We start from the raw sequence: 71,607 nt of genomic DNA, 5'->3' as shown, positions 1-71,607 counted from the left end.
ACTGGGTTCAATTCCCACTGCAGCTCCTTGTGACTCTGGGCACTTAACCCTCCATTGCCCCACGTACAAAGAAGTACCTGTATGTACTATGTAAACTGCTTTGAATGTAGTTGCAAAAACCACAGAAAAGTATATCAAGTCCCATTTCCTTTTCCCTCTTTGAGATTCTACATGGAATGTTGCTGTTTCTACCATTTGAGATTCTGGAATGTTGCTACTATTTGAGGTTCTGTTGCTACTAATTAAGATTCTACATGGAATGTTGCAACTATTTGAGATTCTACATGGAATGATGCTAGTGGAGGAGTAGCCTAGTGGTTAGTGAAGCAGGACTTTGATCCTGGGGAACTGGGTTTGATTCCCACTGCTGCTCCTTGTGACTCTGGGTACTTAACTCTCTATTGCCCCAGGTACAAAGAAGTACCTGTATATACTATGTAAACAGCTTTGAATGTAGTTGCAAAAACCACAGAAAGGTGGTATATCAAGTCCCATTCCCTTTCTCCTCTTAGCCAGTTACTGCAGCTCTCTACATTGCTTCAATGTGGACAAAGTGAGCAGCACCGACTCAAAAACATCACTTCCAGTATGAAGCATTACCTACCTAAATATTCTTAACAGCAGTAGACGTGTTAAGGAAGGGGAGCTGCTGTCTTTGTGGATGTGGTAATATAGTGAGAGGAAGACGTGTTTTAACTGAAAGTGGGTACTCCGTGCTCGATGGACGTGGGAATCTTCTGGAACGGTTGCCACTGCCGGGAAATAAAGCGGTAGGTGCTGTTGACAGAATGGATTCAGTGCTTGAACTTGTGTGAGGTGGATATGGGGAAGTGAAAACATGGCCTCTTCCTTAGTGTTCCAGAGTGCTAGCAAAATGCAGAACCAGCCTGGGACTCGCTTCCTTAAAGCCACTGAATGAGGAACAGGTGGTAATGTCCCATCGTGGATTAACAACCGGTTAGAGAAAACAGAGTAGGGTTAAATGGTCAGTATTCTCAATGGAGAAGGGTAGATAGTGGGGCTCCCCAGGGATCTGTGCTGGGACCTCTGTTTTTTAACATTTATAAGTGATCTAGAGATGGGAATAACTAGTGAGGGCATTATTTATTTTGTTACATTTGTACCCCACACTTTCCCACTCATAGCAGGCTCAATGTGGCTTACATGGGGCAATGGAGGGTTAATTGACTTGCCCAGAGTCACAAGGAGCTAGCTGCCTGTGCCTGCAGTGGGAATCGAACCCAGTTCCCCAGGACCAAAGTCCACCACACTAACCACTAGGCCACTTCTCCACTAATTAAACTTGCTGATGATATAAATTTGTTCAAAGTTGTTAAAGTGCAAGAGGGACCTTACAAGAATGGGTGACTGGCCATCTAAACGGCAGACAACATTTAATATGAGCAAGTGCAAAGTGTTGCATGTGGGAAAGAGGAACCCAAACTATAGCTACAGGATGCAGGGTTCGTATTAGGAGTCGCTGCCTAGGAAAAGGATCTAGGTCATAGTCAATGATACATTGAAACCCTCTGCTCAGTGTGCAGCGGTGGGTGGCTAAGAAAATGTTAAAATTATTAGGAAAGGAATGGAAAACAAAAAATTAGAATGTTATAATGCCTTTGTATCACTCCATGGTGCGACTGCACCTCGAATACTGTGTGCAATTCTGGTCATCGCATCTCAAAAAAGATATAGTGGAATTAGAAAAGGTACAGAGAAGGGCAACGAAAATGATAAAGGGGGTGGGACGACTTCCCTATCAGGAAAGGCTAAAGCAATTAGAGTTCTTCAGCTTGGAGAAAAGACAGCTAAGGGATGATATGATAGAGGTATATAAAATAAAGAGTTGAGTGAAATAGACGTGAATAACGTGTTTATGCTTTCTAAAAATACTAGAACTAGGATGCACTCAATGACGCTATTAACCAGTAAATTTAAAACAAACTGGAGAAGATATTTCTTCACTCAATGTGTAATTAAACTCTGAAATTTGTTGCCAGAGAATGTGGTAAAAGCAGTTGGCTTATTAGGGTTTTAAAAAAGTTTGGCTGATTTCCTAAAAGAAAAGTGGACTTGGGGAAAATCCACTGTGTTTCTAGGATAAGCAGCAGAAAACCATGGGCAAGTCACTTAACCCTCCATTGCCTGCCGCATAGAGCCTGCCATGAGTGGGAAAGCGCGGGGTACAAATGTAACAAAAATAAAATAAAAAAATTTGTTGACCTGGATTGGCCACTGTTGGAAATAGCTACTGAGCTTTATGGACCTTCAGTCTGTCCCAGTATGGCAACACTTATGTTCTTATGTAAAAGGAAGTTTTGCAGGAGAAGAGGGAGAGAGTAGTGGTTAGTGCAGTGGACTTTGATTCTGGGGAACTGAGTTTGATTCCCACTGCAGCTCCCTGTGACTCTGGCCAAGTCACTTAACCCTCCATTGCCCCTGGTACAAAATAAGCACCTGAATATATGTAAACCGCTTTGAATGTAGTTACAAAAACCACAGAAAGGCGGTATATCAAGTCCCATTTCCCTTTCCCCCTTTCCCTTATGACATCACAATATCAGAAGTGAGCCAAGTATCGGGCAATCAAGCCATTGTGACATCACTGATGAGGTTGGCTCTTATTGGTGGAATGAGTGGAGGAGTAGCCTAGTGGTTAGTGCAGTGGACTTTGATCCTGGGGAACTGAGTTTGATTCCCACTGCAGCTCCTTGTAACTCTGGGCAAGTCACTTAACCCTCCATTGCCCCAGGTACAAAATAAGTACCTGTATATATGTAAACTGCTTTGAATGTAGTTGCAAAATACCACAGAAAGGCAGTATATCAAGTCCCATTTCTCCCTGTTATACTAGTAAAAAAGGCCCGTTTATGACTCAAATGAAACGGGCGCTAGCAAGGTTTTCCTCCGAGTGTGTATGTTTGAGTGTGTGTGAGAGTGAGTGTGTATGTTTGAGAGAGTGTGTGAGAGAGAGACAGAATGAATGTGAGTGTGTGTGTGAGAATGAGCTTGGGCGGCGGCAGGGGCCCCCTCTCCCTCCGCCTTTCAGGGCTGTCGTCCCCCCTCTCCCTCCGCCTTTCAGGGTCCGTCCCCCCTCTCCCTCCGCCTTTCAGGGTCTGTCCCCCCTCTCCCTCCACCTTTCAGGGTCCGTCCCTCCCACGTTCAGGGTCCCTCCCTCCCTCCCACCCCCCAATCCCTTCCTTCCACCCCCTCCCTCTCCTTTTAAAAAGGTTGCTGTGACTGGAGCCTTCATCCAAAAAAAAGAAATAGTTCTGAAAACGAAGGCGAAAGAGATTTTTAACCATGGTCTCCTAAACTGAATATTCCAGTCACATGCATATTATAAAGCTCGATCCTGCTAATGCCGCTCCTCGCACTCCACATTGTCATTCCGCAGCTCCTTCGGCAGCGGCGGGAGCCGCAAATGTTCTCTCCCGCTGCTGCTGTTGTCTTTGCGACTGGAGTGCCTGCCCCGCAGCCATTTAGGCTGCCTGTTTGGAGCTCCAAGTGTCTCGGTCGTCCCCTCCCTCCCCTCTTCCAAATGCTCCCTCCTTGCTGCCTTTCTTTTTGGCCGGCACCCTGTTCCTTTCACCCCTCCTCCGGCGTTGTATGTGACGTCCGCCTAGAAGAGGGGGCGACGTATGCGCAGAACAGCTGAGCTACAGAGCCTAGCAAACGAAGACCAAGGAGCCACATTCTTAGCCAGCAAGACGAATGGAACGTTGGAGGTGCGTTTTATTATATAGGATAAAATAGCCAGTCCTTGCTGCCTGAAACAGTCTAATAGATATAGCATTGTTGGGGGTGGGTGGGTGTTTGAGTAAAAACAATAGTGCCAACTACAAGGTATCTGGGCAAGGAAAACACTTTTGGTTGGTTCTTAAGGTTGTTTTTGAACTTTTTCTGTTCATTAGTCCTCTAAATTTAAGGCATGCTGCCAACTCCACATCCCTAGTCTTTGGTCCTATGTGGCTCTCTGTTAATACCGGGGCATAGCCAGACCTTGGCGGAAAGGGGGTCCAGAGCCCAAGTTGGGGGGGGGCACATTTCAGCCCGCCTTCCTCCTGCTGCTGCCCCTCCCCCACCACTTCTAACCTCCCTGCCACCGCAGGGGTCCCAGGCCCCCACCAGCTGAAGCCTTCTTCAGCGCCGGTCTCCAGCACGCCACGTTCGCAGATCTGTGCTGCTGAATTCTTGAGTCCTGACGTCCTGCATGTTCCTTTAAGTGAAGCTGCCAGCAAAACCATGGGCCAGGACTAAATCTGTGGGGGCCCTTGCCCCCACCTAGCTACACCCCTGTGTTAATATAGAACTTCTTAGCGTAGACTTAAACCACTTCTCATATTCTACAATCCTGTGAATAAAAATATAAGGCAGGTACAGCTGCTGGATGTCTGTGCGACTGTTTTCACGTACACTTCTCTTTTTTTACTCATTTATAACTGAAACCAATTCAAACAAAAACAAGTCTTGGCTCCTCTGACCACAATGAATTCCAGCAGGTTCCTTCTCTATTAAACCTGTACCCTTTGGACAGGATGTAGAAAGTTCATCTGTCTCCAGGAAAGAATTAGAAGCCAAAAATCCAGGTTTATCATGATGCGCCTTGCAATGTGGATTCTGCTTTAAGAACAAGTTGAGCAGGTAGCTTGCTGATCCTGAAAACGGACGTGGTTGTGGTGATCGTCATGTTTTACCTTTCTTTTACCAGGACTTGTTATAGAAGCTTTTCTGCCCTACCAATCCAGAGCTGACGGGTAAACCCAGAAGTGACATTATGAAAATTTAAAAAGTCAAAAAGAGATGGGTGAATAGATTACAGACTATTGAACTGAAGGGACTGAATACGTCTCCAGATCAGTACACATTTTTTTTTGACCTTTTAAAATTTCATGATGTCACTTCCGGGTTTACCTGTCTGTGTCCTATTTAAAGAATCATATAGCAGGTGACATTTTCATTGCAACAAAAGACGGTAATTATCCATCATGACTTCAGTGTGTGTGTTTGATTTTTTCATTTTGCGCTCTGCCTTGTACTATTTTAATTATGAGAATTTAATTATTTTTTTTCTAGATTGCGTAGCTCTTTTGCTTTGGGATTAAGATTTCAAAGCACAGGCTCCCGCCGAACCTTGTATTAACGAAACAGACAGTTCCGTAGAGCACAAAGTTGCTATAACTATGTTGAATCAAGATGAATATGTTTTTGTCTGATTATCTGGACATTTGTTTAATAATACAAGCGAGATTTTTTATGATCACTGCCAGTTTCAGTGTTAAATTTGTCACGTTATATAAAACTAGTGAAAAAGGCCCGTTTTGGTAGGCAATGAAATGGGCACTAGCAAGGTAATCCCCCACCCTCCCTTGCTGTCTCGCTCTGTCCCGTGCGAGACCCACGCCTCCCTCCCTTCCTTCCGAGTTCCAGACCCCCCGCCCTCCCTTCCAGTTCAAGGCCCCCTCATGCCCCCCCCTCCGCGTTACTGACCCCTGGACCTCTCTGCCACGACCCTCTTGACCCCCCCCCCTTCTGCCGAAAACCTGCCGCCGTCACGTACCTGTGCTGACAGGGGACTCCAACCCCTGACAGCCGAAGTCCTCTTCTCGTCTGCACTGGCGTTGCTTGCTGAGTGGTCTGATCAAGTTTCTGTGCGTGCGTCTGACGTCAGACGCACGCACAGAAACTTGATCAGATCATTCAGCAAGCAATGGCCGCGGCAGCCGAGAAGAGGACTTCAGCTGTCGGGTGTTGGGGTCCCCCATCAGCACAGGTACGTGACAGAGTTGGCTCGCGCTGCTATGTTGTGATTGGGCACTGTCGCTGCTGATGCACCCGGAAGTTGGAGACGTCATCATTTCAGGAGATGGATACAGAAGCACGAATGCCTCAAGGCTTACGTCCACGCAGTCAGCTTCAGAATGTTGGAGGTGCGTTTTATTATATAGAATATGGAAGGTTTTTCTGACCAATGATGATGGCGCGTTCTCTGAGGCTCTTCCATATGTTCCTAAAATAAAGACATTATACTACAAATTACTCACTAGTAACTGTTTAACATTTTAAAATATATTTCTTTATTAATAGATCAATACAATTTTCCTAAAATAAAATCCATTCCCTTAACCCATAGTTATTAACCAATCCATTTAAAACCAAACAATTCTCCACAATACTCTTTCAATACACATTCAAATAGCATATATCTGGCAATCTTTTACATCAATGTGTGATCATAGCTCTTTAGTCATGTGTTAATCCACTGCTCCAGAGCAGTGGCGTAGCCAAGGGTGGGCTTGGGTGGGCCCAGGCCCACCCACTTTGGGTTCAGGCCCACCCAGTAGCAGCATACCTATGATGTGGCTGGCAGGGATCCCCAAGCCCCACCAGCCGAAAACTCCCAACAAGTGCCCCTCCTGCATACCTTGTAAGTAGCAGATCTTCGCCTGCAGTGAGCAGTGACATACATGCTGCTCGCACCGGCCCCACAGCCTTCCCTCTGATGTATTTCTGCTTAGGTGGAAACAGGAAGCTGCATCAAAGGGAAGGGTGTGGGGCCAACATGAGCAGTGTGTATTAGTTGCTGCTCGCTGCTGGTGAAAATCTGCTATTTAAAAGGTATACGGGAAAGGGGGGATGTTTGAGAGACCATATGACATGCAGGCGAGAGAAGGAGAGACCAAATCACCTGTGGGACGGGGCGAGGTTCTTCTGCCCACCCATCTTGGGCCCAGGCCCACCCAAAATTGGGTGTCTGGCTACGCCCCTGCTCCAGAGTCTCCCACAAGATTCAGCCTTGCTTCAAATCAGACTCATTGAATCACCAACTTGTAAAATAGTTCTGTCCTTTTTTCCAACAAACCGTTGTAACGTTAGTGATAAATCTTGAACAACCATTGATGATGTCAGTCAGCAACATCCAAAACTGTCCATTTTCACCATTAGCAGTATCATGCGTTTGGGAGAGCAGTTCTAGCTCACCACCGCATCGCTGGTATTTGACAACCCCACCACCTGGATGAGCCATTAACCCACTGTTATTGTGTTTAGAATTCAAGACCCCTGATGACACTTTTATAGCGAAACATGAGCATGTTGGGTTCTGGTCGTATGGTGGAATACTATAAGAACAGGAGAGATTGAAACTCTAATACAAATGTAACCACATTTTCAAAAAATATATATATCTGGAACACATGATACTGCTAATGGTGAAAATGGACAGTTTTGGATGTTGCTGACTGACATCATCAATGGTTGTTCAAGATTTATCACTAACGTTACAATGGTTTGTTGGAAAAAAGGACAGAACTATTTTACAAGTTGGCGATTCAATGAGTCTGATTTGAAGCAAGGCTGAATCTTGTGGGAGACTCTGGAGCAGGGGCGTAGCCAGACACCCAATTTTGGGTGGGCCTGGGCCCAAGATGGGTGGGCAGAAGAACCTCGCCCCCTCCCACAGGTGATTTGGTCTCTCCTTCTCTCGCCTGCATGTCATATGGTCTCTCAAACATCCCCCCTTTCCCGTATACCTTTTAAATAGCAGATTTTCACCAGCAGCGAGCAGCAACTAATACACACTGCTCATGTTGGCCACACACCCTTCCCTCTGATGCAACTTCCTGTTTCCACCTAGGCAGAAATGCATCAGAGGGAAGGCTGTGGGGCCGGTGCGAGCAGTATGTATGTCACTGCTCACTGCAGGCGAAGATCTGCTACTTACAAGGTATGCAGGAGGGGCACTTGTTGGGAGTTTTCGGCTGGTGGGGCTTGGGGATCCCTGCCAGCTTCATCATAGGTATGCTGCTACTGGGTGGGCCTGAACCCAAAGTGGGTGGGCCTGGGCCCACCCAAGCTCACCCTTGGCTACGCCACTGCTCTGGAGCAGTGGATTAACACATGACTAAAGAGCTATGATCACACATTGATGTAAAAGATTGCCAGATATATGCTATTTGAATGTGTATTGAAAGAGTATTGTGGAGAATTGTTTGGTTTTAAATGGATTGGTTAATAACTATGGGTTAAGGGAATGGATTTTATTTTAGGAAAATTGTACTGATCTATTAATAAAGAAATATATTTTAAAATGTTAAACAGTTACTAGTGAGTAATTTGTAATATAATGTATAACTAATTATAGAGTTGAGACCTAGATTGTAATTGTAAAATAAAGACATGACCTATAGAAAAGATAGATAGATATATTCTCTTTTCAGCACAGGTGTTAAGTTGAGCTTAGTATTCTTACTTTAAATTGATTCCTGTTTTGAGTTTTGTACCAAAGTCTAAAGTGCCACAAATGGGCACCTGTAGCGCTAGTTCTATAATGGGCGTTAGGGCCCATGTAACCCATTATTTATTTAGATTTTGCTCACACCTTTTTCAGTAGTATTCAGGTACTCTAGATATTTCTCTGTCCCAGGAGGCCTCACAATCTACATTTGTACCTGAGGCAATGGAGGGTTAAGTGACTTGCCCAAGATCACAAGGAGCAGCAGTGGGATTTGAACTGGCCACCTCTGGATTGCAAGACCGGTGCTCTAACCACTAGGCCACTCCTCCACAAGTGGTGCAGAGTGACCTTCACCTACCCGTATCCAGGCCGAACTGCTTACACCACGCCAAGGGCAGGTGACTGCTGCCATGCCTACATATGCCTTATAGCATGTGCAGCGCCTAGTACTGTAAAAGTTACGTGTCTGCTAGGTGGCACACCCATGCTCTGCCGTATTGGCACTTGCAAGATAAGTTGCTTATAGAATAGAATCTAGCACTCAGGTGTGTAGTTGCCAATTAAGGGATGCCAGTCGTATGTATAAATGCCAGCATGCTGTACACACTGGCACCTTTAATTTATGGTTGAACAATTTTATTGATGATCAATATGCCAAAAACACAGGTAATAATAGATCTTAATATGGTGCTAATGACACTTCACACTCCCATCTAATATTAGTATAGTAAACATTATTACATCATGAAAATTTTTACATTTCTTCCCTCCCCATCTATACTTCCCCAACCCCCTCCCCGCTCCCCTCCCAATCAAACCACTCTTAACTGCCATTTCTTGCTACTGGCACCTTTAACTTAAGCGCACCCTCACGGAATTACCGTTCATCAGGGGAATTCTAGAGATGGCGCTAATTCCACACTGAATTTTTTTATGCGGAAAAGTGTTCTAATGGGTGCAAGGTGTCAAAATGGCAGATGTTTGAAAACACACTTACACACCCATTTATAGAACTCTGTGTCTGTTTCGGTACAGATTTGCAAAGGGGTTGTGGGTACGGGACGGTCAGGGCTGTTCCCTTAAAATGCACACAGTGTTATAGAACAGTGCGGCTCCGTGGGCAGCTTGTGCGCCAGGATTTACACCTAGTTTCCCTTGTAATGCCGCGCAGCCAAAGATGGGCGTAGATTTTCTATCAAGGGTGTCAATCCCGGAACAGCCATTACAGAATACCATTCAGTGCTGACTCCCCCCCCCCCCCCCCCCCAGCACCATTTACTGAATCCAGTGCTATGTGGATTTGTAAAATAAGCACCTTCCTGCCTTATTTTAATGTAGGCAACCTGTTACAAAATTACCTCCTGAGTGTTCAAAACAAAATACATTGGATCCAAAACTAAAGATATATTTTAATAAATCAAGATAAAGAGTACAGAAAAAAAAATCAAACAGCTGGTCTAGGTCACTTTGTGTACAAGTTGGACGTGCAGGAACGGTGCTGTAGCCTTGCTACATATTTGCTACAGAAATTGCAGATGCTATAAGTGAGCGAAAGTTCTTTGCATCTAGTATCTGTGCAGAGAGAGGGCAATAAGCCTTATGCTTAAGAAACAGCTAGAGCAGTAAGGGACACGGATGAGTTAAATCCCCAAAGAAAACAAACATCTGATTGTACAGAAATGGACTCAGTAATGACATCAGTATAATTCTCCAAAAAGAACAGGTGCAAATTGTACTACACATCCTGGATCCACACCCATGGGCACTGGTCCCCGCCAACGCCACAGACAGATCAGCCAACTTAACTAGGCAGCAATACCTGCCTCACTTATTAACAGTCTGTGCTCTAAGCTGCATTCCCATAGTGCACGTTAGAAAAACGAATGGCATCATACTGAGATATACATACATAGATGAGGCGTATTTTCAAAGCACTGAGACTTACGAAGTTCCATAGTAATCTATGGAACTTTGTAAGTCTAAGTGCTTTGAAAATCAGCCCCCAACTGGTCAACATAACTGAACAGGCTCGAAGAGAACAAACAGCAATCCTGCTCGACACCATTTGCAGGTACACAGCAGTATTGGGGCACTGTAATATAATTCATGTCTGGATGGCTGACACAAGAACGACTGGCATTAAACTCCCAGATGTGGAAGTTAGAACAAGCAGCCCAGTTACATAGTAACATAGTAGATGACGGCAGAAAAAGACCTGCACGGTCCATCCAGTCTGCCCAACAAGATAACTCATATTTGCTGCTTTTTGTGTATATCCTACTTTGATTTGTACCTGTGCTCTTCAGGGCACAGACCGTATAAGTCTGCCCCGCACTATCCTCACCTCCCCAGCCCTGCCTCCCAACCCTGGCTCTGACACAGACCGTACAAGTCTGTCCAGCACTATCCCCGCCTCCCAACCACCAGTCCCGCTTCCCACCACCGGCTCTGGCACAGACCGTATAAGTCTGCCCAGCCCTATCCCCGCCTCCCACTCTTGACTAAGCTCCTGAGGATCCTTTCCTTCGGCACAGGATTCCTTTATGCTTATCCCACGCATGTTTGAATTCCGTTACCGTTTTCATTTCCACCACCTCCCGCAGGAGGGCATTCCAAGCATCCACTACTCTCTCCGTGAAAAAATACTTCCTGACATTTTTCTTGAGTCTGCCCCCCTTCAATCTCATTTCATGTCCTCTCGTTCTACAATGCAATAAAAGCATCCAGCATGATTTTACTGAAAAGGTCAAGTCTGTTCTGCTCAGTCACCGTATTTCTCACAGTTTTATATCTCACTCTCTCCTCATGGCATTTCTTCTTGTGCCAGTAGAAATAACTGAGCTTCAATATTTAATGTACTAATGAAATAAAACAGTGCTGCAACTGCTCTATTATTATCCGTTCAAGACTGTTGCTTACGTACACACGCGGACAGGCATTTACCCTCAGCAGACTTGGCTAGAAAAGTGTGGTCTGCTCCACCCCGAGGGGTTGATGCAAAAAGCATCCTGCACGGTTACTGTGGGTTAGCAATGCAGAAAGGGTTTCAGCATGGGTATTACACTCGTGCGGAAAACCCTGACTGCACACCACACTGAAATGAACGCAAATGCAGTGCATGTGCTGTCCCATGGCATGCAAAATACATTTAAAAACAAAACAAACTTTGGCCCCTCAACTACCACGAGAAACTTAACTCCGGGGCAGTGTAGAAGGGTTGGTTGAGAGCACTCCCTCTCTCTACCTAACCCAAGCACCCTGCCCTGGATACCTGCATTGGTCTAGCAACACCCTCCATAAGGACTCCCACCCACCCCTCTGCCATTCAAAAGATTTCCCTGCTGATCTAGTGGTTTACCCCCTCCCCAACCCCCTTTTCTTTAAATAAAAACTGAAATTCCTGGTGTCTAGTAGCACCTTCCTCCCACCGTACCTTACAGCAGGAATGAGTGGGCATCACGCCAGCCTCCCCTGTTAGATAGGGCTAGTGCCACTAGACACCAGCGATTTAATTTTGTTTTTTATTTGAGAAAAGGGGGTGGGACACTAGACTGCCAGGAAATGTTAACTGAAGGTGGGGAGGGAGGCCTTTCCATGGGACTGAAGTTTGCGAAGGAAATGTTTGTTTGGCGGGGGGGGGGGGGGGTTTACGCTAATCACTGCTCACACACTGACAAGAAGGGTGACATTCAGCCATACAGCTGCGGATTACAGCTGTAATTTTTACACATTGAATATTGCATCCTGCAGCCAGTGGTACTTTTCCCAGTGGTACTTTTCCAGTACAGCTGTGGCTCTACAGTGAGGCTTACTGCATCTGCCCCCAAAGAAGGTCCATGTCAAGAGCCACAATCAATAATTAATCCAGCCGATATTCGGCAGGCAGAAGTCAGTTTCTATGGCTGCCTCTGGCTCTCTTCTCGGATATTTAAGGCCGGGCCTTTCCTTGAATATCTGGTTTTAGGTTGGCCGCTAAAGTTTATGTGGTTAAGTGTAATATTCAGCCCTTGATCACGTAAAGCTGAACTACTTAAAGATAAGACCGCTCTTTATGCGGTCCAATTTAGGCAGCTGTTTTAAGGGGGTCAGGGGCTGAATATCACAAGTTAGCATGCTTTCCCTGAATATTCAGAAATGCTGGTTAAGTGCTGATCGATAGCGGTGGTTAGCCACAGACAAGCGACTTAAGCAGGCGAGGAGCCTCTCCTGCCCGCTTCCATCGTCTTGCACGGCAGCCGGATTAAGTGCAAATACAATTCTTTTTGTTTAGTTTTTGAACATTCTCAACAGTGCAATTATTAAGTTCTAGACCAAGGTTCATCTTGTACTGAGTGTGACAGCTCTTTGCGGATGGTGATAAGTATTATGGACTAGATTCTATACATCCTGCCTAAAAATTTGGCGCCGAAATTAAATTTTCCTAAGCACATTCTAGAGAGAACGCTTCAATTTAGGCGTACTTTACAGAATTTATAGAATACGCCGAGTGTCCGTACATGTGACTAAATTTAGTCACAGGCAGTTACGCCAAGTAAAAGCTGGTGTAAATGGCGACACCTATATTAGGTGCAGACCGGGTGTATTCTATAACAGCGCGCATCGATTTTAGAAACATCCACGGCCCCTTTTCAACTATGAGACTTAGACCTTACACACAGAACGCTATAGAACACACCTAGACGGTCCTGCTTGTAAATTCTAATTAACAGCAATTAGTGTCAATAACTGCTTAATTGGCAATTAGTGCCAATTGGCTCGTTAATCAATTAGCGTTATGGCATACACTTTGATTTCCACGCAGAAACCTCAGTCCGATACAGAACGTTATAGAACACACCTAGACGGTCCTGCTTATAAATTCTAATTAACGCCAATTAGTGTCAATAACTGCTTAATTGGCAATTAGTGCCAATTGGCTTGTTAATCAATTAGCGTTATGGCATACACTTTGATTTCCAAGCAGAAACCTCAGTCCGATACAGAACGTTATAGAACACACCTAGACGGTCCTGCTTGTAAATTCTAATTAACAGCAATTAGTCAATAACTGCTTAATTGGCAATTAGTGCCAATTGGCTCGTTAATCAGTTAGCGTTGGCATACACTTTGATTTCCACGCAGAAACCTCAGTCCGATACAGAAAGTTATAGAACACACCTAGACGGTCCTGCTTATAAATTCTAATTAACGCCAATTAGTGTCAATAACTGCTTAATTGGCAATTAGTGCCAATTGGCTCGTTAATCAATTAGAGTTATGGCATACACTTTGATTTCCACGCAGAAACCTCAGCCCGATATAGGCTTTATTGTATATTTTCTGGAATGCTAATCATTCAGTGCTAGAATGTCAGAACTCTGCCTCTTGTGAGCTGAAATGGGTTTAAGGCTTTTGTCTTACTAGATGTTGTCCTTATAATTTCACCACCTAACCCAAGCACACTGCCCTGGATGCCTGCACTGGTCTAGCAACACCCTCCATAAGGACTCCCACCCACCCCTCTGCCATTCAAAAGATTTCCCTGCTGATCTAGTGGTTTACCCCCTCCCCGACCCAACCCCCTTTCTTTAAATACCGAGGAAAAAAACCTTTTGAAATCAAGAGCAGATGGAGAAACATTTGACAAACAACAAATGGATATTAAAACAAATACAGAAAAATTTCACGAGCAACTACTCAGACAAAAACACTAAGAAGTTTTCAAGGGACGAGAGGGATTACCAAGAAAACAGAGTTTATAGATGGATGGATGTGACAGAATATCAACAAGAACCACGGAGTAGAAAGGAAAAAGGAGTTCAATTTGAGCTGAGAAGAAGCAAACACCAGACAAGATTTTTTAAACAACGGCAGAGGATACAGAAGACGACAAAGAGGGAGAACTTTCAGAGGGAACCAACAGGTCAGACCATCGACACAATCACAGGATTGCTGGAACAAGTGATTTTCAATCTCTCAAAAAGAAGATTGACAACGGAAGAGAAAGAAGTGCTCCAAAAAGGACTTACATAGTAACATAGTAGATGACAGCAGAAAAAGACCTGCACGGTCCATCCAGTCTGCCCACCAAGATAACTCATATGTGCTACTTTTTGTGTATACCCTACTTTGATTTGTACCTGTGCTCTTCAGGGCACAGACCATATAAGTCTACCCAGCACTATCCCCGCCTCCCAACCACTGGCTCTGGCACAGACCGTACAAGTCTGCCCAGCACTATCCCCGCCTCCCAACCACCAGTCTCGCTTCCCAACCACTGGCTCTGGCACAGACCGTACAAGTCTGCCCAGCACTATCCCCGCCTCCCAACCACCAGTCTCGCTTCCCACCACCGGCTCTGGCACAGACCGTATAAGTCTTCCCAGCACTATCCCCGCCTCCCAACCACCAGTCTCGCTTCCCACCACCGGCTCTGGCACAGACCATATAAGTCTACCCAGCACTATCCCCGCCTCCCAACCACTGGCTCTGGCACAGACCGTACAAGTCTGCCCAGCTCTATCCCCGCCTCCCTACCACCAGCTCCGCCTCCCGATCTTGACTAAGCTCCTGAGGATCCATTCCTTCGGCACAGGATTCCTTTATGCTTATCCCACGCATGTTTGAATTCCGTTACTGTTTTCATTTCCACCACCTCCTGCTAGAGACTTATCATTTGTCTCTAGCAAACCTTTTGGTCACTTTCAATTTCAAGTAGATATGGAATGTTTCATCAGAGTGCTAAATTTAAAATTATTCTTTCATGACAAAGAAGAAATGATAGATCGATCAATAAAGAAAAATAAATCCCAGTGGACTCCCCCTGGGTCAAATGGACCCGTTATTAACCGCTTTAAAAAAATTAGTAACAGATGAAGTCACAAAACTAGGTAGAATACGCATCCACCAGCATAATCTATCCATAAAGGAAGGAAAAGAATTAACAACATTACAAAAAGATGATAACATCATAATAAGACAAGCAGACAAAGGAGGGGCATTAGTTCTATTGGCCAGTGATTTAGAGATGGGAGTAACTAGCGAGGTAATTAAATTTGCTGATGACACAAAGTTATTCAAAGTCGTTAACTCGCGACAGGATTGTGAAAAATTACAGAAGGACCTTACGAGACTGGGAGGCTAAATGGCAGATGATGTTTAATGTGAGCAAGTGCAAGGTGATGCATGTGGGAAAAAAGAACCCGAATTATAGCTACGTCATGCAAGGTTCCACGTTAGGAGTTACGGACCAAGAAAGGGATCTGGGTGTCGTCGTCGATAATACACTGAAACCCTTCTGCTCAGTGTGCTGCTGCGGCTAGGAAAGCGAATAGAATGTTGGGTATTATTAGGAAAGGTATGGAAAACAGGTGTGAGGATGTTATAATGCCGTTGTATCACTCCATGATGCGACCGCACCTTGAGAATTGTGTTCAATTCTGGTTGCCGCATCTTGAGAAAGATATAGTAGAATTGGAAAAGGTGCAGCGAAGGGCGACTAAAATGATAGCGAGGATGGGACGACTTCCCTATGAAGAAAGACTAAGGAGGCTAGGGCTTTTCAGCTTGGAGAAGAGACGGCTGAGGGGAGACATGATAGAGGTATATAAAATAATGAGTGGAGTGGAACAGGTGGATGTGAAGCATCTGTTCACGCTTTCCAAAAATACTAGGACTAGGGGGCATGCGATGAAACTACAGTGTAGTAAATTTAAAACAAATCAGAGAAAATCTTTCACCCAATGCGTAATTAAACTCTGGAATTCGTTGCTGGAGAACGTGGTGAAGGTGGTTAGCTTAGCAGAGTTTAAAAAGGGGTCAGATGGTTTCCTAAAGAACAAGTCCATACACCACTACTAAATGGACTTGGGAAAAATCCAAAATCCCACGGAGGATCTAAAAAAAAACTGATTATGGAAGTAACATAGAAAGGAATGGATGAAGGCTTTCTTACCAAAAAAGAATTGACCTTCTTAAACAAACAATACCCATTGGCACCCCTGTTCTATACCGTGCCGAAGATTCATAAAAACTCAACCACTCCACCAGGCAGACCAATAGTAGCGTCTAGAAACTCTATCCTAGAACCCCTATCCCAATATATAGATTGGTTCTTACAACCTATGGTAAAACAAAGTGACTCTTTCATACAAGACAGCACTGATTTTTTGAACATCATTGGGAATACGCAAATCACTGATACTCAGACCATCATGGTGATGTTAGATGTAGTATCGTTATATACTTCCCTACCTCAGAATGATTGCTTGCAAATAGTTGAGCACAGTTTGGAAAGCAGACCCCGTCCACATCAGGTCCCCACAGGATTCCTTTTAGAACTCACGAAGATCGCCCTTACTAATAATTTTTTTGTATTTAAAGGGGAGTTTTACCAACAGCTAAAAGAAGTAGCCATGGGCGTAACCAGGGCCGCCGAGAGGTGGGGACAGGGGGGACAAAATTCCCGGGGCCCAGGCCTCCAAGGGGGTCCGGCGCCGCAGTCCCACCCGCCACTGGGCCCCTTCCACCCGAATCCCCGCCAGCAGAAGAGCTGTCTTCTGTTCTGACTCCGGCGTGCGCGGCCCGCACAGACGTGCTCCTCTCAGCTGATCTTCACTGTACTCTGCAGGGCTTCTGTGCGTCTGACGTGCAGGACGTCAGACGCACAGAAGCCCTGCAGAGTACAGCGAAGATCAGCTGAGAGGAACGCGTCTGTGCGGGCTGCGCACGCCGGAGTCAGAAGACAGCACTTCTGCTGGCGGGGGTTTGGGTGGAAGGGGCCCGGCCCGGTGGCGGAGGAGGGTGGGGTTGTGGGGGCCGGGGGCGGCCTTGTCCCGGGCCCAGTCTCTCGGCGGCCCCGGGCGTAACTTGTGCCCCTTCTATAGATAACCTTTACATGGTGAACTTTACATTTGACAGGATGCTGCTGAGTGTACCTGAACAGTGGGGTGTAGGGACTCAGGGAGATAGAGTGTTCCTGAGCAAATCCTGTATAGTGGGGAAAAAATGTATTATGAATCATTGGATATCGGGCACACCCCCCTCTTACTGGTACTGGAGGAATAAGATGCATCAAATAATGTTATGGGAGGCGAGAGGGGCGAGAGAGACGCCAAAACGGCAAGCAAGGTTCTTGACTGTCTGGAGACAATATATAAATATGATTTCCCCGAGAGCAAGAAGTCAAGTGCTCAATGGGTTGCCTTGGGAAGTAAGGAAGGTAGATTGAGTTAAGGTTGAACCATGCTAACAGAAGGGAGGGGGGAGGGGGGAAAAGGGGAAGAAGGAAAAATGAAATATAGGATCTGGTTAATAAAATTGTGGTTACGGCGTGATAAGAGACGAGGGACTGTAATAAAACTGTCAAATTCCTAGATGTATATTGACGGAGGTGGAAGGGAGGAGGGGAGAAAATGGATTAAGGTTAATCTAATCTAGGTTATCATGGTGGTGACTATGTTAACATTGAGGATGGGGGAGAGGGAGGGAAAGGGGAATGTTAAAATTGTTTGATGACAGATGTTATCCTTCAGTTCGATTATAGATGCTCTGATGCTAGCATTTCTGTTTAGTCCAAAATTCGAATGTTCTGTAACAAGATTGTCATCAATAAAAATATTGAAAACTAAAAACAAATGGATAAAGAAAAATCCTTGGGAGGTGCATATTAAATAATGGTACAGATACATTGACGATGTTTTCCTCCTGTGGGAGGCAGGGGCGTAGCCAGACAACAGATTTTGGGTGGGCCCAGGCAAGAATTGGGTGGGCACCAAGTGTTCTCCCCCCCCCCCCCCCCCCAAAAAAAAATCTCAGCTGGTGGGAAAACGCTTCTTTCTGCCTTGACAGCAGGAATGCACTGAAAACTGAGCATGCACAGGTGCTGGTGTCGTGGAGAGTAGCGCTTTTGTTACCATCAGGGGGAAATCTTCAGCTGGCGGAGCTTAGGATTCCCACCAGTTACCACTAACCATGTGCTACTGTTGGGTGGGCCTGAGCCATAAATGGGTGGGCCCTGGCCCACCCAAGCCCACCTGTGGCTACGCCACTGGTGGGAGGGACAACAGGAAGAATTAGATAAATTCGCAGAGTGGGCTAAATAGCAGAGACTTAAACGTTAAATTCACAATGCAATCGTCAACATCTAATATCAACTCCTTGGATATCTCAATACAGCAGCAGCAGCAACAAAAATTAACTACTACAGTATATGTCAAACCCACAGATAGAAATACGTTATTACACTTCACCAGCAATCATCCACGAAAAACAAAAGAAAGCTTGCCTTTCTCACAATTGCTTAGGTATAGAAGGATCTGTAACGACACAAAGACGTTCAAAAAACAAGCAAAAGGGCTGATGGAAAAGTTCATAACAAGAGGTTAACCTGAGAACGTGGTGAAGCCTGCGTACACACGAGCTTAATACAACCATCGGGATCAATTATTAGCAAAGAAAAGGGAGGTCTCTACCGATAATACTGTACAGTTGTCTCGTCCCGCGCCCCTACCTGCTCTTCTGCCGCGGGGGGCGGGAGCCAGCGTCCTCCGCGGCGAGGGGTAGCGGCCTGAAGGCCTCGGCGTGGAGTCGGGCTCTGCCGCAGGGATGGCTGTTCCGGCCAGGACCGGAGGCCGGCGACTGTGGCCGCCGGTCTCTCGGTCGTCGGTTGTGGAGGCGATGTTCGCGCCACCGAAGGAGGCAACGCCAGAACGCGATGGTCGGCGTCTTCCTCCCTCCTGGGCAGGAGGGCCCGGAGCTCCACCTCTGAGGCGCCGGATTGGGAGGCCAAGTTGGTGGTCCCGCCTGGGAAATCGGACAGAGCCAATCAGAGGGGCTCTGCCGATACCCAGGGCCGGATTGGTGGGCTGCTCCTACGGGGGCGGGGCGGCTGATGTGGTACTGTATTTAAAGAAGGGAACTGAGCTAGCACTTGCTTCAGGTTCTGTTCCCGAAGCCTATCTCCGTGGTTCCTGTGTTTGGTTGTCTTCCTGGTTTTGCGGACTTTGGAATTTGGACTGTTTCCTGGTATCTCTGCCTAGCTGCCTGCCTCGACCTCCAGCCTGACTTTGACTTCTCTACTAGCCGCCGGCCTTGACCGCTTGCCTGACCCCGACTATGCTTTTGCTGCCGGTCCTGATCTGCTGACAGTCTTTGGACTCTTCTTTCCACCTGCCCGCTTCTCTCCCGGTTCCAGCCCAGGCCAGTCCGGTAACCCCGCGGTTCCTGAAGTCCCGTTGACCACCTGCAGCTGGGGGCTCAACCCTTGGTGAACGGCAGTCGCCGCGGGTGAAGACTTGGGGTTGCGCGGCTGTCCTTTGAGGTCCTTTTGGGCCTTGCGGGACCTAAGGGCTCACCCTCCTTGTGGACAAGACAACAGTCTTGTGTGTTGAGATATACGCAGGATAGTGGACAAGTAAATAAAAATTATAAGGAAGCGTTGGAAAATAATGCAAACACATCCTGCATATCATAATCACCAGTTAAGGATTGCATATACAAGAAATCAAAATCTAAGAGAGCTGTTACAGGAAAGGATGCCAAAGCAACAGGAAACTCAAGCACCCAGACATAAAGGGTGTGGTAAAAGATCTCTAAAATTAAGAATGAGTAATCAAAAACATAAATTAAAATACAAGCGAGTAGAGGCACCCATAGTAAACCACAGTATAGGAAAAGGACATGATTTCAGCAATTACAAATGTGTAGCAACAGATCACGTACCGGTGTCGATACGTGGAGGAGATAGGGATAAAAAAATGAATACAAAAAGAACAGAAATGGATATACAGACTAGGATTGTTGACTCCAGAGGGATTAAACAGCCGAGTGGAATGGAAGGCTTTCCTGTGAAAGTTAAGAGAAATGCAATAGTCGTTAATTAAAATAAAGTAAAATAACAGGGGGAGGTTCCTTTAACTACCGATAACAAGGTGATTGGCTGGTAGCGTAGGCGTCCTACGGGTTAAAAACAGCTGACAGGCGCCATTTTTTCAAAACCGCCAAAGCAAAAAAAGAGCGGAAACCGCAAGAGGTATGGCAGAAATCACTAAGACGCAGTGAGTACAACTGAGTAATACACACAGCGCGAGATCCACTTTTTTCATTACTTTCTGTTTCTAGGGCAGCAACAGACAGAGGTTCGGCTCCTTAGGAAGCGAACGCGAAACAGGAGCTCGCTGTAGAGCGAACCTATCTGAGAACGCCCACTAAACAAGAGAAGTGTGCCGAATAACATATAAGCAAAACTACTGCATGCGAGTTAAAAACTAGAGGAGCTTTTTGACTGATGAGGATTCCCGCCTGTAACCGCACTGGGAAATTACCCAGCGGCAGAGCAGAGCGGTGCCTGCTGCTAAAAACTGATCAATGTAGCACCGGGGATCTGAAGTCATTTTACCTCTGAAGCAAGAGACTGTGGGAGATAATATTGTTTGCGATACAGATACTGGACGTTTGAATTCTTACTAGATGTTGGCAATTTCAGATTGCTCAATAATTGCTTGGCTCCCAAAAAAAGGGTCAATGGGGCTTTTTACTAAGGCTAGAGCTGTACTGAATAACATTTTATTATTCGTCAGAATACGAATACTGCAAACGAGTACTGGCCACTGAGCTTTAACATAACAAATAATTAAAAAAAAACAAAAACGTGAAATCAGAGATCAAGGGCCCTATTTACTAAACTGTGTTATAGGTGCATTAGCATCTTTAATGCATGTTAACTATGTACATGCGTTAACCGTGTGCGTGCCTACAATGTCCCTAGAGGCGCCTACGCTGTTAGTGAACGCGCTAATTGTAGGTGCTTTAAAAAATGCCAATGCACCTTAGTAAACAGGGCCCCAAGTGTTTAATTCAGCCGGATTCAGCACAGTGGAGCCTTGAATTATTCGCTATTCAAATTTAAATCGCTATTCGGCTGAATATGAGTAATGTGTTCAGGGCCACATTGAATATTAATACTCTGAACAGCCCTACTAAGCATTTAATGCATAAATTAGCACGTTAACTAGTACTGCAGAAACAGCACCTGTTCCCACAGTGGCATGACAGTTATTGCGTGCTAAATTTCCATGTTAACGCCATGGACTGGCAGAGCGCCATCACTTCTGCAGTTACTGCAGCACTTAGCCCTTCCTGACTCGAAGACGCTAAGTGGATTCGCATTAATTACAACCAGATTTTTGTTTTGTTTTGTTACATTTGTACCCCACGCTTTCCCACTCATGGCAGGCTCAATGCGGCTTACACGGGGCAATGGAGGGTTAAGTGACTTGCCCAGAGTCACAAGGAGCTGCCTGTTCCTGAAGTGGGAATTGAACTCAGTTCCTCAGGACCAAAGTCCACCACCCTAACCACTAGGCCACTCCTCCACTGTTGCTACTATTTGAGATTCTACATGGAATGTTGCTATTCCACTAGCAACATCGGCCCTTGCAGATCACCAATGTGGCCGCGCAGGCTTCTGCTTCTGTGAGTCTGACGTCCTGCAGGACGTCAGACTCACAGAAACAGAAGCCTGCGCGGCCTTCTACATGGAATGTTGCTAGTGGAATAGCAACATTCCATGTAGAATCTCCAATAGTAGCAACATTCCATGTAGAATCTCCAATAGTATCTATTTTATTTTTGTTACATTTGTACCCCGCGCTTTCCCACTCATGGCAGGCTCAATGCGGCTTACATGGGGCAATGGAGGGTTAAGTGACTTGCCCAGAGTCACAAGGAGCTGCCTGTGCCTGACGTGGGAATCAAACTCAGTTCCTTAGTTCCCCAGGACCAAAGTCCACCACCCTAACCACTAGGCCACTCCTCCACTGTTGCTACTATTTGAGATTCTACATGGAATGTTGCTATTTCACTAGCAACATTCCATGTAGAAGTCTTGCAGATCACCAATGTGGCCGCGCAGGCTTCTGCTTTTGTGAGTCTGACGTCCTGCACGTAGAATCTCCAATAGTAGCAACATTCCATGTAGAATCTCCAATAGTATCTATTTTATTTTTGTTACATTTGTACCCTGCGCTTTCCCACTCATGGCAGGCTCAATGCGGCTTACATGGGGCAATGGAGGGTTAAGTGACTTGCCCAGAGTCACAAGGAGCTGCCTGTGCCTGACGTGGGAATCAAACTCAGTTCCTCAGTTCCCCAGGACCAAAGTCCACCACCCTAACCACTAGGCCACTAATTTACATGCACTAATGCAGTTTTCAGTGCGGTAATTGCTGAGGACATGCTGGGTTCCCTCCATCGATGAGCACACAGCCTTTGCACTTAGCGGGTTTTAAGTTTTGGCAAAACATAGGGAACTTTAGTAAAAGACTCACCTCCCCCCCCCCCCCCCCCCCACCGTTTTATTTCTAAATATGTAGATATCAGTCCTTGTAGTTGGACCTTTTTCCTCACAAAGGAAATGAATGTATTTTCAAGGATTCAGGGGGATGGTTTTCTCCAGGAACCTTATCTTTTGTCTAAATTAAGCCTTCAGCCACAATTAACTTCATTTATACATTTGTTTCAATATATTACTGTAAGATTTTACATTTTCAGTTTCTTTCTACTCAAGGTGAATAAAATAGACTCTTAAGTGTAGCAAAGGCTCTGCCACTTTTGTGGGAAGGAATTCAAAGTGCTTTCCTGTGGGTGAGCAGCTGTTCTATTGCACTGGGCCAAGCCTTCAAGTTATCTCCCCCAAGGGCAGAGGGCAGCAGCGCTGGACTTTCCATGCCACGCCACAATCTTGCGACTCCCGTCTTCCGACTACATTTTGCTTTGGAGATGATTCTCTTTCACCCGCAGCACCCCCTCTTGTGCACAGCTGACAGCAAGGACCCCATCCCTGCGCCACAGGCGTCCATGTACCAGCCCCCGGCAGTCACCTGTAAAAACCAAAGAGTGAAACTCAAGTTTTTCATTCCAGAAACTGTTCACCTCACCACACTTACATCCAGGGATTCTTCCACTACTGCGAAAAAAATATATACTTCCATGGCTAAGGTTTTAGTTGCAGGTGGGCAAGTTTCAAAGCATTTTACCTATGTTAATCGGCTGTCTGAAAAAGTTCCCTCCCTTGATGGAACTAAGTGTCTGTGCCTCGTTCCCCATTAAACTAAAGTTATAGTTACTTCTTACTTCACTGCCTCTTGAAAAATGTACATCAAAGCAAGTCACAAAAAAAGCAGGAAGAAGAAGAAGAAAGTAAGAAGGCAAGAGGAAGCAAGATAACTCTAGAAGACAGAAGCAGAGAGAGCAGCGACCTAAGTTTCAAAGCATTTTACCTATGTTAATCGGCTGTCTGAAAAAGTTCCCTCCCTTGATGGAACTAAGTGTCTGTGCCTCGTTCCCCATTAAACTAAAGTTATAGTTACTTCTTACTTCACTGCCTCTTGAAAAATGTACATCAAAGCAAGTCACAAAAAAAGCAGGAAGAAGAAGAAGAAAGTAAGAAGGCAAGAAGAAGCAAGATAACTCTGGAAGACAGAAGCAGAGAGAGCAGCGACCTAAGTTTCAAAGCATTTTACCTATGTTAATCGGCTGTCTGAAAAAGTTCCCTCCCTTGATGGAACTAAGTGTCTGTGCCTCGTTCCCCATTAAACTAAAGTTATAGTTACTTCTTACTTCACTGCCTCTTGAAAAATGTACATCAAAGCAAGTCACAAAAAAAGCAGGAAGAAGAAGAAGAAAGTAAGAAGGCAAGAGGAAGCAAGATAACTCTGGAAGACAGAAGCAGAGAGAGCAGCGACTTAAGTTTCAAAGCATTTTACCTATGTTAATCGGCTGTCTGAAAAAGTTCCCTCCCTTGATGGAACTAAGTGTCTGTGCCTCGTTCCCCATTAAACTAAAGTTATAGTTACTTCTTACTTCACTGCCTCTTGAAAAATGTACATCAAAGCAAGTCACAAAAAAAGCAGGAAGAAGAAGAAGAAAGTAAGAAGGCAAGAGGAAGCAAGATAACTCTGGATGACAGAAGCAGAGAGAGCAGCGACCTAAGTTTCAAAGCATTTTACCTATGTTAATCGGCTGTCTGAAAAAGTTCCCTCCCTTGATGGAACTAAGTGTCTGTGCCTCGTTCCCCATTAAACTAAAGTTATAGTTACTTCTTACTTCACTGCCTCTTGAAAAATGTACATCAAAGCAAGTCACAAAAAAAGCAGGAAGAAGAAGAAGAAAGTAAGAAGGCAAGAGGAAGCAAGATAACTCTGGAAGACAGAAGCAGAGAGAGCAGCGACCTAAGTTTCAAAGCATTTTACCTATGTTAATCGGCTGTCTGAAAAAGTTCCCTCCCTTGATGGAACTAAGTGTCTGTGCCTCGTTCCCCATTAAACTAAAGTTATAGTTACTTCTTACTTCACTGCCTCTTGAAAAATGTACATCAAAGCAAGTCACAAAAAAAGCAGGAAGAAGAAGAAGAAAGTAAGAAGGCAAGAGGAAGCAAGATAACTCTGGAAGACAGAAGCAGAGAGAGCAGCGACCTAAGTTTCAAAGCATTTTACCTATGTTAATCGGCTGTCTGAAAAAGTTCCCTCCCTTGATGGAACTAAGTGTCTGTGCCTCGTTCCCCATTAAACTAAAGTTATAGTTACTTCTTACTTCACTGCCTCTTGAAAAATGTACATCAAAGCAAGTCACAAAAAAAGCAGGAAGAAGAAGAAGAAAGTAAGAAGGCAAGAGGAAGCAAGATAACTCTGGAAGACAGAAGCAGAGAGAGCAGCGACCTAAGTTTCAAAGCATTTTACCTATGTTAATCGGCTGTCTGAAAAAGTTCCCTCCCTTGATGGAACTAAGTGTCTGTGCCTCGTTCCCCATTAAACTAAAGTTATAGTTACTTCTTACTTCACTGCCTCTTGAAAAATGTACATCAAAGCAAGTCACAAAAAAAGCAGGAAGAAGAAGAAGAAAGTAAGAAGGCAAGAGGAAGCAAGATAACTCTGGAAGACAGAAGCAGAGAGAGCAGCGACCTAAGTTTCAAAGCATTTTACCTATGTTAATCGGCTGTCTGAAAAAGTTCCCTCCCTTGATGGAACTAAGTGTCTGTGCCTCGTTCCCCATTAAACTAAAGTTATAGTTACTTCTTACTTCACTGCCTCTTGAAAAATGTACATCAAAGCAAGTCACAAAAAAAGCAGGAAGAAGAAGAAGAAAGTAAGAAGGCAAGAGGAAGCAAGATAACTCTGGAAGACAGAAGCAGAGAGAGCAGCGACCTAAGTTTCAAAGCATTTTACCTATGTTAATCGGCTGTCTGAAAAAGTTCCCTCCCTTGATGGAACTAAGTGTCTGTGCCTCGTTCCCCATTAAACTAAAGTTATAGTTACTTCTTACTTCACTGCCTCTTGAAAAATGTACATCAAAGCAAGTCACAAAAAAAGCAGGAAGAAGAAGAAGAAAGTAAGAAGGCAAGAGGAAGCAAGATAACTCTGGAAGACAGAAGCAGAGAGAGCAGCGACCTAAGTTTCAAAGCATTTTACCTATGTTAATCGGCTGTCTGAAAAAGTTCCCTCCCTTGATGGAACTAAGTGTCTGTGCCTCGTTCCCCATTAAACTAAAGTTATAGTTACTTCTTACTTCACTGCCTCTTGAAAAATGTACATCAAAGCAAGTCACAAAAAAAGCAGGAAGAAGAAGAAGAAAGTAAGAAGGCAAGAGGAAGCAAGATAACTCTGGAAGACAGAAGCAGAGAGAGCAGCGACCTAAGTTTCAAAGCATTTTACCTATGTTAATCGGCTGTCTGAAAAAGTTCCCTCCCTTGATGGAACTAAGTGTCTGTGCCTCGTTCCCCATTAAACTAAAGTTATAGTTACTTCTTACTTCACTGCCTCTTGAAAAATGTACATCAAAGCAAGTCACAAAAAAAGCAGGAAGAAGAAGAAGAAAGTAAGAAGGCAAGAGGAAGCAAGATAACTCTGGAAGACAGAAGCAGAGAGAGCAGCGACCTGGGCCAGTGGCGTACCAAGGGGGGGGGGGGGGGCGCCACGCGCCTGTTGGTCGAGTCCGCTCGTTCCCTCCCTGCTGCTCCCTCTGCGCGGAACAGGTTACTTCCTGTTCCGGGGCAGAGGGAGCAGCAGGGAACGAGCAGACTCGGAGCCGACAGGCACGCGGCACTCCCCCAGCAGGTAAAAATGCACCCGGGGGGGGGGGGGGGCGCATCGGCGATCCACCCCCGGGTGTCAGCCAGCCTAGGAACGCCACTGACCTGGGCTTACTGCCAGGATTCGATCTAGTCACGCCTCCATCAAGAAAAAGAATTTGGGACTTGCTTTATACTCGGGAAAGAAGAACCTTCACCTAAATTCCAAAGGGAGGGAGCAAAATCATCTCCAGTCACATCTAAGGGAAGGGACAGTCAAAAGAGGGTCATAAGATCTAGGTCAGTATGCCACGGCTGCCCACTTTAAGTGCTCTATGGTGAAAGAAACAACACAGTGAACTCGATATGGAATGAAAATCAGAAACAATGCTGGTTGACTTCAGTAGCAGGGTTCTAGGATCAAAGTTAGGAGCATGGTACAACTTAACCACAATATTTTGAATGACATTCCTGAAGGGCTTGCTTAGGTCACAGATTGAAGGGGGGCAGACTCAAGAAAAATGTCAGGAAGTATTTTTTTCACGGAGAGAGTAGTGGATGCTTGGAATGCCCTCCCGCGGGAGGTGGTGGAAATGAAAACGGTAACGGAATTCAAACATGCGTGGGATAAGCATAAAGGAATCCTGTGCCGAAGGAATGGATCCTCAGGAGCTTAGTCAGGATCGGGAGGCGGGGCTGGTGGTTGGGAGGCGGGGATAGTGCTGGACAGACTTGTACGGTCTGTGCCAGAGCCGGTGGTGGGAGGCGGGACTGGTGGTTGGGAGGCAGGGATAGTGCTGAGCAGACTTATACGGTCTGTGCCAGAGCTGGTGGTGGGAGGCAGGGATAGTGCTGGGCAGACCTATACAGTCTGTGCCCTGAAGAGCACAGGTGCAAATCAAAGTAGGGTATACACAAAAAGCAGCAAATATGAGTTATCTTGTTGGGCAGACTGGATGGACCGTGCAGGTCTTTTTCTGCCGTCATCTACTATGTTACTATGTTACAGCAGGAAAGTCTGCACACAGCTGGCGTTTTAAAACCTTCACACGGTTTTCCAGCAAACATCTACCCGGGGGGGAAGGGGCGGGAAGAGTGTTAAGTTACTGTGGGGCCCTTTTAATAAAGCTTAGCCAAGAAGCCCATTTTATTTTTTATATGTTTAGGAAAAATAACAAGAATATTCAGTTTGTGCAAACATCGCATTGTACAGAAGAAATCCACAACAAAAACCCACTCTAATCCACCCCCTTTGTAAACCACCCACCCAAACACAGCTAGGTCCAGGTTTTCCATACATCAATCCAAAAGCAATCAGCTACTTATTTCTATAGCGCTACTAGACTACGCAGCGCTGTACACTTGAACATGAAGAGACAGTCCCCGCTCGACACAGCTTACAATCTAATTAGGACAAACAGGACAAACAAGAGATAAGGGAATATTAAAGTGAGGATGATAAAATAAGGGTTCTGAACAAGTGAATAAGGGTTAGGAGTTAAAAGCAGCATCAAAAAGGAGGGCTTTTAGCTGAGATTTGAAGACAGCCAGAGATGGAGCTTGACGTACCGGCTCTGGAAGTCTATTCTAGGCATATGGTGGAGCAAGATAAAAGGAACAGAGTCTGGAGTTAGCTGTGGAGGAGAAGGGTGCAGATAAGAGAGATTTACCCAGTGAACGGAGTTCCCAGGGAGGAATGTAGGGAGAGATGAGAGTGGAGAGGTACTGAGGAGCTGCAGAGTGAATGCAGCTCCTCAGTACTAAGCTCTGTAGTAGCTTTCCCCTGAGAGCCCTATCTGCTAAAGAGAAGACATAATTGATTGGGGGCTCAACTGAGAATAAGAATCCCAGGTTTTATGGAAAGAAAGCATCCGACCATGCAGTATAGCAGTAAGTTTAGTCATTGATAGATGTTAAGAAGCCCATATTATACCTATGGGCTTCCTAGCGTTTAGCACATGCTAAGGTTAAGTAAAAGGGTCCCTGCATGTGCTTTGTCCCGTCTGGAAATTTTCAAAGAGAAGATCTGTGCACGCATTCATCCCCTTTTTGACAACTGTTGCAAAATAGGTGTGGCCTTTCTTCCAATTTGGGTAATAGAAAAACTGCCCTTCCAATTCTGCAGCGTACACTGTGTTAACTCAACATGACTAGCATGTAGTGTAAGTTTCTTAATCCCAAGCAGACCACATGCCCAGTCCGCTGCTAGCTTTTCTAGCCCATTACCACAACGTTGCCGGTGTCGATGCCCTGCATAACCCAGCGCCAGTGAGGCACTCACCTGCCCAGGGGCTTTCACACTCATACAACATCCAGTCGTCTGAGCGGAACGATGAATGGAACCACATGGAATGATCGAGGGAAACCATGAACCGAATGGAATACTTGAGATGTGGCAGCAGGGCTGTCCCCAAGAAGGCGTAATCTGATATATAGGCAGCAACACAGCAGTGTAACTTCATGTCACTCGGACCTGGAAAAACCAACGCAGAACATCTCTGTATCACGGGTAGGAGGATCACATTCTCTCTTGGGATCGCACAGTTCTTTACACATTCCAGCTAGGATGTCAACCCTGAGCTTCCCCTCAGCAATACCTGAGGCAAGGGGGTAGCCAGAAATCCACTTTTAGGGGGGGGGGTCCCAAAGGTGGGCTGAGGGGGCCAGGTATTCCTTCATCCCCCCCCCCCACATTAAAATATACCTTTGCTGGCGGGGATGCCAAGCCCTGCCAGCCAAAGATGTCCCTGCACGAGTCCCACCTGTGCTACAAAGCAGTGCTCAAGTCAGCGACACACTTCAGCCGCTGATGCTGGCACTCCCGCACATGCTCAGTTCAGTCGCTGAGCTGAGATTGCGCGAGAGAACCAGCATCGGCAGCCGAAGCGCGCTTAAGTGCTGCTCGGACAGCACAGGCGGGACTCGCCATTCCCTGCAGCCATTAAAGCAGAAGGGGCCCGGGCCCCCCCAGCCCCCCCCCCCCCCCCCCCCCCCCCCGTGGCTACACCACTGATGTGAGGCTTCAGAAAATAACATTTTCAATTATTTTATTGCAAAATGAAAATTCTTATAGGAAGCATGTGGCAATCTACAGGCTTTATTATTTTTTAAAATTTAAAAAATACTTTTCCAGCCTTTGCCTATAAAAACAAATCTCTTAGAAAAAAAAGTCACATATATTTAAAAGCTTAAATATTTTCACTCTGTTTCAAAAAAAATAGTAAAAATACTATCAAATGTAAAAATGTATGACTTTCCAAAATGCGAAGTTAACCTGCTAAAGAGCACATTTGGTGTCAGCCGGAACTAAAGCACTGAACTGCCACCCAAAAAAGTACTGCTTACCTGCCTTTACCCTGTAACTGTTCACTAGATCCCAAACTGGCAAAGGTCCTGGCTGTAGGAAGAATGGTATCAGCATTTTATAGAAAGAGAGTCATAGCCTATATAAAGGAATTTACCAATGTAACCTCGGGCCCGGACCCAGAAGAGCTGTCTGGATTCCTGGGGCTCCTGATGAAACACATCTGGAGGGTTAACCGGTTTGATCTCAATTGGAACTTCTCGAGCAAGCATTTTGGTAAGACCCTGACGGTACTTTTCCACCAAATTGGGATCCCTTGTAAAAGAAATCAGAATTTTAAAAAATTATTCCTTGACTTTGGATTTTTCAGCAGTCAATGTCCCCGCCATTCTCAATCATAACCTATTAGAGATCTGGTTACAGTGTGGATTACAGCAGCTCAGGGGCGTAGCCAGACACCCAAATTTGGGTGGACCTGAGCCCAAAATGGGTAGGCAGAAGAACTCCTCCTTGTCTCTCGCCTGCATGCCATATGGTCTCTCAAACATCTCCCCCTCTCCCGCATACCTTTTAAATAGCAGATTTTCACCAGCACTGCTCATTCTGGCCCCACAGCCTTCCCTCTGATGCAACTTCCTGTTTCCGCATAGGCAGGAATACACCAGAGGGAAGACTGTGGGGCCGGTGAGAACAGTATGTATCAGTTGCCGCTCGCTGCAGGCAAAGATCTGCTATTTACAAGGTATGCAGGAGGGACAGTTGTTCGGAGTTTTTGGCTGGTGGGACTTTTGGGATCTCTGCCAACCACATTATAGGTGTGCTGCTACTGCATGGGCCCGAGCCCACCCTTGGCTACGCCACTGCGGCAGCTGTTGATTATAGGAGAAGGGGAAGAAATGGGAGATCATAGACACTTATTCCCTCCACCTACAGTCCTGCCAGTGGGGGGCCCTGTTTCACTATTATATTTTCCATAGTGAGGCATGGCAAGCCTTTGCAGGATTCCAGGGAACCTGCCTGTCCTTAGCCATTGAAAATATACAGCGCCACCCACTGGCAGCAATGCAGCTGGAAGACTCCCACTCAGCTTAGCGGGAACAGTGATCACAGGTTCTTCTAGTGCTCTCACCGTAAATACTTTTCAATAAGTTGCTCATGGGTGAGGAGCTGCTCTGGTGGTGGCACCGAGGGCATCGGGAACTGGTGCTTTAGAGGGCTGGCCTGAGACTTCTGGAAGGAAGCCTGGCAGATGAAGATGGGTTGTCCATACTGAATGGCCTTCACAGAGCGAACTGAGAAACTGTTCCCATCTCGGGTTCGATCAACTTGATAAAGAACTGGAACCTTTGGATCACCTGGAAAGGAAGAAACATTGGGGTTTTTGTTTTAGTTACATTTGTACCCCGCGCTTTCCCACTCATGGCAGGCTCAATGCGGCTTACATGGGGCAATGGAGGGTTAAGTGACTTGCCCAGAGTCACAAGGAGCTGCCTGTGCCGGGAATCGAACTCAGTTCCCCAGGACCAAAGTCCACCACCCTAACCACTAGGCCACTCCTCCACTGTTGCTACTATTTGAGATTCTACATGGAATGTTGCTATTCCACTAGCAACATTCCATGTAGAAGTCGGCCCTTGCAGCTCACCAATGAGGCCACGCAGGCTTCTGCTTCTGTGAGTCTGACGTCCTGCAGGACGTCAGACTCACAGAAACAGAAGCCTGCGCAGCCTTCTACATGGAATGTTGCTAGTGGAATAGCAACATTCCATGTACAATCTCCAATAGTAACAAAATTCCATGTAGAATCTCCAATAGTATCTACTTGATTTTTGTTACATTTGTACCCTGCGCTTTCCCACTCATGGCAGGCTCAATGCGGCTTACATGGGGCAATGGAGGGTTAAGTGACTTGCCCAGAGTCACAAGTGGGAATCAAACTCAGTTCCTCAGGACCAAAGTCCACCACCCTAACCACTAGGCCACTCCTCCACTCTAAAGGAAGAAACATTGTTCTGTAAGACAGCCATGAAGACAAACTTCCGATAGGAATATAATGGGTGTCTTAGCATTTAGCGTGCATTAAATCCATTAACATACCTTAGTAAAACTAAGTATCCCCTAGCTACATGAATAATCTGATTGACCTCCCAATTAGAAACAGATCAATGTCTTCAAGTACTTACCTCAATTTACACCTTCCCAGCTGCAAAGGAATTAAATATAAAACCTCTTATGCGTCCAGCTTCTCCTTCTTAGGCAGCCAGCTTTGGAACGCTCTACCAAGATCCATCCGAACACTGAATGACTATCTTCCGTGTAGAAAAATGTTGAAAACTCACCTCTTTAAACAAGCTTACCCAAACGTCCCGGATTAACCTTATAAGCGTGCCCTCATGACCAGGGCCGGTCTTAACAAGTGCGGGGCCCTATGCAGACCAATTTGGTGGGGCCCCATCCTAGCCCCGCCTACCTTAGCCCCACCCCCACCCTAGCTCCACCCCATTGATAAGATTATTCCATTTTTAGAACATTTATTTTATTTATGAAATTTCAAATAAAGACAAATAAAGCTAAACTTGTACAAAAAAAACTGATTGAAATAATAAGCACAATGCTATCATGAAACCTCCCCTCCCCAGAAATTATTCAGTTCAAGTCCACTACAATTAGTAGCGGGCCCAAGCCGGGGGTGGATGCCGCGCTGGTGGTGGCGGGAGCGGAGTGGCCGAGCCGCGGGAATGGGGATCATCTCAGGCGACTAAGGCGAGCAGCGGCGGAGGTCGGAGCGGAGGCACGAGTGAGGCAGAGTTGAGGCGCTGCGCGGGGCCCCCTTAGGCGTGCCGTGTGGGGGCCCCCTTAGGTGCGGGGCCCTATGCGGTCGCCTTGGTCGCCTCTGCCTAAGACCGGCCCTGCTCATGACCCTGTTTTGATGTTGTTTATATCTTAAACCATGTCTCCCAATAGCCTTCATGCTTACCCCCTTGTCTTTTCCTTCACCATCTTCTTCCTTACACCATACCCCCTCCCTTTCCCTCTTCCTTTTACTTATCCTATCCTTGTAACACCCTTCCATGGTCATATTACATATTATTAAGTCCTTTATTCTATGGTTACTATAGTTTGCAATATTCTCCTTGCTAGACTTGTAATTTGTTTATTATGTAAGCCGCATTGAACCTGGTATGTGTGGGAAAACACGGGGTACAAATGTAATAAATAAATTAATTAAATAAATAAATAAAAAGGCCCCTTAGTGCAGATTACAAAACTTTTAATAAAAAGAAAGGGAACAGACATCCCTGATAATAGTAATATTAACATTCAAAAATAATCTAGACCTTCAGGAAATTCCTAAATTAATAGGACTGTAGTAATTTACAAAATCTTTCTAGTCTTACTATCAGAAGCAAAGAATTCCAAATTTTGACTGCCTGAAGATGCAGTAAAAGAAAAAAAAAAAATTCAACTAGAACGTATTTGACTCATAGAAGAGAAGAGTAAAAAGTAACAAAAAATAAAAAGACAACTTTAACAAGTTTTCCATTAATAACTGTAATAAGAACACAAAGAGGATCCAAGTAAGGAAAATAGGAGATTAATAAAGACAGCAAATGCACTCACATAATAAAGAAAAAGCTTGGTGAGCACACAAATGAAAAAAAACATGTAAAAAAAAAATGGTACAACGTGCAGATGGACATGCTTCTCACACAAAAACGTTTAAACCAAGTGAGCAAAAAGTATAGGTCCGATATTCACCCAGAGAAACATGTTTTGAGAGTGGGCATTTTGGAGGCGTCATGGGTGCGAGATGGGCAGTGATATATGATGTACATTTTTTTTTTTTTTGCGATAATAGATTGCAAAACAATTTCCTTGTCCCGGAAAGAAAAACGTTGTGAATTAGACCTGCTTTAAAAGCGACTAGCTCAACACCAAGCTTGTGCTTGGACCCATTTGTGATTTTGCTGAGTTGGCGAGGTGGAATTATTGGGTTGTGAAGCTGAGGGGTCTGTTACCTTTGTTTATTTGCCCCTGGCTGAACCTTCTGACCCTCACATTCCTGCCTTGCATCCTCTGTGTCTCATCTCCTCTAGTCCTTGCCCACACCTATCCCTTGCTCTTGCACCCTTCCTCCACAAAAACCTCACTATCCCCAAACCCCCACAACCTCCCGTTCAAACTCCCTACCTGCTTGACTTCTTGTTCCAGTTTCTCCACTCCCAGTTTCCCACTATGCTGTGTGCTGCTGCTGTTTGTGCGAGGACCTGCAGGCTGGTGCTGGATCTCACTGGGTGCAGTAAGTGGAGGAATGTTACTTAAAGAATGACACGGGGACAAAATCTGTCCCCGTGGGTTCTGTCTCCTTCCCTGCCCCATTCCATCCCTGTGAGCTCTGTTCTCATCTGCAGAAGCCTCAAGCACTTATGATTTTATATTTAAATCTTGTTATTAAAGTATAAAAAGGAACAATGTGCTGTGCAACCGTTGTGTATAAATTACAAATAGAGAACAATAATAACAATGAGAAGCTATAATAGACCCTCCCACCCCCACCCTTCCAACCCCAACAGTAGCTGACTTCTACTACCCCAAGGAATCCTAATCCTCCCTGTTAAAATGTCCAGCGGTACAAAATACAACCCGTTCTGTATGCCCCAGTGGGGGGGAAATATGCCCTATAAAGCACTGTTATGATTTTTTTAATTTGTGGATGAATAAGTCATCAACAATCTCAGGATTCAGTCTAGCTCTCCTGTCTTCCACAGCCCTTCCTGCAATAGAAGATGTGCTGGTAAACAGGATGTACAGGATCCCCCATGCAAATTTTGCCAGTTGTGGCCAGCATGTTTGCTTGTTTTTCCAAAAAATAAAAAAAAAATTTTTCTTGTTACATTTGTACCCCGCACTTTCCCCGGCTTACATGGGGCAATGCAGGGTTAAGTGACTTGCCCAGACTCACAAGGAGCTGCCTGTGCCTGAAGTGGGAATCGAACCCAGTTCCTCAGTTCCCCAGGACCAAAGTCCACCACCCTAACCACTAGGCCACTCCTCCACTGTTCCTACTATTTGAGATTCTACATGGAATGTTGCTATTCCACTAGCAACATTCCATGTAGAAGGCTGCGCAGGCTTCTGCTTCTGTGAGTCTGATGTCCTGCACGTACGTGCAGGACGTCAGACTCACAGAAACAGAAGCCTGCGCAGCCTTCTACATGGAATGTTGCTATTGCTAGTGGAATAGCAACATTCCATGTAGAATCTCCAATAGTAGCAACATTCCATGTAGAAGTCGGCCCTTGCAGATCACCAATGTGGCAGCGCAGGCTTCTGCTTCTGTGAGTCTGACGTCCTGCACGTACGTGCAGGACGTCAGACTCACAGAAACAGAAGCCTGCGCAGCCTTCTACATGGAATGTTGCTAGTGGAATAGCAACATTCCATGTACAATCTCCAATAGTAGCAACATTCCATGTAGAAGTCGGCCCTTGCAGATCACCAATGTGGCAGCGCAGGCTTCTGCTTCTGTGAGTCTGCGCAGCCTTCTACATGGAATGTTGCTAGTGGAATAGCAACATTCCATGTAGAATCTCCAATAGTAGCAACATTCCATGTAGAATCTCCAATAGTATCTATTTTATTTTTGTTACATTTGTACCCTGCGCTTTCCCACTCATGGCAGGCTCAATGCGGCTTACATGGGGCAATGGAGGGTTAAGTGACTTGCCCAAGAGTCACAAGGAGCTGCCTGTGCCTGAAGTGGGAATCGAACTCAGTTCCTCAGTTCCCCAGGACCAAAGTCCACCACCCTAACCACTAGGCCACTCCTCCACTCCATATTGTTGTCTGCATCAAACATAAATAACAGTCCAGTTCATTAACAGGCTTCAAAGTAGAAAGTGACACGGGGCTGAGCAAAACAACTTTCTTATGTTGTAAAAAAAAAAAAAAAAAAACAACTCTGCACTAGTGTATGGATCAAAATCCCCTAGCAGTGGGTATCTTGGCATCGGTTACTTCTTAACCAGCGTTGCATGCATCATGGAATAGGGAAGTTCAGACCATATCTTATGCCAAAGCAAACACAATACTGGACAAACAGAACTTTACAAAGTATAAAATGGTAAATAAAAAAGATCAGTAAGTACATTTGTTCCTTCTGCCAGGCTTACCTGCTCGAACAAAGTAGCAGTGCAAAGAATGAGCCTGGACATCTTCCCTGACGGACTTTGCAGCAGCAACTAGGGCCTGCCCCACGATTTGCCCCCCAAAGAGCCTCTGAGAAGCAGGGACCCAGTGATGCGTGCCTCTGAGGGGAGAAGAAGACATCATTTCAGCAAACAAGATGTCCGGCCTCAGCTATCAACATCTACTTCAACATTTTTTATTGATGACAATTCAAAGTGTACAAAGATTCATATAAGAAAGTGTATTCCGTGAAAATAAAACGTATATAGACTGTCATCAAATTTTTGAATCAGTGTTATCCCCGCCCCCCCCACCCTCAACAAATCGTAGTATGCTCCCATCTACCACCCCCTCCCTCCCATCTGCTAACCCCTTCTTCCCTCTACCCACCTGGACTTGTATTCTGATAGTCCGAGTGAGTCCCCCTCACCCCTAGATCCTACTACAAAACAGGGAGAATCATAAGAAGTCATACTTTAGTCTCCATGAGGAGCATATTATTCTAACCTGTGAAGAAGCAGATTTCGCCCTCAAGGACTTAATCTTTGTATGTAAGGGCTCCAAATCTGCGTAAAATGTTGCTTCCGTTTTGGGGATCCCTTTGCCTCTCTTGCCTCCCACGTTGCCAACACATGTATCTGGTTCCTCCATTGCCAATAAGGTGGTGGTTCTGGAGTTATCCACCTCTGTAAAATGCTTTTTTTCGGGCCACTAGACACAGCTTTCAACACCATAATCGTGCTCCCTTAGTCTGTGTACAGAAAGCTGGCTGTGTATCCAACACAAAATGTTCCCAGGTCCCAGTCACGGGAGTCCCTAAGGTTTTACTCATAAGGGAAAATTAGGTTCTTACCATGATAATTTTCTTTCCTTTAGTCATAGCAGATGAAGCCATTACGTATGGGTTACGTCCATCAACCAGCAGGGGAGATAGAGAGCACTCAAACTTTCTCAGTGCCCTCTTGGCCAGCTAGCTCCACTGCCTCTTCAGTATTTGAAGCTTCCAAAGCAGTATGGCAAACCGCAATGGGAATCACAAGAGTTTTCCTCACAGCGAACGATGGCCCATCACAAGGGCATGAACTCATAAAGGAGGGAATGCACATCCTCCTGGAGGGAATAAACCCATCCTCCTTATTGTAGAAGTGGAGGGGAACACACGCACCTCCTGAAGGGAATCACACATCCTCCCAACACACTGGAGGGAATGAACTCATCCTCCTAAAGTTAAACTGAACATGAATCCTGAACATTGTTTTCCAACTTTCTCCCAAGGAAGGAACTTCAGGAAATTAGAACAGAACCTGAAAACAACCAATTTACAGCATACTGACAATCAAACAGGGAGGGCTCATGGCTTCATCTGCTATGACTAAAGGAAAGAAAATTATCATGGTAAGAACCTAATTTTCCCTTCCTTGTCATCAAGCAGATGAAGCCATTACGTATGGGATGTAACAAAGCAATCCCTAGATAGGGTGGGAACAAGCCACACCACGCGCTAGCACTTGTGCTCCAAAACGCGCATCCCTCCTGGCAGCCACATCCAGCCTGTAATGTCTGGCAAAGGAGAGCTTAGAAGCCCATGTTGCTGCACTGCATATCTCTTGAAGAGAGAGTGCTCCAGTTTCAGCCCGAGGAAGAAATCGCTCTAGTAGAATGCGCCTTAAAGGCTACAGGCGGCACCCGGCCGGCCAGCAGATAAGCTGAAAAGATAGACTCTTTGAGCCAGCGGGCAATAGTGGCCTTAGACGCTGGAGACCCTCTGCGAGAACCTGATAGTAAAACAAACAGATGATCAGAAGTCCTGAAAGAGTTAGTAACTCGCAGATACTGCAGCAGAGTCCTGCGTACATCCAAAAGGTGCAGCTGCCCAAAAGATTCTGGAAACTCTTCCTCTGAAAAAGAGGGCAAGAAAATAGGCTGGTTTAGGTGAAACGCTGAAACCACCTTAGGCATAAAGGAAGCCACGGTCCGAACCGTGACTCCGGACTCTGAAAATTGCAGAAATGGGTCTCTACAGGACAGCGCCTGGAGCTCTGACACCCGTCTCGCCAAAGTAATGGCCACCAGAAAAACGGCCTTCAGTGTCAAATCCTTCTCCGATACTCGCCGAAGCGGCTCAAAAGGAGATGCCTGCAGGGCTTTCAAAACTAGCCCCAGGTTCCAAGCTGGACAGGGTGCTCGCACGGGAGGTCGGAGCCAAAGCACCCCTCTAAGAAACCGTGCCACATCTGGGTGAGCAGCCAAAGACACGCCTCCCACCTTACCACGAAGGGAGGCCAACGCTGCCACTTGCACCCACAGGGAATTATAGGCCAAGCCTTTTTGTACACCTTCCTGCAAAAAGTCCAGAATCGGCGAGACAGGAGCCCGCATTGGTGCAATGGCTCTGGAAGCACACCAAGACTCAAACAGGCACCAAATCCTAGCATAAGCTACGGAAGTGGACCGCTTGCGGGCTTGCAGGAGAGTGGTAATCACTTTATTGGAATAACCTTTATCCCTCAATTGCGCCCTCTCAATAGCCATGCCGTAAGACCAAAGCGGCAGGCGTCCTCCATGGCTACCGGACCCTGAGTCAACAGGTTCGGTACCAGAGGTAACGGCAGAGGAGCCTCCAGAAGCATCTGTCAGAGGTCTGCATACCAAGGTCTCCTTGGCCAATCCGGGGCGATGAGGGCCACTTCTCCTGGGTGCAGCCGAATCCGCAAGAGCAGGCGCCCTATCAAGGGCCATGGGGGAAACACATAAAGAAGACCCGGAGGCCAGGGTTGAGCCAAGGCATCCAACCCCGCCGAGCGAGGATCTCTCCGTCTGCTGAAGAAGCACGGGACTTTGGCATTGGAACTTGTCGCCATGAGATCCATCACAGGCTTGCCCCATTTGGCACAGATCTGCAGGAATACTTCGTCTGCCAGATTCCATTCTGCTGGATCGATCTGATGCCTGCTCAGATAATCGGCCTGCACATTGCTCTGACCTGCAATATGAACTGCCGACAGACACTGAAGATGCAGCTCGGCCCAGTGGCAAATCAGTTTGGCCTGCACGGCTAGTGCTCTGCACCTTGTTCCGCCTTGTCGATTTATATAGGCCACTGTTGTCATGTTGTCCGACATCGCTCTGACAGCCAATCCTTCCAGGGTCACTTGAAAAGCCAGAAGCGCTTGAAACACCGCTTTCAACTCTAGGCGGTTGATGGACCACTCCGACTCCTCGGGTGTCCATAGACCCTGGGCATGCTTCCCCTTGCAATGTGCGCCCCAGCCCTTCAGGCTGGCATCCGTTACCACTAGGCACCAAATGGGGAGCGTCAGCGGCATTCCTCACCGCAGCATGCTGTCCGAGAGCCACCACTCCATGCTGAGTCGGGCCGCAGGGAGCCAAGAGAGTCTGCATTGGTAATCCTGAGAAATTGGAGACCACCTCTGGAGTAGGGAATACTGTATTTATTTATTTATTTATTGCATTTGTACCCCACATTTTCCCACCTTTTTGCGGGTTCAGTGTGGCTTACAATACGTTATGAAAACTGGAAGTATATTTTGTTACAGCTCAGTTATGGATTACATTATGAAGCGTTATGCGAGGCAAGTCTTGTAACAAGGAATATAACAATGGAAAAGATCATTGAGACATTGGAAGGAAAGAACGGGAGATGAGAAGGTGAGGTAGGGGATGGGAATTCAGAGTGGCTGTAGTGATGCATTGTTGATCAGTGAGTGCGGTTTTATGTGTTTTGGTTCTTTCCGTAAATTTCCTCAAAGAGGTGGGTCTTCAGTAGTTTGTGGAAGGTTTTTTGCTCGTGGATCGTTTTCAGGTTGCGTGGCAATGAATTCCAGTACTGCGTGCTCATGTAGGAAAAAGTTGACGCGTGCAGTGTTTTGTATTTCAAGCCCTTGCAATTAGGGAAGTGGAGGTTGAGGAAAGTTCGGGATGATCTTTTGGCGTTTCTTGGTGGTAAGTCTATTAAATCCGACATGTAGGCTGGGGCTTCTCCGTGAATGATTTTGTGGACTAATGTGCATACTTTAAAAGTAATGCGTTCTTTAAGTGGGAGCCAGTGTAGCTTCTCTCGTAAGGGTTTTGCACTTTCATATTTTGGTTTTCCTAAGATGAGTCTGGCTGCTGTATTCTGGGCTGTTTGGAGTTTTCTCAGTATTTGCTTTTTGCAACCTGCGTATAGTGAGTTGCAGTAATCCAAATGGCTGAGAACGAGGGATTGCACCAGGCTACATCTGTAGCGGTCTCAGGTGCCCAGGGGACCACTTCCATCGTGGCTGTCATCGATCCCAGCAGCTGGACAATGTCCCAAGCTCGCGGGCGGGGCATCCTCAGGAGCAGACGGACCTGATTCTGAAGCTTGCACCGCCTTAGCTCGGGTAGGAACACATAACCCGAGACTGTGTCGAACCTGGCCCCCCAAAATTCTAGAGATTGTGAAGGGGGTCAGGTGACTTTTGGCCATATTGACGACCCAGCCTAGAGATTGCAGTACTGAGACCACTCTGGCTGTAGCTTGTAAGCTCTCTTGTGCAGAGTCTGCTCTGATGAGCCAGTCATCTAGGTACGGGTGAACCCTGATACCTTCTCGCCTGAGAAAAGCAGCTACTACCACCACTACCTTCGAAAAGGTTCGGAGAGCTGTGGCGAGGCCAAAAGGCAAGGCCCTGAACTGGAAATGTTTTCCCAACACCGCAAACCTCAGAAACTTCTGGTGCGGGGGCCAAATCGGTATGTGCAAGTAAGCTTCTTTCAGGTCTAGAGACATGAGAAACTCTCCTGGCTGAACCGCCGCAATGACGGAGCGCAGGGATTCTATGTGGAAATGCCGCACTCTCAGGGACTTGTTCACTTCTTTTAAGTCCAGAATAGGGCGAAAGGACCCACCTTTTCGCGGCACCACAAAGCAGATGGAGTATCGGCCGCTGCCTTGCTCGGCGGGAGGCACCGGGGTCACCGCCCCTAACTGAATCAGACCTTGTAAAGTCTCCTCCACCGCCGCCCGTTTGACGGCAGAACCGCATCGGGACTCCACAAACACGTCTCTTACTGGGGCGTTGAATTCTATTCTGTATCCATCTCCGATCAGGTCCAGAACCCACTGATCTGAGGAAATATTGGCCCACTCCTCGGCAAAGAGGGAAAGTCGTCCTCCGATGACAGGTATCGAGGAGAGGGCTGGCGCACCATCATTGAGAGGGTCACCCCTGAACTCCTGGTCTTGAGCCACCAGCTGCGGAACGCTTGTCCGAGCGAAAGGAGTTCCTCTGCTGACCACGGGCACGTGAAGTGAACCCAGCCGAACGCCCCGGGCGGTACCTTCTAGCTTCACGGAAGCGAGGTCTGTACGAGGAGTGGACCGCCTGGCCCTTAGAGGAAGGCCTCTGCCTATCTTCGGGCAAGCGCTGGGGTTTTGGATCACCCAAGCCTTTCACAATTTTCTCCAACTCCTCACCAAATAGGAGAAGTCCTTGAAAAGGCAACTTCACCAACCTTTGCTTAGAGGCCATGTCCGCTGCCCAGTGTCATAGCCACAGATGACGGCGAGCCGCCACTGCTACTGCCATTTGTTTAGCCAAAGCTCTGACAAGGTCATAAAGGGCATCAGCCAGAAAGGACAAGGCCACCTCCATCCGCGGAGCCACATCCAAGAAGGGCTCCACTCCATCTCCGGGCTGTGCCACTGCCTGTTGCAACCAAGCTAGGCAGGCTCTAACAGCATAACAGCTGCATGCAGACGCCCGAACAGTGAGACCTGCAATTTCAAAGGACCGTTTCAATGCTGTTTCCAGCCTACGGTCTTGAACATCCTTCAGGGCAACACCTCCTTCAACAGGGAGGGTAGTTCTCTTTGTCACCGCAGTGACTAGGGCATCCACTGTAGGCATTTGAAAACGAGCCATATGCCCCTCACGCAGAGGGTATAACTGCCCCATAGCCCTGGAAACTCTCAAAGGTCCCTCGGGGTCAGCCCACTGAGCCGACACAAGCTCTAGGATGGAGTCATGCAAAGGGAAGGCCCGAGCAGCTTTCTTGGTACTAGCCATCCTGGGATTACCCGAGGAGGCCATGCCACTGTCAGGATCTTCAATTGAGAGAGCCTGCAGGGTATCTGAAATAAGCGCTGGCAGCTCATCACGGTGGAAAATCCTCACCGCGGAGGGATCATCCAGATCCTGTGGTAAATCCGCACCTGACTCCAGTTCCTCAGACCAAGAACGTCTGTCAGAGTTCTCCGAATCCTCACACCCCGACCACGGGGGGGGAAAAAGGTGCACCACAATCTGAAGGGGAATTAACCCTTCTGTGCTTAACTTTGGGCCAATCATCCGGGAAAACCTCACTGGGCAGTCCCAGGCCAGAATCCATCGGGGGGGCAATCAAAGGGGCCTCAGGCGACCCTTGAGGGAGGGCTCTTTTCATCATGTATGCTTTATGCAGCAAAAGCACAAAATCCAGGGAGAAAATCTCACCCTGGGCACCCAAATCCTGTCCGGTGCTAGCCACTCCTGAAATAACCTCATCTCGAGGTGCCCCACCCGGCTCAGGTCTCTCCGTGTCCACGTAGGCCGCGCCATGCGGTGTAAGCAAAATGGCGCCCACTGCCAGCTCAGAGCGGGAAGAAACATCGCTCGCCATGCTTGGGCTGGCTCCTACGCCTGTACAGCACGATTTACAGAGCCCTGCTGCTGATTTGCGCTTGCCACACGTGGAACAGCGCTTTACATTGTCCGCAGCCATCGCCGAAAAACGGTGGTAAAATCCAAAATGGCGGTTTCGCGCCAAAATCGCCCCGATCGCGGGCCCACCCCGGAGGAGTTGGAAAACACTCTTACATAGTAACATAGTAACATAGTAGATGACGGCAGAAAAAGACCTGCACGGTCCATCTAGTCTGCCCACGATAAACTCATGTGTATACCTTACCTTGATTTGTACCTGTCTTTTTCAGGGCACAGACCATATAAGTCTGTGCAGCAGTATTTCCCGCCTCCCAACCACCAGTCCCGCCTCCCATCACCGGCTCCGGCACAGACCCCGTATAAGTCTGCCCTCCCCCATCCTAGCCTCTCAACCACCAACCCCTCTTCCCCTCTTCCCTACCTCAAAGGATCTAGCGTACAACTACGATCCTGCTGAAAATCAGGTCGAAAAACCTCTGTTCCAGCGTCTCTGCGTTTAAAAACGCGACGCGACTTTTTTTTTTTTTTTTTTTTTTAAGGCTGTGAGGAAAGCAGAGGTATTGAAGACTCCGGAGGCTCAGATGAGTGGGAAAGGCAGGGAAAGGGCGAACCTATATGCCTGCATCCACTGTTGGTGGGTAAGGACAGGGAAAGCAATGCAATATGTCCACATCCACGGAGGTTTGGGTAAAGCAGGGAAACGGCTAACCTATGTGCCTTTAAAGTGAAGCTGCTATAGCCTCCAACACCCCGGTTAACAACTGGCAAGCCAGGAACCACCTCCCGGCAGATTTTTCTGGAGCTCTAAGAAGCTGCAGCCACCCTGCTAGGGGAGATAGAGAATACTGAAGAGGCAGTGGAGCTAGCTGGCCAAGAGGGCACTGAGAAAGTTTGAGGGCACTGAGAAAGTTTGAGTGCTCTCTATCTCCCCTGCTGGTTGATGGACATAACCCATACGTAATGGCTTCATCTGCTTGATGACAAGGAAATCCATGGATGCGCTCCCAGAAGGCACGTACTCCTGGGCAAGCCCAGAAGGCATGAAAAAGAGTGTGAGGCGAATGGCCGCATTTAACACATTTGGCCTCCTGCGAGGAACCCACATGAGCCAACTGTTGTCTAGACCTGTAGGCTCTCATGACTACCCTATAACCACACTCTCGTAGTCTCTCATCAAAGGTTAAGAACCGGGACACCCCTCACCGTAGCCCCAACATCCCATCCCATCCCAATTCCTGTTCCCATTTGTTTTTGATTGTTGAGAAATTTTTTGAATTGTTCCTTTTCACTAATGCTCTTTGAAATGACGACACTGACAATCCCGTAGCCTCCAGTTCTTGAAAAAATGCACGTATTTTATGTCCCAATCGTGCCCTCAGCAATGTTTGATTCAAAGCTAATAGTAATGTTTAACTTGGGCATATGCAAAGCGATTCTCCCAAGATGTCACCACCCTGGCTTGTAACTCTTCATAATTTATTAAGTTCCCTTCCCATTCCAATAGATGTTCAACCCTTGTGATTCCATACCTCTCCCATGTGAGAAATGCTGAGTTATCCTGGCCTGGTCTAAATTGCCTCTAAGGGCTAATTGGTCCGAAACCAAAGGGTTCCCCCCATCCTTTTAGCCAGTATCTTCCACATCTCCCGCAGTGGTTGGAGTAGTTTGCAGTGTTTAAAGTGGGACGGGAGTTGGCCACGCTTGTGATGTAGCAATGTAATAAGATCACGAGAGGCAAAATACTCTCGTTCTAGTTCAATCGGTGTAAACTCAAAGTTTGACAAACCCAATCCCCTAAATGCCTCAGTAAGCATGCTTGATTATACAGGTATAAATCAGGTAACCCCAGCCCTCCTTGTTGCCACCCTCCCAACATAAAAGAAAACAACAATTTAGGTTTCTTCTTTGCCCAGCAAAATCTACTAAAGGCCCTATATATATATCCTTCTGAAGTAAGCGAAGTGGAAGTGTATGCAGTACGTAGAGCCAACAAGGAAACACTACCATTTGTATTAGGTTCACCCTTCCTCGCAATGATAATGGAAGACCTTCCCACTTCCCCAGTTGACTCCTTGTATCGTATCCTACATAATTATTGCCATACAAGGAAAGACCAAAGATCCATCAAGCCCAGCATCCTGTTTCCAACAGTGGCCAATCCAGATCACAAATACCTGGCAAGATCCTCCATTAAGGTATTAATATTAAGGGCATATAGTTTCTCCAAATCCATGGTCAGCCTAATACCCAGATATTTAAATGAATCAGCAGCCCAGCTCAAGGGAAAAGTCTTGACCCCACATCCGTTTCACCTCCCCGGAGGATGCCAGTGCTTCCGATTTGGATAGATTCAAACTCAAACCCGCATAATCTCCATATTCCCTCAGAATATCCATTAATTCTAAGAAGGAGTCCCTGGGTTCCGTCAACAACACTAAGAAGTCATCGGCAAATGCTGCTATTTTGAAGTCATATTTACCAATCTGCATACCCTTTACAGAAGGATTATCTAAAACATCATGAATCAATGGGTCTAATGATAATACAAATAATAAAGGAGATAACAGGCACCCCTGTCTTGTGCCTCGATTTATGGGAAAAGCTGACGATTCCACTCCATTGACCAGGATCTTGGTGCAAGGAGAATGATAGAGTACATTCACTGCAGACACAAATCGTCCTATAAAGCCATAGTTCTCCATAGTAGCAAACAAAAAGTCCCATCGTAACTTGTCAAATGCCTTTTCCGCATCAAAGCTTATGAGTAGTGACAGAGTACCCCGTCGCCTCCGCATCTCTAACACCCCTAGTATTTTCTTCAGATTTTTAACTACCGCTCTCCCCTCCACAAACCCCACTTGTGTCTCATGTATCAGTTTTGGTAGAACTCTAGCCATGTGATTAGCCATTATCTTAGCCAACAATTTCGCTTCTACATTCAATAACAAAATAGGACAATACGACTCTGGTTTCAATGGGTCTTTACCATGCTTTGGTAATACCACAATCTGTGCCAGTGACAGGCCCCTTGGTAACTGTTCTATATCTACCATTCTATTGAGGTATCTAGTGAGAGCTGGCGTGATGTTCTCTCCCAATATTTCATAATACTCCAATCTAAGTCCATCTGGGCCTGGAGCTTTAAACAAATTTCCTTTCGCTATCCCTAGAGTTACCTCATCCTCTTGTATCGGTTGGTTCAACATATCTAAATCTTCCTGATGAAGGGAGGGCAACTTAAGATTGTTTAAGTAGAGTGACCCTGGTCGAGTGGCTTTTCATACAGGCAACCATAGAACTTGGAGAAGATCTCACAGATGTCCTCATCCTTGCGTACTATCGTTCCCTGTCCATCCTTCAGTTGGAGAACCCTCCCCTTACCCCCCTTTAGGACGTGCTAAGTGTGCCAAGAGGCGACCCGCTTTATTGCCAAATCTGTACAGGTTATATTGATAATACATTTGAGATTTGGAAGCATGCTGATGTAACAATTCATTTAACGTCACCTGCAGCTCCAATAAGTGGCTTCAGTGAGCCTATGCATGCAACCGTCCATATAACTTACGGGCCTTACACACCAAAGAGCTCAATCTTAACATCTCTCTATTTCAGGCTACTCTGACATAATGTAAGTAACTGATAATCTCACCACGGAGCACTGCTTTTGCTGCATCCCAATACAAAAAGGGATCCTCCGCATGTTCTTTATTCAACGCCTCATAGTCGCGCCAACGCTCTATAATCCTCTCTCTAAAACACACATCTCCATACAGCTCTACTGGAAACTTCCAAGAGTTAGAACGGATTTTCATTTGGCCTAGGTCCCATTCCATACACACCCACGCATGTTCTGATATTGCATAAGGCCCAATGTTCGCTGTTTTAACCTTGCCAAACAGGTCGCTGGTAGTAAGTAGTCTATTTGTGCTTGTGTTGAGTGTGCGCGTGAAAGGTGTGTATAATCCCTCTCTGTGGGATGTAACACCCGCCAGGTGTCTACTAAGTCTAATAAGCGACTCAGTCGTTGCAGGCCTTTATTAGACGCCACCTTATCCCTCCTCTGGCCCTGCGAGCTATCAGTGGATCCCATACTGTATTGAAATCTCCACCCATCACTATATGTACCATGGGATAGCAAAGTAGCTGGCCTATCACTGAGTTGTAAAACTTTTATAATATTGATTAGGTGCATAAACATTACATATTAGAATCTTTTGGCCCTGAAGTTCCATTTCAACTAGAATATATCTCCCTCCAGGGTCTATTGAGAGGGGTCGAACTACTGCGGCTACTCCCTTGCGGACTAATACTACTACTACTTAACATTTCTAAAGCGCTACTAGGGTTACGCAGCGCTGTACAATTTAACATAGAGGGACAGTCCCTGCTCAAGGAGCTTACAATCTAAAAGACAAGTGAACAAGTGCGGACTAATACAGCCACCCCTCCCTTCCTTCCCTGGGCATCCGCAGATATACATTCCTCTACCCACCACGTTCTCAGTTTGGCATGTTCTGCTTGATTAAGATGCGTTTCTTGTAAAAGTGCTATGTCTATCTTATGTCTCTGTGTTGCAAGATGTTGGTTCTTTTCATCGGAGTATTAATTCCTCCTATGTTCCAGGTAACTACTTTTACCATGATCAATGTAGAAACTGCTCAGGATTTGTTAGCAATATAATTTCAACAGCAACCCCCAGGACGGCATCCCAGCCTTCGCCCCCCCCCCCCCCCCCCCCCCAGGTAGATCATATACCCCTCCTCTTGCATCCTCTCTTCCGTACCCTACCTCCTTCCTGTTCTCTCACTTGACCCTCGCCCAGAATTCCTAGCAAACCCATTGCAATGATGAACACCCCCCCACCCCCATTCCTTCCCATCCCCCCATCCCTCCCCTCCCTTCCTAAACCCTCTTCCCCCACCCCCCTCCATCCCTTTTCCCATCAATTGTTCCCTGAGAGGGAACTATCACGTTATAACGCCCCCCCCCCCCATCTTCTCCCTCCTATAACCAAATTACTAAGTTAACTTGGCCATCTACCCATACCTCCCTCTGTTAAAGATGAAGGATGAAAGGCCTGCTGGAGGGAAAAAAATTTACCTCCTAGCAAGCCCCCCTCCACATCATACTTAACCGTCTTACCACATAGCCCCTCTACCCTGTTCCTAGAGTTCAAGACAATCTGCAACCCCCCCCCCCCCCCCCCCCCTCCAAAACCTACAATACTATCCCTGTTATACTGGGGCAAACAAACTTACAATTGTTACTGCACTAGACATTATGCCCCGCCTACAAATATTCCATGTCCAAACACTTCGCTGCCGGAGCAGCTAAACCTGGATGATTTGGATTCGCCTTATCTCCCCATGCAGAAATTTAGTAAGGAAAGGTCCTGATTCTGTCTCAAGGCGGTGCGTCTGCTGGAGCCTTCTGCATTCTCGTCCTCCAAGTGCATCACATACTCCCTCACCTCCTCCACTGACTCAAACAAGCGGACTGTCCCTCTATGCATAATCTTCAGCAGTGCTAGATACATCAGGGTAAAACGTATTTTCATTGCAAACAATTTAGCACAGGGCGGGAAGAATGCACGCCATTTCCCGGCCACTCCCGTCGAATAGTCCTGGAAACACAGGATCCTTTTGTTCTCAAAAAGTAATGTGTTGTCTGTCCTTGAGGACTGCAAAATAAATTGCTTATGGGCGAAATTTAACACCCTCAAATTGATCACTCTCGGTCTGGAAACATTAGTATGGCGGGGCCCTATCCGATGTGCTCTTTCCACCCTCAGTGGTCCCATACTAGTAGGGAAGGCAATTTTCTCAGCAAGCCAGTGTTCCAATGTAACTGCAAGGTCGTTGCCACCCAGGTTTCCAGGGAGCCCCACCAGGCGCAAATTGTTTCTCCTAGAACATAGTAACATAGTAGATGACGGCAGAAAAAGACCTGCACGGTCCATCCAGTCTGCCCAACAAGCTAAACTCATATGTGCTACTTTTTGTGTATACCCTACTTTGATTTGTACCTGTCCTCTTCAGGGCACAGACCGTATCAGTCTGCCCAGCACTATCCCCGCCTCCCAACCACCAGCCCCGCCTCCCACCACCGGCTCTGGCACATGCCGTATAAGTCTGCCCAGCACTATCCCTGCTTCCCAACCACCAGCCCTGCACAGACCATATAAGTCTGCCCAGCACTATCCCCGCCTCCCAACCACCAGCCCCGCCTCCCACCACCGGTTCTGCCACCCAATCTCGGCTAAGCTCCTGAGGATCCATTCCTTCTGAACAGGATTCCTTTATGTTTATCCCACACATGTTTGAATTCCGTTACCGTTTTCATCTCCACCACCTCCCGCGGGAGGGCATTCAAAGCATCCACTACTCTCTCCGTGAAAAAATACTTCCTGACATTTTTCTTGAGTCTGCCCCCCTTCAATCTCATTTCACGTCCTCTCGTTCTACCGCCTTCGCATCTCCGGAAAAGGTTCGTTTGCAGATTAATACCTTTCAAATATTTGAACGTCTGTATCATATCACCCCTGTTTCTCCTTTCCTCCAGCGTATACATGTTTAGGTCCGCAAGTCTCTCCTCATACGTCTTGTAACGCAAATCCCATACCATTCTTGTAGCTTTTCTTTGCACCGCTTCAATTCTTTTCACATCCTTAGCAAGATACGGCCTCCAAAACTGAACACAATACTCCAGGTGGGGCCTCACCAACGACTTATACAGAGGCATCAACACCCCCTTTCTTCTGCTGGTCACACCTCTCTCTATACAGCCTAACAACCTTCTAGCTACGGCCACCGCCTTGTCACACTGTTTCGTTGCCTTCAAATCCTCAGATACTATCATCCCAAGATCCCTCTCCCCGTCCGTACCTATCAGACTCTCACCACCTAACACATATGTCTCCCGTGGATTTCTATTCCCTAAGTGCATCACTTTGCATTTCTTCGCATTGAGAACGATTCTCCAAGTCCTCCACTTTTTGTTCCAAAGTCTCGAGCTGTTTTTTTTTTTTATCATTTTGCACGTCCTCTACTTCCGTCACCCTGTCTTCAACCTCACTCGCTCTTGTTTGGAAGGCCACACATTCGCAAGTCAAATCTTCTATCCGAGGTTGCAGTTTCTCTAATTTCAGGTCAATAGGAGACAACCGTCTCTCTAACAAGTCTTCCAGTACTGTGGTCATCTCAGCTGTGATCTCCGCCACCCATGTGGATGAGACCGAGGAGCCTGTGCCACTCGGTGAGGTCGCCATCTTGGATTCTGCCGCTTTGTTTGCCAGTTTGTCTTTTTGGGTCATTTTCGATGCCATCTCCCCTCCCCAAATCACACGTTCGGCTTTCAAGGTACTCCGCACCTTTTCCGACTAGAGCTGCTTGTATTTGGTGGGTCTGAAAATGGCCCGATGCCCGGGGGGAGAAAACAGGAGCAGGAGAGCCTTTCACTTGCGGCTGCTCTCTAGCATGGCATCACGTGACCTCCAAAACTTTTATTTTTTAAACCTCTTAAGGCTCCTGAGGTATTTTCTGTCCTGACTAGTTTCAGTTCCGTCTCGTTTTCTGGACATGCACATCTGCCTACACTGCACATATCGAAGGTAATTCTCTAACGGGATGTTTGTATTTAGGCGCTCAAATTCACTACCAAACCACCTCCTCCTCCTCACCATTTAACCCACTCCCTCAACCAACCAACCCAGGCCTCCTTCTCCTCTTTCCCTATTATCACCGAAGAGGAAACCGCCCACCTTCTTTCCTCCTTGAAATGCACCACCTGTTCCTCTGACCCCATCCCCACCAACTTACTTAACACCATCTCCCCTACTGTCACCCCCTCCATCTGTCATATCCTCAACCTCTCTCTCTCCACTGCAACTGTCCTTGACACCTTCAAACATGCTGCAGTCACACCACTCCTCAAAAAACCATCACTAGACCCCACCTGTCCCTCCAACTACCGCCCCATCACCTTCCTACCCTTCCTCTCCAAGATACTTGAACGCGCCGTTCACAGTCGCTGCCTTGATTTTCTCTCCTCTCATGCCATCCTCGATCCACTTCAATCCGGTTTTCGCCCTCTACATTCGACAGAAATGGCACTCACTAAAGTCTGTAATGACCTGTTCCTTACCAAATCCAAAGGTCACTACTCCATCCTCATCCTCCTTGACCTATCCACCGCTTTTGACACTGTCAATCATTATTTACTTCTTGCCGCACTGTCCTCATTTGGTTTCCAGGGCTCTGTCCTCTCCTGGTTCTCCTCTTATCTCTCCCACCATACCTTCAGAGTACATTCTCATGGATCTTCCTCCACCCCCATCCCGCTCTCTGTTGGAGTTCCTCGGGGATCTGTCCTTGGACCCCTTCTTTTTTCAATCTACACCTCTTCCCTGGGCTCCCTGATCTTATTTCATGGTTTCCAATATCATCTCTATGCCGACGACACCCAGCTTTATCTCTCCACACCAGACATCACTGCGGAAACCCAGGCCAAAGTATCGGCCTGCTTATCCGACATTGCTACCTGGATGTCCAACCGCCACCTGAAACTGAACATGGCCAAGACAGAGCTTATTGTCTTTCCACCCAAACCCACTTCTCCTCTCCCTCCACTTTCTATCTCAGTCGATGGCACCCTCATCCTCCCCGTCTCATCTGCCTGCAACCTCTGAGTCATCTTCGACTCCTCCCTCTCCTTCTCTGCGTATATCCAGCAGATAGCCAAGACCTGTCGCTTCTTTCTGTATAACATCAACAAAATTCGTCCTTTCCTCTCTGAGCACACCACCCGAACTCTCGTCCATTCTCTCATTACCTCTCGCCTTGACTACTGCAACCTACTCCTCACTGGCCTCCTACGTAGCCATCTATCCCCCCTTCAATCCATTCAGAACTCTGCTGCACGTCTTATTTTCCGCCTGGACCGATACGCTCATATCACCCCTCTCTTCAAGTCACTTCACTGGCTTCCGATCAGGTACCGCATCCAGTTCAAGCTTCTCCTACTAACCTACAAATGCACTCAATCTGCAGTCCCTCATTACCTCTCTACCCTTATCTCCCCTTACGCTCCTACCCGAAACCTCCGCTCACAGGACAAATCCTTCCTCTCTGCACCCTTCTCCACCACCGCCAATTCCAGGCTCCGCCCTTTCTGCCTCGCCTCTCCCTATGCTTGGAATAAACTTCCTGAGCCCATACACCAAGCCCCCTCCCTGCCCATCTTCAAATCCTTGCTCAAAGCCCACCTCTTCAATGTCGCCTTCGGCACCTAACCATTATACCTCTATTCAGGAAATCTAGACTGCCCCAATTGGATTGTCTGCACATTTTGTCCATTAGATTGTAAGCTCCTTTGAGCAGGGACTGTCCTTCTTTGTTAAACTGTACAGCGCTGCGTAACCCTAGTAGCGCTTTAGAAATGTTAAGTAGTAGTAGTAGAAACATGTTCTAATGGAACTTAGGTGCCCAGGTTCTGTTATAGAATATTAGGATGCCTACCATTGCACAAGCCTAAGGGGGTCTTTTACTAAGAAGCAGTAGCGTTTTTAGCTCGTAGTAGAAATCGGCTGATACATATTTTGACTAGCAGTGCACTGTTAGAACAGGGGCGCTTTTTTCTTTCTTTTCTTGTGAATCTCTATAAGAAACATTTCGAGTTCCTGAAGAAGATTCATCGAAATCCTGCAGCGTAGAACTTGTCATGACGCTAGTAAAGAAGTTTGAACATTGAGCAGTGCTCAGACGCTGAGATACTGAGATACTGAGACATTGATATTTTGTTATGCCATGACGCTGAAACAAGTTGAAATCCGCTGGGTGCGGTGCACACACCTGGCGAGATTAAGTGCGCCTTTTCTTATTATTCAGTTTAGTAAATTAACACAATGTTATGTTGATGTAGAATGTTTCAAATATGAAAAGTGCTAAAATTATACTTTGGGAGTGTATACTATGAGATTGTACTGGTGAATAGACAAAGAAAAAATCTGGATGTTAGTTGGCTGGATACAGAGAAGTTAAGACGTTACTCGCATTCATTTGTGAAATGTTATGAAATGCTATGAACAAAGTATGCCAGCATATGGGTACAAGCAAGTAGATATTTTGGTCTAATTTTCTCTAAATGGCTTGGATTACATTTATTATAATAATTAGATTTCAGGATAGTATCAGGTTTCTTCCCCATGATTCATAAAATCATTGATGTATTGAGAGTCTAGAATTCAGAGTAGTATATACCCCCCTATAATTGATGATACAGGAAGGTAGAGAAATAAGTAGTGTGAAAAGTGTGCATGAGATTGATTGAGAATGTGATAGGATTGACCTTGTAATTTAAATATTTACACATTTTCCTTTAAGTTTAGGGTCTACCACTATCACTATTTATGTGAGAGCACGGGTTGAGTTTGCTCACGTTATATTTTCAAAAAAATTAATTGGAGACGTTCAATGATCGAGAAACTTGTCCACCCTCAGAAGCAGTTTTTACCTTCGGGCACTGCTTCGCTAGGGTGAGTTAACACTCAGAGAACCTCTCCTTCATTTATAAAATGTTTTTTGTCTCCTATGGGCAATCCTCTCCCATTTCTCTATTAGGTAGTACTCTGTGTAGTTTCAGATAATCACTGAGAATAGGGGCAAAAGTAACGGCAGTCACCTGTACACATGTACCAAATTGCAAACGGCTTTTGGGGGTCAACCACTTACGTGACGGTTTCTCAGTAAACTATTAGTGGGGTGGTTTTGCCATTTCCTTCCCCAGTCATCTTAACTCCACCCCCACCCAGGCCGTGTACTCATTTACCAACTTAAAGGGGATGGATGGCTGTATTGGCCAGAGGCCACCTAGAAATTCCAGTGCAGTATTCAAACTCTGGTTGTGGCACAGTGAGGACAATACTCCCAATGGAAAAGTGTGACCTATTTAAGTCATATGATGCAGCTTACTAACCTTGTGGGAGACTGCCAATATTAACGTATTGTACAGTCTGTAAAATTATTCCCAGTTCAATACAATGTCCTATGGAGGTTCGATACAAACAAGCTTCATCTTTTCTTTAGAAGAGTTGGCTGAGATCTCTACTTGGGAGAAAAGAAACACATGATCTTTCAGCTCAGAAACAGATCTGGAACATTGCAAAAAGTACGAACCTGAGCCAGGCCAGAACTGGAAAGGTTTCAGTTTCTGTCAGATCTTGGTGTTTTCATCCCATCATAACTGGTTCACCCTGTTCACTAGAAGTCACGTTTAGACCATGACAACAACCCCACTGGGTGTGGGAAACCTCATTATTATCACTAGGGCACCTCTAGCTTTGTAACTGTTCATTTGTTTTATTTGCCTGTTGACAGTGAGTGCGTCAGCGTCCTAAACAATATTACGTCCATGTGACCCAGGCTACAAGTTTTCAAGTCTGAAGCTTCCTTGGAAAACATTTCCAAGGTCATTGAAAACTTGTGAGCACAACAAGCCTGCAACATGGACTATTTTCTCTCTTTACTGTATATAGTAGAGGACAGGCAGATAATGACTAAAACAGTCCATCTACTCTGCCCAGTACGGTAAGTAGGGTTATAACTGCTTCTCCAAGCAGGTTATTCCACCACGCCTTCGTTTAAGGTTAAGGCACTGTGGTTGTCATGTTAGTTTACTTTAGAAATTCTGCCCTGACCCGAAAAGATGCTCGTCGCCATCTTTGCTGGGGTTTCCCATGAGTTACAGCAGAGGTGGCGCTAAAGGCGGCTTTGGGTAAGCCAAATATAATTCAATATAATTGAGTGTTTTAACTGTATGGGAAAAGTAAGGGATGATTCTCAAGCAGTTTTTATGTTTTTTCAGGGGATCATCCTTAAGACAGCTCATTTGGGTGAAACATGCATGTTGGACATAGTACCCCCTCCTCCATCTGACATCTTTTAAGATGAGTATTTAATAATTATCTAAATATCCAGTACTTTAGTAAAGAATTCTTATAAGATAATTCATTGGGTATGCCGATGAGGAGGTGTGTGTCGACTATGGAACATATGATGCAAGCATCATAAAAGCCCAGTTGGGTATGCTATTGCTAATCTCAAATTTGTTACATCATGTTTCTGCTCCCATGATATAATTGAATCCTATTATACTGTCTCACTGTATTTTCAAATGTAAGGCACATTGAACCCAAGTTTACTTGGGATAATGTGGGATAAATGTGAAAAAAACAAAAAAAAAACCCTTTATCCTCCACCTTTTAAGCCACTGCCCATAGGCGCCCGGTATCAGAGGCTTGGGGAGGCTAAACCTCCCCAGCCGAAGATCGGATCCTGATGACGACGTCCACACGACTCAGTTCCGCCCGCCCGGGGCTCGCCGCTCGTCCCAACTGCCCGCCCTCTTCTCTCCCCTCGTCCCAACTGCCCGCCCTCTTCTCTCCCCCAAGATCTCTTTCCTTTTTTTTCTTTTAAATTTACCTCCAGTCCGGCAGCGTCAGTGAAAGCGCTCCCAGTAAAAGCAGTTCCCTTTGCTCAGTGTCCCGCCTTCTTCTGACATCATGACATCAGAAGAAGGTGGGACACTCACTGAGCGAAGAGAAGCGCTTTCACTGACGCTGTGCTGCCGCTGCAGAAAAAAAAAGGAAAGGGATCTTGGGGGGAGGGGGGGGAAAGAAGAGGGTGGGCAGTTGGGGCAGAGGAGAGAGGGAGATGGATGGGATGGCAGGGCTCAGGGAAAGAGGGGAATTGCTGGATATGGGTGAATGGAGGGGGGCAGGGGAGAGAGGAGCATGGATGGGAGGGCAGGGCTCAGGGGGAGAGGGGAATTGCTGGGTATGGGTGAATGGAGGGGGGCAGGGGAGAGAGGAGCATGGGAGGGCAGGGCTCAAGGAGAGAGGGGAATTGCTGGATATGGGTGAATGGAGGGGGCAGGGGAGAGAGGGGAATTGCTGGATATGGGTGAATGGAGGGGAGCAGGGGAGAGAGGAGCATGGATGGGAGGACAGGGCAGGGCTCAGGGAGAGAGGGGAATTACTGGATATGGATGAATGGAGGGGGTAGGGGAGAGAGGATCATGGATGGGAGGGCAGGGCCCAGGGAGAGAGGGGAATTGCTGGATATGGATGAATGGAGGGGGCAGGGGAGAGAGGAGCATGGATGGACATGGATGGGAGGACTGGGCCCAGGGAAAGAGGAGAAATTGCTGGACATAGAGGGGAGGGGAGGGAAGAGAGAGGAAGGAGATGAGATGAGGGGAAAGGAAAAGAGGAGAAAAACTGCACATGGATGGAGAAAATAGGCAGAAGCTGGATCCACTGGACAGTCAAGTCTGCGGAGGACCCAGCTTTTTCTCACGGATGTAGGACAAGAAATGAAGAAGAAAGGCGGAAAGTAAAGAAATAAATGGAAAGGAAGCCCTGGAAATGGAGTTAAGAGGACAGATAGCAGCAGAATCGGATACTGGGCCAGCATGCTCAGAAAAACAAAGTCACCAGACAACAAAGGTAGAAAAGATCATTTTATTTTCATTATAGTGTTTGAAATACGTCCACTTTGAGAATCAGGTGCTCAACATTAAAAGTTTATATTTATTTACTTATTTATGGCATTTTATCCCACATTAAACATGAATTAGGGTGTTTTGTGGCTGTACATGAGAATTGTGATATTATGATCCCTTGTTTCATATTGTTGACGGTCTGCTTTTTCCGTATGGGTGGTATATTGGTGTATTAGGTTCTGCCCAGTGTAATATTTATGGTACAGTAAGGTTCTGAGTGTGTTTTTGCACAAAGTTGTGCGTAGTGTTTTGCAGTTGAGCGATTGTGGTTAATATATGCTTTGAGCAACCACTTTATTCTTTGACATATGATACATATCTAATACCTAAATTTAATAAAAGGTATTAATTGTGACTTTTATTTTTATTTTCTGTGTGTTATCAGACAATTATGGATTTAAGCTCCACCCCTAGCCCTACCCCTAACCCCGCCCCCTTTAGCCTCCCCAAACAGTTGGGCCACCAACCGCCTATGGTGCCTATCCAGCTAGATGGTGATTAATGACGGCACAACGAAATAGGAAAGCAAGGGCGCTTTATAAGGTAAAATTATGTATCATACCTGATAATTTTCTTTCCATTAATCATAGCTGATCAATCCATAGACTGGTGGGTTGTGTCCATCTACCAGCAGGTGGAGATAGAGAGCAATCCTTTTGCCTCCCTATATGTGGTCATGTGCTGCCGGAAACTCCTCAGTATGTCGATATCCAAGCTCCATCCGCAGGACTCAGCACTTAGAGAATTACACCCACAAAGGGACACTCTGCCCAGCTCACCACCGCCGAAACGGGGGAGGGGAATTAACCCAGCTCATCCCCACACAAGTGGGGGAGGGGAATCCGTCCAGCTCATCCCCGCGGAGCGGGGGAGGGACACCACACCCGCCAATGCGGGGGGATCTGGCTTATCCTGCAACTGCAACCGCGGGAGGAGCTGACTGACCCTAACACCGCCGAAGCGGGAGGGGTACAAAGCTGCCCTACTGCCGCACGAAGCGGGAGGGAGCGCCGGCAGAATTTAAGTCTCAATCCAGCCCCGTAAAACGGAGGGGAGAGGAATGCAGCAGCTCACTGTAACACAAATTCGTCTCAACTCTTGAAGAATCCATTAAAAAACTTGAACACGAAGTCCTCCTGAACAGGAACTGAAGACTAAACTTGAACCTGAAATGCAACCAGAATATAAACAATACAGATATCTGGGAGGGGCTATGGATTGATCAGCTATGATTAATGGAAAGAAAATTATCAGGTATGATACATAATTTTACCTTCCATATCATCATGCTGATCAATCCATAGACTGGTGGGATGTACCGAAGCAGTACTCACCCAGGGCGGGACATAGAAATCCCTGACCGCAACACTGAAGCTCCAAACCGGGCCTCCGCCCGAGCAGCCACAGTCAAGCGGTAATGCCTGGAGAAGGTATGGGCCGATGCCCAAGTTGCCGCCTTGCAAATCTCTTCCAAGGAGACGGACCCGGCCTCTGCCATCGAGGCCGCCTGAACTCTAGTGGAGTGAGCCTTCAGCTGGATAGGCGGCACCTTCCCCGCGGCCACATAAGCCGCTGCGATGGCTTCCTTGACCCATCTTGCCACTGTAGGCTTAGCAGCCTGCAGACCCTTATGAGGACCTGCAAACAGGACAAACAGATGATCCGACTTCCGGAAATCATTGGTCACTTCCAAGTATCTGATGATGACTCGTCTCACATCCAGATATTTGAGAGCAGAGTATTCCTCTGGATAGTCCTCCCTACGAAAGGAAGGGAGACAGAGCTGCTGATTCACATGGAAGCGAGAAACAATCTTGGGCAGGAAGGAAGGTACTGTGCGAATAGGCACTCCTGCCTCAGTGAACTGCAGAAAGGGCTCTCGCATGAGAGTGCCTGGAGCTCGGAAACTCTTCTGGCTGAAGTGATAGCCACCAAAAAGACTGCTTTCAACGTCAGGTCTTTCAGAGATGCCCTTGACAAGGGTTCAAAAGGCGGCTTCTGCAAGGCTCTTAGCACCAGGTTGAGATTCCACGCAGGCACCACTGAGTGCAGAGGAGGGCGCAGGTGATTAACTCCCTTGAGAAAGCGCACCACATCTGGCTGCGAAGCCAGGGAAGCACCCTTCAGGCGGCCCCTGAAGCAAGCCAGAGCCGCTACCTGGACTTTAAGGGAACTGAGCGACAGGCCTTTCTCCAGACCTTCTTGCAGGAACGCCAACACTGAAGAAATTGGAGCAGTGAAGGGAGAAAGTGAGCCTGCTTCACACCACGCTGGAAAGGTACGCCAAACCCTGGCGTAAGCAGTAGAAGTAGAGCACTTCCTCGCTCTCAGCATAGTGGCGATGACCTTGTCTGAGAAGCCCTTCTTTCTCAGACGCTGCCGCTCAATAGCCAGGCCGTAAGACCAAAGGGGGAGGGATCCTCCATCACCACGGGACCCTGATGCAACAGGCCCTGCTCCACTGGCAGCCGCAGAGGATCGTCCACTGAGAGCCTGATCAAGTCCGCATACCAGGGACGTCTGGGCCAGTCCGGACCCACCAGGATTATCCGGCCCGGATGCTTTGCCACCCGGTCTAGCACCCTGCCCAACATGGGCCAGGGCGGGAACACATAGAGAAGCTCCTGTGTCGACCACTGTTGGAGAAGAGCATCTACTCCCAGGGATCGAGGGTCCCGTCCTCTGCTGAAAAAGCGCGGCACTTGGCAATTGGCCGAAGACGCCATCAGATCTAGGCTCGGCTGGCCCCAGCGCTTCGTGATGTCCAAGAACGCCTGAGCAGATAGCTGCCACTCTCCGGGAGCTTCCGCCCACTGGCATAGATTCATGGCCTCCTTGGCTAGAGGGGCGCTCTTGGTACCTCCCTGGCGGTTGACATAGGCCACAGCCGCGGCATTGTCCGACAGGACCCGTACTGGCTTCAACGCCAGTACCGGGATGAACTCCAAAAGCGCCAACCGAATGGCTCTGAGTTCCAGGAGGTTGATAGACCACTTTGCCTCTGCAGGAGACCAGAGCCCCTGCGCTGTCCTTCCCAAGCAGTGGGCTCCCCAGCCCGACAAAGAGGCGTCCGTCGTGACGACAATCCACTCCGGGGTCACCAGAGGCATTCCTGCAGACAACTTGTCTGTCTGCAGCCACCAGCTCAGCGCCTTGCGCACTGCTGGGTCCAAGGGAAGGCGCACAGCATAATCCTCCGACACCGGAGTCCAGCGCTGCAGCAGAGAGTGTTGTAGTGGTCTCATATGAGCCCTGGCCCAGGGCACTACTTCCATCGTGGCCGTCATAGAGCCCAACAGCTGCACATAGTCCCAAGCCCGAAGAGGAGAGGCTACTAGGAACTGGTCCACCTGAGCCTGAAGTTTGACAATCCGATTGTCCGGCAGGAACACTCTGCCCACTTGGGTGTCGAATCGAACTCCCAGATACTCCAGGGACTGAGTCGGGCGCAGCTGGCTCTTCTCCCAGTTGATGATCCACCCCAGGGAGCTCAAAAGAGCAATCACCCGGTCCACAGCTTTGCCGCACTCTGCATAAGAGGGGGCTCGGATCAACCACTCGTCCAGATAAGGATGGACTTGTACTCCTTCCTTTCGCAGGAAGGCCGCGATGACCACCATTACTTTGGAGAAGGTCCGCGGAGCAGTAGCCAACCCAAAAGGGAGGGCTCTGAACTGGAAGTGTCGGCCCAGGACTGCAAAACGCAGAAAGCGTTGATGAGGAGGCCAGATGAGAATATGCAGGTACGCTTCCTTGAAGTCCAAGGAATCCAAGAACTCCCCTGCCTTCACTGCCGCTATAACAGAGCGGAGAGTCTCCATGCGAAAGTGCCGCACTTTCAAGGCCCGATTGACCCCTTGAGGTCGAGAATAGGCCAGACAGAATCTCCTTTCTTTGGTACCACAAAGTAAATGGAGTAACGTCCCTTGCCAATCTGATTTTCTGGCACCGGAACGACCGCACCCAGGCGTATCAGGTTGTCCAAGGTCTGCTGCACTGCCACAGCTTTGACCGGAGACTTGCAGGGAGAGAGTACAAACCCGTCTCTTTAGGGTCGGCAGAACTCTAACTTGTAGCCGTCTCTGATGACTTCCAGAACCCAAGCGTCTGAAGTTACCCTGGTCCACTCGCCCAGAAACAAGGACAGGCGTCCTCCAATCTGCACTGGGCCATGGACCAGGGCCCCGTCATTGGGTACGAGACCCTGGGGGAGGACCGGAAGGCGCACCTCCGGGACGGTGGTCTCTGCGAAAGGAATGCTGCTTGGGGGAGAAGCTCCTTTTGAAGGAAGAGGGGGCAGAGGAGCCCGACTTGCCCAGGCGGTACCGACGGGCTTCCTGAAAGCGTCCTCTGGAGATACCGGGGCGAGCACTGGCCCGAGCCCTGACCTCTGGTAACCTCTTGCCCTTAGACATGCCGAGATCGGTCACGATTTTGTCCAGCTCGACCCCAAAGAGCAGCTTGCCTTTAAAAGGCAACTTAGCCAGGCGGGACTTAGAGGCGTGGTCCGCAGACCAATGTTTCAGCCAAAGCCAGCGCCGCGCAGAGACTGTCTGAGCCATACCTTTAGCCGAGGCTCTCAAGACATCATACAGTAAGTCTGCCAAATAAGCCAAGCCCGATTCCAGGGCCGGCCAATCAGCCCTCAAGGAAGGATCCGAGGGGGAAGCCCGCTGCACCATCGTCAGGCACGCCCTGGCCACATAGGAGCCGCAAACTGAGGCCTGCAAACTTAAGGCAGCCGCCTCGAAGGACGACCTTAAAGCCGCTTCCAATCTTCTGTCTTGGGCGTCCTTTAGGGCCGTGCCACCTTCCACCGGCAACGCCGTTTTCTTAGTCACCGCAGTAATTAAAGAATCCACGGTAGGCCAAATAAAGGCCTCACGTTCACTTTCAGGCAAAGGATAGAGGCGGGACATAGCCCTAGCCACTTTGAGGCTCGCTTCCGGGACATCCCATTGAGCCGAAATTAAGGTGTGCATGGCATCATGCACGTGGAAGGTTCTAGGCGGGCGCTTCGCCCCCAGCATAATGGCAGAGCCAACAGGGGCTGAGGGAGAGACGTCCTCTGGCGAGGAAATCTTCAAATTGCTCATGGCCTGCACTAACAGGTTGGGCAAATCCTCTGAGCGAAAGATCCGTGCTGCAGAGGGGTCATCCGCTCCATCTGAGCGGGAATCCGTCTCCTCCAAGGAATCCCCAAAGGACCGTTGGGAGAACTCAGATACGCTGCCCTCATCTACATCAGAGGAAACAGAGTCCTCTAAGGCCTGGGAATCCACCCGAGGGTGTTTACTTCCGGGGGCCTCAACCCCTTTATCGGACAAGGGAGAAGGGGCAGCGTTTTGCATAAGAAAGGCCTGATGCAGCAGCAAAATAAACTCGGGGGAGAAACCCCCCAGACTGTGCACTTCAGCAGCCTGGGCCACAGCCCTAGACGCACCCTCAACCGGCGCTCGCAAGAGCGGGGAAGAAACAAGCTGCGCATCCAAGATGGCGTCCGGCGCGACACTCCGTGAAGGAGCCGCGCGGGAAGAACGGCGCTTAACTTTAGCCGCTTTTCTGCCGTCGCCCAAATGAAGGGCGGCCATGGCATTAACGTCTCCCACCTCAAGGGCGGCCCAAGAAGAAGCCGTCCGAGCAGCGTGGCCGGCCAAGATGGCGGAGGCAAGCAGCGGGGGATGGGCGTTTATGGCGGGAAAAACCGCCGCACCCGAGGAAGAACCGGGACACTGACCGGCCTCCAAACTGACACCCAACAAGGGCGAATCAGACTTTAAAACCCCCGCATCCCCGCTAGACGCGCACACGCGGTCCGGGGAGCGATTCTTTGCGCCCTCGCCCTCCGACGCCATCAGCCACATGGAGATCAATCGGGGAACCCCCTGCCCGCTACAAAAAGGTAAAAATTACCTGCTTTCCGCTCCGAGCTGTAACGACCTGGTGTCCCAGTGAGTAGCTGCAATAAACGTTTAAATAAATGTCGAAATAAACGCCCTTAAGGACGTCCAAAATTTTTTTTTTTTTTTTTTTAAACGGAGCCAGCGGGAGGGGGGAGAAAAGGAGGGACCTGGCGCCACCAGGTTTGCACTTGCTCAAGAAAAGCCCTCAACCCCAGGCACTCAACAAAACCTAAAAATTAGGCTTGGAGGCCTAGCCAGAGCTGCTGCTGTGTGTGACCACCACCTGCTGAGATAGAGAACATACTGAGGAGTTTCTGGCAGCACATGACCACATATAGGGAGGCAAAAGGATTGCTCTCTATCTCCACCTGCTGGTAGATGGACACAACCCACCAGTCTATGGATTGATCAGCTTGATGATATGGAAACGACAGTTCAGAATATCTGGTTGGGCAGACTGGATGGACCGTACAGGTCTTTATCTGTAGTCATTTACTACGCTAATATCATTTGTTCCTTTTTTTATACTGTAATAAAAAGATTTAACTATAAAATCAACTGTTTGAGGCTTCTGTGAATGGGGAAAGAGTTCGCGAGATCCTGCGTCATTCTCCACTTAATAGTTAGTAATATAGGTGAAGAAAAAAAAAAACCCCTTCGATGCTCCGCCCCCTTCGATCGATAACATCCTCCAAACCCCGCCCCATACACCAATAGCCTTAGGGCCTTTTTATAGGCGTAGAGTTTCAAATTCAATGATTAGCTTTACGTCACCCGTCCACCAGTACCTAAACAGGTCAGTATCCAGCGGCTCCAGATTCAGGACACTGGTGACAAGCACGCTGCGAAGGTCTGCTTCCGCCGCTAGACCACTTTGCGACTCAGGTTCAGGGAATTCTTTGCACTGCATGGAAGCCGCCATCTTGGCTAAAAGGGTCGGTCGGTGGAGTCACGTGACGTGAGCATCGCTCCTTGGACCTAAGGAAGGAGGAGGTTGAATAAAACTTGTAACCGGAAACTTGATGAGATCCATTGCCCCACCCTACACCAAGAATGAATGCAAAGAAGCTATGACTCTCTAGCAAAATAAAACCCATTAGGTCAATGGTACCAATAAATCCTCTGACCCCTGAACTGTTACTTTATTATTTTGAGCACACTGAGCAAGCAAGCAAAAGCTTGAACGAGGTTAATTCCGCCCACTGCCTGTGATGTTTCCGCTGGCGAACGCGGATTGAAGGATTCAACGATCAGTTATTTCTCTTATCGCTGATTGGTTCTTGAAAGTGTCCATTTCAACCCTTTTGCCTGCACTAAACGAGGAGGCGGAAGGTAGATGGCGATAGGTTAAGCCTCTGATCAATCTCAAGTCACAAGGTTCTTTGACTCGTTAGTGATTTGCTGTTGCGTGTGCTACTCTCCTTCTGCTAGTTGTGATTGGTCTTTCGATAGGGTGGGCGGTTTCTCCGGTTGAGATAAGTGCCCGTGGTTGAGCGTGAGAGGAAGCTGTTGCTGAGTACGGGCAGGGTGGTTAGGTAGCTTTGTAATTTGGGGCTGGTTTCTGGTCTATAAAGCATGACATATAGTTTTTTTTTAATAAGTTTGTAGTGTTTAAGCAGTATACTTTGTGTTGGGGGAGAAGAAATTGAGAAAATCTGCCACATAGAAGTAACCTGGCCCTGAAGAAGAGGTTGCATGGGTTTAAAGTCAAAGAGAGACACATGATTCTCCATTGAACGTTACAGGGAAGCCATGTTAAGAAGAGGTACAAGAGTTGACTATCAAGTTACCAAAGATGTAAATTATGTGAGTCTAGCCTACTGTGATAAAGGGTTTGTGGAGGTGGAGTTCTCAGCATCCTAACCAAATCCCACATCTTTTTTTAAGGCCTGGATGAATTTGTTACCCAGGATCCTCTTCTGTTCCTAGTTCTCTATTGCGCAGCCATGGAAGCTGGCAGCTGTTTCCGGAATTATGAAGACTTCAAGGAGAGCTTTAACTCGTTCAAGAAGGAAACCAAATATCAATATGGCTTGAAAAATTGTATGTCTGTCCGATACTACAACCGGAAACATGGAACCAACATTCGTGACGATATCACGTAAGGCCTGCTGGATCTCATCTGTGTGCCCTTGGGAGTGATCCTTGTGCACCTGCATGAGAATATATGTGTATGTGAATAACATCCGTGTGTGTGTGAAAATGTACATTGTAAGCTTGATTTAATGAGGGTGTGGCCTCGTATATGAGGGTATGTGAAGGTCTTGCTTCCATTTTGTTCTTCCATGATTGATTCTCGGGTAGTTTGGGTCCCCTTAACCCAGTGGCTGTAAGGAACACCTGTTATGGGACCATTGGCCATTGCTTCCAATTCACATCGTTCCACCCCTCCTGTCTTGTTTCTTTTTTTACTTCTTCATCTTTGTTTTTATCCCTTTTTTTCTGCTCCCTCCTCCTACCTCCATTTCCTTCTTCCTTTTCCTATATTATCTCACTGATCTTTTCCAAATATACCTTGCTTTGTCTCGCCATACTAAGATCAGAGTGTCAGGTGGGCCTCATTTCTGCCAAGTCTTCTTCTTCCATGTGTTCTTGGTTCAGTCTTGCTGCTCCTTTTCTGCACCTTCATTGCAAGTCCCAGAACAGGAAACAGCAGTAGCAAAGGGTTGGGTCTTCACTGCTGCCATTTCTACCAAGGGACCTAGATTCTCCAGTTTCCTCCACTGAGTGAGTCCAGGACCCACAGCAGCAACATGAACTCTTCTGCTCCTGATCTTTTTTTTTTTTTTTTCCTGTAGAAGAAAATGATTGCGTTGACAACTTCTGCAGTTCAGCAGCTTTTCATATGCAATTTGCCCACTTCACCCTTTTGTTTGATTCTGGCATTAGTACATAAGTACATAAGTAATGCCATACTGGGAAAAGACCAAAGGTCCATCGAGCCCAGCATCTTGTCCACGACAGCGGCCAATCCAGGCCAAAGGCACCTGGCAAGCTTCCCAAACGTACAAACATTCTATACATGTTATTCCTGGAATTGTGGATTTTCCCCAAGTCCATTTAGTAGTGGTTTATGGACTTATTCTTTAGGAAACCGTCCAACCCCTTTTTAAACTCTGCTAAGCTAACCGCCTTCACCACATTTTCCGGCAATGAATTCCAGAGTTTAATTACACATTGGGTGAAGAAAAATTTTCTCCGATTTGTTTTAAATTTACTACACTGTAGTTTAATCGCATGCCCCCTAGTCCTAGTATTTTTGGAAAGCGTGAACAGACGCTTCACATCCACCTGTTCCACTCCACTCATTATTTTATATACCTCTATCATGTCTCTATTATGATAGCTGTGACACTATTGATCCACAGACCATGTTTGATCTTGTGATGTTCCTGCCCCACAGTTCTACAAGATGCTGTCGACTGCCCTTTCATTGTGCTCCAACCAGGGAACGAGAGCCTGTGAAAAATCTTAGGCTGCTCCGTGGAGTGCTCGTTGCAATTGGGATATAACTGTTATTTAGGTAGGCAGTTGCACGGGACTGATCCACAGACCATGTTTGAGCTTGTGATGCTCCTGTCCCACAGTTCTACAAGATGTTTTCGACTGCCCTTTGATTGTGCTCCAACCAGGGAAAGAGAGCGTATGAAAAATCTTAGGCTGCTCCGTGGAGTGCGCATTGCAATTGGGATATAACTGTTATTTATGGTGGGCAGTTGCACAGGACTGAGCAGAACCTTTTATTTCTTTCTGCCAGTGTGCACCGTCTTCAAGAGCCAAAGTGTCCCAAGGGAGGGACATTACAGAAAAGCCTATAGTGACATAGACAGGTTAACAGAATAGACCTAGAAATGTGAGTTTATTGGAAATTCTCTTGCAAATATTATTCTAATGTATCTGAAAATTTTACTTGGCAAATTATACCCTAGATTTGAGTTGATTTGGTATGTGTTTGACCTGGAAATTTAGTTTATTTTAACACGCCACCATCATCAAATTATTTTGCCAGGCTATATATTACTTTTTTTTTTTTTTCAAGTAACCAAGTGATTTGGATTGATATATTTGATCAGGAGATTTTATGTATATCACCTGAATTGGAAAATGGACATGAAAGCTGGGACATCACAGTTTTGTAGCCTGTTTTACAAAAGGTTTGCTGAATGTGTGAAGCCTTTTGTAAAATACATATAAGGCTGCAATAAAATGTATATTATAACGGCATCTTTATTAGGATTTATTTACCACCTTTTTGAAAGAATTCACTCAAGGCTGTGTACAGTAAGAATAAATCAAACATAAGCAGTAGACAATTACAGCAGTAAAAATATTCAAATAAGTATGGCATCGTATACTAACAATGTCAACACAATAAGTAATAGAACATTTTAATAGACTGTGTAGGGTATAAGCAAAGAAGGAGCATATAGATAGGTAAGAGAGTAAGAGGAGTTAAAAAGTAAGGTGACTAATTTAAAGAAATATGCAGTGAGAACAGCATCTTATTTAACAAGAACAACAAAAAAGTTGAAATAGAGTGACATAATCCACTCTGTTCTACAAATCTAGGCAGGTTACAATAAAAACATACATAATATAATGAACAAAAGAAACCAAAACAATTTAAAACAAAACAACTAAAGTAAAACTATAAAATAAAGCTTCTGAGCAAGTGGCAGACTTTACAAAATTGCAAGTACAAAAGGAATCTGAGAGAGCCAAGCTGCAGAATTCAATTTGTTTTTTTTCATTTTGAGATCGTTTTAATCATCGGAGAGGTATGCACCATTGGGCTTTATGGAGTAATTGAGACACCAAGTACAAACAAGTAGTTAATTTAATGTTTACACGTGACTTGGAGCAGCTGTAAATGCCGTCAGTCTTTTCAAAGTATACATGCATTGTGTTGCAAAAATAGGAACAAATGTCTACTTTTAAACATTATGCCCAGAACGCACCCTTTGAAATGTTCATATGGTCCAAGCATAAACATGGAAATAGCAACTCTTTTTAGGGTTAGGAGTCATGTTGAAAACAAATTCAAAGCTTGAAATTGTCAAGTTTGCCTAATAATTTATAGACATCCCTTTATTGTTCTTAAAGCAGGGCTTCCCAAATGGGGCCACAAATCCGGCTTGCAACCTGGTGGGTGTGGTTTGTTTGTTTTTTTAAACCCGTCATCGACCCACAGCGCCCATATTCTAATTAGGACTGTGCGAGCTTTACGGAAGGCAGGAGATGGTGGTAATGTCTGCTATGACGCTGTAAGAGGGTTGGGAGAAGTAGAGTGAATGAAAGGTAGGTCTCCAGGGGTCCCTTGCTTTCTGTGGCAGTGATAATGGGGTCATGGTGTAGAATGTTTGATAAGACTGTAAAAGAATTCTGTGAAAAAATGCACTTTTTTGGAAATGGGGAAAAATTGGTAAAATAGTCCTTCCCTACCAAAGTGACCATGATCTGTGCATGAACTTTGCTGATCACAGTGGGTAAAGCCAAAGTCTGTCCTGTTGCTGATGTATGGACTGAGTGGGAAGGGCACTTGTGGTAATAAAAGGCATCTGGATTGGCCGCCACCTTCAATTTTTATCTAATAAATAGAGTTGAATTTGTACATACAACCAGAAAAAAACTGCTGATGATCAGTGTCTCTAGCAACAGAAGAAATGCACATTGGAAATCACTTGATTTACTGAGTTTATACGACAATTGTTCGGGTGTACAATCAAAACAGCATGCCTGTCAAAAATATTTGCTTTTATCAGCATAAGGCAACCCATAAAGCTTGCACAGAACTGAGGAACAGCCATAGTGAGGTGTTCCTCGGGATGTGAAATGTTTAGTGTTTAAATAGCTTCTCAATGCCAGGGCATTATGCGGAGCCAGAAGGAACAAAGGGTGGAAACTAGGGCAGGGCACTTGTCTTTCTGCTTATTGGTTCAGTGTAAATAGATTCGGCTCCAGTTAACAGAACAGACAAAAGGTATCATTGTTCTGTTATCTGCCATTCTAATGCTATGTGGTTGGCAGAGTCATGTAGCTATGGGAAAGATTAGCCAAGTTTATTTCTAGTAATTAAAAACTAGTGAACATGCAGGTTCCTAGATTTTTTTTTTTCTGTTAATATGGAACCCTGGTTCTAACAGCAGCAGTTAGACTGATTTTATCCAATTGGCTGTGTCTTAGTGTGCATATCGTTTTCCTGTTGTTGGAGATGCTGACTACAGAATTATTATCAAAATCCAAGGTCACTTCTCTACTAAAATATAAATTCAAAACGACAAAAAGAGTAGAGGATGTCTCAAAGTACAGTTATGTTATACGGGGTGGTGAGTCTCGTATATATGTCCGTGTAAATATTATAATCACAGACTTTACCCCCGACCAACAAATGCTTAAGTTTCTAACTCTTTATTAATAGCATTGTGCAACAAATGAGGCAGTATGTCACTTAATCTTATTAAAACCGGTGTGCTCACAAACCCCGACAGGTGATTATGACCAGAGGCGTCACACTTGATAACCTGGTGGATGGCTCCCCCTTGACGAAGCAAGTATTGCGAAACAGGCAACCTGTCGGGGTTTGTGAGCACACCGGTTTTAATAAGATAAGTGACATACTGCCTCATTTTTTGCACAATGCTATTAATAAAGAGTTAGAAACTTAAGCATTGGTTGGTCGGGGGTAGAGTCTGTGATTTATAATATTTACACAGAGGTTCACCACGTGAGTGAAGTGATACCAGCCGTGACGTGTATATATGAGACTCACCCCGTATAACATAACTGTACTTTGAGACATCCTCTACTGTTTTTGTCGTTTGACTACAGAATTATCAGCATTTGGGAAGATACTGGGAAAGCTTAGGAGGACAGGTCTTATAATGTTTAAAATGGCTGCTTTCTTTTCCAGGTTTATGCAGGTGAGATTTGAATGTATGCAAGCTCAGGGACAAAATAAGAAGAGAAAGTTACTGCCAAGTTCCTGCCCGGCTTATTTTGTTCTACAGTATAACGAAGAATTGGACCGTCTGGTGATAAGTGAACAAAATAGTAACCATGTGCATACAAATTCAGAAAATTCTTTGGTCCAGACCTGCTGTTCAGGTAAGACAGCTATAAATAAACCTCCTGCTAGTCCCCAGCAAAAGCGATGGAGGGAGAATCAGAATCCACTCATGTCTGAAAATACCGATGAGAAGTTGGTGACTGCAGAAAAGCAGTCCTCTGAGAGAGCTTCCATTGTTCTGACAGAAGCAAGCACAGTGTTAGAAATGCCAAAGACGGACACCTGCGGGAATGCCTTGATGCGGGTGGCAGAGGTAATGAAGAACTTTCTGAGGGTAGACACAGGTTCAATGGCTTCCATCAGTGCTGGCTGCAGCCAGGACCTGAACAGACTCAATTTCCAGACCAGCAAAATGCGAGGCCTGTTCGTCAGGTTCCCAGAGTGTTTGCTTCTGCACCGTGTGCAGAGTGAATACGGGCATGTGCTCTACGCCTTTCTCGTCGAGAGCAAAGAGCGAGTTGGAAAAGTGGTGCACTTTGCTGTCTTGAAAGAGGACACCGTGGAAAATGTGACTAAAATGCTAACCGTCTTCTGTGAATTCAACCCCGAGTGGACAAAGGTTAAAGTAGTATTTACAGATACATCCTTTGTCCATAATGCAGTGCTGAAGGAGGCCTTCCCTTCGGCACAGGTCTTGCTCTCCGTTTATCACACGGTCCGCCTGATTGAAAGGAAGGCCAGGGAGGCATCGGCCTTTAGAGAAAGCCTGGCAGTAGCATTGAGAGCTGTGGTATTTTCTACTTCCACTGTGAACTTGTTGGCCCTCGCTAAAATGTTGAAACAGGTGTTGGAGCCAGAGTTCCACGATTACTTGCAAGCCAACTGGTTCTCCTGTGAGATGCTCTGGTACATGCACGTGAAGAAAGGGCTCCATTCCTGCAGTACCTACATTGACAGCTTGGAGTTAATCACGCACAAGATTCTGAGCCTTTTCAGCAGGCAGACGTCTCTGGAAACCAGCATTTTGCACTTTGTTGAATACGCTGACTGTTTTAACACCAAAAGTTTGGAGAATCTGTACAGGGGCTTTTCAAGCATTGCAAAAGAAAGTCCTAAGAGCTCTCTGAGAAATAGTAAGGCTGGCACTAGCAATTCTACACCGTTCCGTTTCCTTCCATTGCCTCAGGCAGCAACAGTACCCGTTACACAACCTGCTTTTAAGAAGGTGAATGGTATAGATCTCATGCTGAATGCTCTACAAAATATCTGTACAGAGCTGGGATACCAAATGTGCAAAAATGAGTGGGAGGTGGTACAGAAATCTACTCAGCTCATCAATATCCAGAAAACATATATCAGTGTGCAGCTTCTAGAAGATACACACCAAGTTAGCAGTAACTATCGGAACTGTAGCTGCAGCTTCTATACTTGCTACCGCTTACCTTGCCGCCATATCTTAAGTGTTCTCCATGCCAGTAAGAGACCTGTGGAAGCTACCATGGTTAATCAGTGTTGGCAGCTGAAGTCCCATCAGCGCTTGGAGGAGGAAGTGCTTTTAGATCAGTTGCAATGCTCGGCCGAATGTCTAACTACAGCCGAAGAGAGATGCACCAAAATTAAGAACTTGAGCACAGAACTGGCCAACCTGTTGAAGCAGTGTGAAGGAGCCGAACTTGCAGAAAGGTGCTCTACCCTCCAGATGATTGTAGATATATGGAATAAATCTTCAGAGAAAACGGAAAAAGATGAGGCTTTCCAGGTCGTGCAGAATGTTGGCGATTTGCCATTCCTTTGGATGAAGCAGGAGTCTGAGGTTGAGGTGGACACTGTATCGGACACATTAGTTGTCAATTCACAGATGCTTCAAAGCTGAAACTTAAATACTGGACTTGAACTGTTAGTGACAGAGAGCAGCAAAGCTGCAACCTAAGGGGCTAAAATGTTCTGGAAAACTTAAGAAGAACTTGGCTTATGAAATCATCTTAATAGCTTGGCTAGGAGCAATGAACTAGAACAGATTGAAGATATCTTCAGTCTTTTCAACTCTGGACAGAGTCTGAAACCCTGTGATAGACATAACACTTGGACATTGTGTCTTGTCCACAGTATTATTGGTGATAGTCCTATAATCTGCGAGCAACATATTAAATACTAGTAAAAAAAGGCCCGTTTCTGACACAAATGAAACGGGCGCAAGGTTTTCCTTGGAGAGTGTATGTGAGAGTGACTGTGTGTGAGAGAGAGAGAGTGAATGTGCGAGTGTGTGTGAGAGAGAGTGAGTCTGGGTGCGAGTGTGTCTATGAGAGAGAGTGTGTGTGAGAATGAGGGTGTGCAAGTGCGTATGTGAGACAGTGTGAGAGAGTGTTTCACACAGATACAGTGTGTGTGAGAGTGTGTGTGAGACACAGACTCTCTGTGAGACTGAGTGTATGAGACCAAGAGAGTATGTGAGTGACTGTGTGACAGAGAGAGTGAATGTGATACAGTGTGTGAGAGAGAGAAAGACATTGACTGTGAGAGAGAGTGTGTGTGACAGAGATTCTCTCCCCCCCCCCCCCTTTCTGGTGTCAGGCCCCCCTCTCTCTCTCTGGTGTCTGAGCGTTACTGTCCAGGACGCTGAGCTCTGGCTGTGCTTCAAGGAACTGACCAATCCTATTTAATAGAATGCACCTCCAACATT

The 71,607-nt window shown here is 46.6% G+C and overlaps 2 protein-coding genes across 4 annotated transcripts; one reads left to right on the top strand and one right to left on the bottom strand.

Annotated features, from left to right (window-relative positions):
* Nucleotides 1-22,562: 22,562 nt before the first annotated feature.
* On the bottom strand, nt 22,563-62,898 carry ACOT8 (acyl-CoA thioesterase 8). The gene is made up of 6 exons (XM_030213618.1): nt 62,710-62,898; nt 35,757-35,893; nt 30,713-30,938; nt 29,741-29,898; nt 28,561-28,752; nt 22,563-23,094 (listed from the first exon to the last, which is right to left on the bottom strand). Exons 1-6 carry the CDS (start codon nt 62,841-62,843, stop codon nt 22,976-22,978), a joined length of 966 nt encoding a protein of 321 aa, XP_030069478.1. The 5' UTR covers nt 62,844-62,898; the 3' UTR covers nt 22,563-22,975.
* A 528-nt stretch (nt 62,899-63,426) lies between these two features.
* On the top strand, nt 63,427-71,138 carry ZSWIM3 (zinc finger SWIM-type containing 3). Of its 3 annotated transcripts, none has more exons than XM_030213006.1 (3): nt 63,427-63,686; nt 63,809-64,022; nt 68,832-71,138. In XM_030213006.1, exons 1-3 carry the CDS (start codon nt 63,674-63,676, stop codon nt 70,798-70,800), a joined length of 2,196 nt encoding a protein of 731 aa, XP_030068866.1. In that variant the 5' UTR covers nt 63,427-63,673; the 3' UTR covers nt 70,801-71,138. The 3 variants fall into 3 exon arrangements, with proteins under 3 accessions (XP_030068866.1, XP_030068867.1, XP_030068868.1); XM_030213007.1 differs by having other exon boundaries at nt 63,427-63,727; XM_030213008.1 differs by lacking the exons at nt 63,427-63,686; nt 63,809-64,022 and adding an exon at nt 67,042-67,219.
* Nucleotides 71,139-71,607: the final 469 nt, after the last annotated feature.

The sequence above is a fragment of the Microcaecilia unicolor genome, chromosome 8 (assembly GCF_901765095.1).
Source record: "Microcaecilia unicolor chromosome 8, aMicUni1.1, whole genome shotgun sequence".
NCBI lineage: Eukaryota > Metazoa > Chordata > Amphibia > Gymnophiona > Siphonopidae > Microcaecilia > Microcaecilia unicolor.
Note: the sequence above shows the minus strand (reverse complement) of the source record. Positions and strands in the feature narration are given on the sequence as shown.

What these genes read in the sequence shown, in the direction of transcription:
- ACOT8 (XM_030213618.1), bottom strand. Translation starts at nt 62,843, where the DNA reads ATGGCGGCTTCCATGCAGTGCAAAGAATTCCCTGAACCTGAGTCGCAA. An exon ending in CTTATTGAAAAGTATTTACG is followed by an intron (nt 29,899 to 30,712) that starts GTGAGAGCACTA and finishes TTCTTTTACAAG; the next exon opens with GGATCCCAATTTGGTGGAAA. An exon ending in CCGGGCCCGAGGTTACATTG is followed by an intron (nt 28,753 to 29,740) that starts GTAAATTCCTTT and finishes TGGTTTTTCCAG; the next exon opens with GTCCGAGTGACATGAAGTTA.
- ZSWIM3 (XM_030213006.1), top strand. An exon ending in AACATTCGTGACGATATCAC is followed by an intron (nt 64,023 to 68,831) that starts GTAAGGCCTGCT and finishes TTTCTTTTCCAG; the next exon opens with GTTTATGCAGGTGAGATTTG.